This window comes from Lactuca serriola, chromosome 3 (genome assembly GCF_051521515.1).
Source record: "Lactuca serriola cultivar US96UC23 chromosome 3, Lser_US96UC23_V15, whole genome shotgun sequence".
In the NCBI taxonomy this organism is placed as follows: Eukaryota; Viridiplantae; Streptophyta; class Magnoliopsida; order Asterales; family Asteraceae; genus Lactuca; species Lactuca serriola.
In genome coordinates, this window is record NC_136410.1 from 39,104,135 (window position 1) to 39,176,223 (window position 72,089).

The 72,089-nt window shown below is 36.5% G+C and overlaps 5 protein-coding genes and 1 long non-coding RNA gene across 7 annotated transcripts in view; 3 read left to right on the forward strand and 3 right to left on the reverse strand.

The window, feature by feature from the left end:
* The first annotated feature begins 23,505 nt into the window (after window positions 1-23,505).
* On the forward strand, window positions 23,506-25,656 carry LOC145095157 (uncharacterized). Its single transcript, XM_079033086.1, has 3 exons — window positions 23,506-24,025; window positions 24,123-24,500; window positions 24,656-25,656. The coding sequence occupies exons 1-3, from the start codon at window positions 23,506-23,508 to the stop codon at window positions 25,654-25,656; spliced, it is 1,899 nt and encodes a 632-aa protein (XP_078889212.1).
* Window positions 25,657-37,692: 12,036 nt separating this feature from the next.
* LOC145095158 (uncharacterized) lies at window positions 37,693-38,683 on the reverse strand. The gene is made up of 5 exons (XM_079033087.1): window positions 38,630-38,683; window positions 38,274-38,544; window positions 38,120-38,195; window positions 37,906-38,039; window positions 37,693-37,814 (listed from the first exon to the last, which is right to left on the reverse strand). Exons 1-5 carry the CDS (start codon window positions 38,681-38,683, stop codon window positions 37,693-37,695), a joined length of 657 nt encoding a protein of 218 aa, XP_078889213.1.
* Window positions 38,684-39,158: 475 nt separating this feature from the next.
* Window positions 39,159-40,477, reverse strand: LOC145095159 (uncharacterized). Its single transcript, XM_079033088.1, has 3 exons — window positions 40,353-40,477; window positions 39,479-40,233; window positions 39,159-39,388 (listed from the first exon to the last, which is right to left on the reverse strand). Exons 1-3 carry the CDS (start codon window positions 40,475-40,477, stop codon window positions 39,159-39,161), a joined length of 1,110 nt encoding a protein of 369 aa, XP_078889214.1.
* A 3,086-nt stretch (window positions 40,478-43,563) lies between these two features.
* Window positions 43,564-46,002, reverse strand: LOC145095160 (uncharacterized). Its single transcript, XM_079033090.1, has 4 exons — window positions 45,761-46,002; window positions 45,537-45,661; window positions 44,904-45,470; window positions 43,564-43,922 (listed from the first exon to the last, which is right to left on the reverse strand). Exons 1-4 carry the CDS (start codon window positions 46,000-46,002, stop codon window positions 43,564-43,566), a joined length of 1,293 nt encoding a protein of 430 aa, XP_078889216.1.
* A 5,852-nt stretch (window positions 46,003-51,854) lies between these two features.
* On the forward strand, window positions 51,855-52,320 carry LOC145094355 (uncharacterized). The gene is made up of 2 exons (XR_013703304.1): window positions 51,855-52,019; window positions 52,118-52,320. It is a non-coding gene; the product is annotated as an uncharacterized LOC145094355 (long non-coding RNA).
* Window positions 52,321-68,230: 15,910 nt separating this feature from the next.
* The window catches only part of LOC145091969 (zinc finger FYVE domain protein), an 11,314-nt gene continuing 7,455 nt past the window's right edge, over window positions 68,231-72,089 (forward strand). The window contains exons 1-9 of one of the 2 annotated variants that reach the window (XM_079029817.1): window positions 68,231-69,455; window positions 69,631-69,775; window positions 69,861-70,136; window positions 70,219-70,386; window positions 70,477-70,695; window positions 70,807-70,901; window positions 71,013-71,184; window positions 71,499-71,920; window positions 72,006-72,089. The exon at window positions 72,006-72,089 is cut by the window's right edge and continues 40 nt beyond it. In XM_079029817.1, the coding sequence (XP_078885943.1) occupies window positions 68,392-69,455; window positions 69,631-69,775; window positions 69,861-70,136; window positions 70,219-70,386; window positions 70,477-70,695; window positions 70,807-70,901; window positions 71,013-71,184; window positions 71,499-71,920; window positions 72,006-72,089 (2,645 nt within the window). In that variant the 5' untranslated portion in view covers window positions 68,231-68,391. The remainder of the gene's footprint in view (window positions 69,456-69,630; window positions 69,776-69,860; window positions 70,137-70,218; window positions 70,387-70,476; window positions 70,696-70,806; window positions 70,902-71,012; window positions 71,185-71,498; window positions 71,921-72,005) is intronic. The other variant, XM_079029818.1, reaches the window with a different exon arrangement.

A 72,089-nucleotide genomic window follows, 5' to 3' on the forward strand; every position in this document is an offset into this window, starting at 1 on the left:
AATAAATAGTTGTATGTCCTTCAATCACTGACAAAAAGAAGAAGTACACCATTCATCACTAAGTTAAGAAAAAACATCTTGGGATTTGGGGTCAATATCATTAAATAGTAACAAAGTTTAAGGGTGGGAAGGAAGGAGTGATATATTAGACTCTACATTAGACTCTTTATTTATTTAAGACTTTCATCAAATAGTTAGAGTGCATGTATAATGTACAAGAATTGGCTCAATAACAATAATAGCTATGTACATACCTCATTGATTCTATAGAATGAGCACAAAATAACTCGAAGATACGTTGTTTTTGCTTGCTTCTCTTCATTAGCAGAAAAAAACCAAAAGCTTGGAATTGATAATCGATGGCTGAAATCAAATATATAGAATGATAATAGAGATGAATTTAAATTGTGAAAACACCTTATTTGAGAGTAAAACTCGAATCATCAATCTGATGGAAATCGATATTAGTTGATGATCGATTACCGATGTTGATGAATGGTTAAAAATCATTGATCCGAAATTAAAATTGAAGATTGAAGTTGTTTAATATCATACTTTTAGTTATGATTCCATTAGATGAAGGGGACAACTTTCTACGAAGGATTGGTAAACTTTGGTTGTGATTGAGAAATCATCACACGACAAATGGGACGACTTCTCTGTTATGTTGACTAGGGAATATCATATGGTTAGAAAACCATTGGTAATTTGAAAACAACATTTGAAGATAGTATCATAAAACTCCATCATATGGTTACCTTGTTAGATAAAGGGATGAATATGAATCTCAAAAAGTCTTATAAACTTATAGTCAGATAATAATGTACCAAAAACCATAAAAAAAACTATTACATATCCATTAATATCGATACTTATAACTGAAAACTTCTAGCTTGAAATATTCAAATTCTTTTCAACCTCTAGAATCCAAAAGAAATAACTATCAGGTTAAATAAATTATTTGCAAGAGCCACATTGTGCTGCAATATTGTCACTTTGAACTACAAAAAATAATATGCCAGCACATTAATATATAATAAAAATAATATGCATTCATGTGACTTTAATCAAAAAATTATGTTTAATATTCTATAAGAATAATATGTGGTAACATGGACTAATCAGCAACATGATGTTAACAATTGGAATTAATAAATCTATGATCAATATTCTATAAGAATAATTGATATCGGTAACAAAATTACCTTGGTTGTCTGATTAATTTTCCTCATTATGGAGAATATCTGAATCATCAATACTTAACATAAAACACTAAGCATAATATTGTTCTAATTATGAAAATATATAGTGGTATATAGATTTAAACAATTTTATGCTAAAAAAACCATCTCTAATCTTTTGTGTTTGAAATAAATATTAAAAAAAACATGTCATTATATTAAAGAGTTGGTTTCTATAGAAAACCAGATAAAAGACAAATATAAAACATTAAACACAGTCATAATGTCAATTATTATTGAAACGGAGTCATAAATTCTACTTTTGTTGTAAGGTTCTAGTTTGTAGCATAATATTATAGTTATGGTTGATACTCTTAAATATATTTAACATATGGTATAATGTCAACATTATAGTTTTAGTCAAGTTTTAATGAATATAGTAAAAAATTAAATGACAAGGAGGACTATTACTAACCTGAACCTATTCCACATCATGCAAAACTAGTCAATGCATCTTTTACTAAACATGTAATTGACAATGAGGACTATGACTAACCTGGTGCTTTCACTAAGATATTACATGTTGTTAAACTCAACATGGTGGTAAAAACATGTAATTTGAAACATTCAAGTTCCTTTCGAGCTGGACTTCATTAACTAAATTTCTCTGCAACAAAAATGAATGAATTTTTAGAATCGATGTGGATTAAAATAAATGCTATGTTTTTACAAGTGATTCAAACTTCACATGGATTAGGATTTACAAAATTATATTCATATCATTTCAATGATTGAATTAAATTAGTGTAATCAGAATAATATACATTAGTAGAGAATCACATCATGTAGTAACATATCACTGATGTATCCAATAGATCTAATAAGGACAATATACATTCATATGAGCATCTAATATTTTCTTTAGTACATCCCCTTTCCTACATGTTAACAAGAGCATATTCAAACAAAAGTGTGCTAAAATACATCTCCAGCAACTTGTAGTTAAAGAAAATGAAATATTTTAATAAAACTAAGGTAAATTTAATAAGATTAGTAAATATTGAATTATTTCACTCCAATTCTAACTCATATTTTGGAAGTCTACTCATTCTTAAAGAGGACTTTATTTGTGGAAAGAAGGGGTGATACATCAGAATCTTTATTCATTCAGGGCTTTCATCAAATATGTAGAATGCATGTATAGTTTAAGAGAATTTGATCAGGAAAAGTAATTGATTTCAATCAATCAATATGATGTTTAATTGCTGAAATCACGAATCATACATATATAAATTAGAGAAATCACTATAGCTTGATGATTCAACCAGTTCATGTTACCAGATTAACAATTCAAAATGTTATATGCAAGTAACAATGAAAGTGATGAAAAACTCAAGGAAGAAAACTCAAACCTTGATCAATTGATGAAAATCATGATGCAGAGTAAAATCATAGATTGAAAGATCGATAGTAATTGTTGAAGATGAAGATTAGAAGAAATCGTCTGAACACTTGAACCTCTACCTTGGATGAAATCAATGATCATAGAGCTAAAATCGATAACAATCTTGTAATGAGTTGTTGGTGTCGATAGATGAACTTAAACCTTATTCACTCAGATTATCAATTGGAGATGTAAAAGAATGAAGAATACAAGAATTTAGGAGATAGAATATTGATCAGCATGAACTGGAGAACAATGAATATTGATCTAGCAAATATATTGGTAGAAGAATCGAAGTAGATGATTTCTTGATGAAGTGAAGATGACGCTAACATTATATCCAATCATCTTAAATTTAACCTAGTGACTAATCTACCCCTAATTAACTAATCCATTAGATTAATTAGTGTTAATCACGTTTTTTTTATAAGCCACAATATTTTTTTTGATCAAAGGCTAAGATTTGGTCCTCATGTCTCACAAAATATAGGTGGTCTCAAATGAACCTATATATATATATATATATATATATATATATATATATATATATATATATATGATCAAATATGAATTACAAGTATTGTATGAATGTATGACCAATTCTCGACCATTAGATTAACAAAAATGAATGGTTGTAATCCTAGGGTACATGTGTAACACCCGTGTACCAGATTGATTAAGCTTACTTTTATCAATGACCAGAGATGAAGTTTGGGAGAAAACTTTGTTCCATGACGTGGTGCAAGGATGCCCAAGATTTAACAATGATTAAAAGGAACACATGTTTTATGAGTGTCACGGTGTGGTAGTAGGTTGGCTACAGCCCGACAGCTGTTATGGCCGAAGCTCATGATCATTTAGGGTTTCCTTCATATTTAAACCCTATTAGATTGAATATAGGGTTACTTATCAGCCTTCTTCACCCTCAAATCCCATAAAAACCTAACCCTAAATGCTATTGGTGAGTCTTGGATTATGTTGGTGCTTTTGGTAGTTTGAATAATAATAATAATAATAATAATAATAATAATAATAATAATAATAATAATAATAATTATCATTATTATTATTATTATTAATGAATATAATCTTGTTTTTAATCCTACGAACATTGCGCCATTGATCATCCCCTGCCACCCACGTATACATAAATCCAGAAATACCAGAAACAGCAGCACTTCTTGATATGTATGACACATTTCTCATCTGTAAGCATCAGATTTCTTAAATAAAACTATTGTTAACAAAATGACTATCTGATTTCAGTTTCCATGGACCACAAAGACCAATTTCTATTCCATCTAGAATACCAATTACATTGCAGAATATCAAAACAAGAAAACGATCAGACTTATTGGTATGGAACGTACCAATAGAAGACATCGATGCACCATCAGCAGTGGGAACATCAAACTTGTCCATGGCCCATCTTGTAATCAAGATCCAGAACCGGGCCAACGACACCTCAGAGTGTCGGGATGATGAAGAGAGGCTCTGGATGAGCTGTTGCCATAGGACCAACCCATAATCTAGGTTAATCCCATTGTATACCCCGTACATTATCGACAGGAAAAGACGACTTGCACCGTCAGACCCTGAGCTCCTCTCCGACAAGCCCTTGAAAAGGACTGTAAATAGGCCATTCCATTGTGGCGGCAGGCACAACTTCTTAAACTTAGCAACAGAGGTGAGAACCTCTGTGTATCCCATGTTGTAAAACATGTTATACAGATGGCCAACCGGAATCGTCTCCGGGTTAATTCTCGATGGGTCAGCAGCAAACCCAAGCATGGTGCAGAATCGAGGGCAAGATATGGAAGTCTTGTGTTCTGCAACTTCGAAGAACACCCGGTCTACAGCCTTGTCGTAGTAAGCAGTTGCATAAACTTGCGACAGGGCCACCATTGGCACAGTTTCAATGCGTGAGAGTGCAGGAGCAAGCTAGGAGTACTTCAAGCATTCTATGACCGGCGACATGTAGGAGTCGTACGCCAGTGGGTTGAGATCAATGACCAGACATTGCTGAGGACGGATGGGGAGGATCTGAGAGGTAGCATGAACAGAAGAAGATTCAGCCATTGTTGCAGGTTTGGAGAAGAAGATGAACAGGAGATGGTTTGGGAGTTTTTGCTCTTTGGAAATTTTGGAGGCAGTAAAGAGGTAAAAGGTGGTGTAGACGGCTTTTTATAGTGGGTGATAGGAGAGAGAAAAATCGTTTCAAATCTCTTATGGAAATACGAAACGGGTTTTTGAGTGACTGATTGGTGACAGTTGGGGCGTGCGATGATCACGTAGGAGAGAGAGTGTCAGTTTCCTAGGATTACGCCGCCCAACAAGCGTCGTTTCAGAGAGAAAATCGTTTCCATTTCCACACGCGCCTTTTGTGCCAGAGTGAGGACGCTTGGATTTCGCACACACGTCCATAAGTGTCAGTAAAAGCGCGGCCGTTTCAAATTCACGCGCGCCTCCTTTTTACCGTCGTTTGAATTTTTATCCCTTTAACTCCCGCCGAGTCAGCAACCTTTCGTCTTATCCCTTTTAAACGGCATTTTTGAATAAATGACCCACGTGGATAGTTTTTGACCACAACTTCATAATTAACCATCGAGTAAGAATCCAGCCTGTAAATAATTAGTAACGGATTTTTGGAAAATCAAGGTTTTTCGTGCAAAGAGTGTAAAAGAAAAAGAAATAAAGCAACTCTTTTAAGGATATTCTGTGATGTCAATAAAGACACGAAACTGATGATCCCGGGCACGAATCTCTTCCTTCAAGGTCAAGAGAGACCTCAAAGTGTTAGTGTGGAATCCCGTTGAATTACGATCAAACACTTATTAATAAATGTTGAAAGGCTTCTTCTAATTAGGCTAATTAAGGGTGGTTTCGCTTTGATTCATCAATTCTATTCTTGATATAAGAAAGAAAGTGAACAAAGTACTTGTGAGACCGGTGTAGTCTGTTGAACAAGTAGGTAGGAATTTATTTTGTATTGGCTTGGATTAATATAAAATCTCAGATAAAAATTTAAAACTGGATCCCTTGGGAAGAAATGTTATGGTGTGTAACAATTTCATGGGAATCACGCAAAAGAAAATTTGAGATTTCATGAAGGTACATTTGTCAATTCTTTGGTGAAAACTTGAGCAAATTAATTGTTCACCGTCAATTCGTTGGTGTTGAATTTTGGGTTTCACTCAGCTCGTAGTGGCACGAAACTAAGATCATAAACACAGATGTTGTGTAACCATAAACCTCAGTGGTAGTTTCTGAGAGTCTCAAGGGTTACGATAATGAACCGAATGTAATGGAGAAGTGTAATGGGGATGGTGTAAGAAAACATAGTACCTCTGCTGCGAAAATAAGGACCAAGCAGGAAACTCTTAACTCATGTGAGAAAAGAGTGAGGTAGCTCACGATTAGAATAAATGGGTTAGCCTTATTGGGAAGACAAGGTTTGTGTATACCAGGTCATGAAGGCTATTATTCAAAATCTTATGAGGCTTGGGACACATACAGCAGCATGCTTCTAGGGACACTTAAGTAATTCATCAAATATATCCCCATAAACGAATGAACACACAAAAAAATATATATATATATATATTTTTGGAGTTTTTTATTCAAAAAAAAAACAAAAAAAAAACAAAAAACAAAAAACAAAAAACAAAAAAAAACTTGAGAATCACTTTCTTTGTCTTTTTCTCTATGATTTCAGAACCTTCATCATCGAATGAGACTTTGAGACCTGTACCTCCAACAAGCTGAGATACACTGATGAGGTTGTGTTGGAGTCCTTCCACATAAGCCACCTTCCTTATAGTAAAGTCCCCATTTGTTATCATCCCGTATCCCTTTATGGTGTCGTAAGAGTTATTTCCAAAGTTGACGTTGCCACCATTTGCAAGAGATCTGTATTCCCTGAGCTCCTCTTTCCTCCCTGTCATGTGACGCGAGCAGCCACTATCGATGTACCATTCTTCGTCGAACTGCTCGTCACTTATAACCTGCAAAAATTAGGCAGATTTAGGAACCCAAAGTTTCTTGGGTCCACGTGAGCTTTTCATGGGAACGGGAACAGTAAGAGAGATGTCAACTAGATATGTTCGTTTTATAAGAGTTGTTTCATCTTTCTTTTTAATGGTAAAAACTTTTATTTTGTTAGGATTGGGTGTGTTCGGTTTGGACTCTGGTTTGGATTCATTGACCTTCTGCTTTCCCTTTTGTTCAGCTGATGAATGTGATTTTTGAGAACAAGAAGAATTCGTTGTAGAGCAAGATGGAGATGAATCGGTGGAAGTAGAAGAATTAGAAGAACGAGAAGAATTAGAATGAGAGGGTTTGGATTGAGAGGACTTCCTGGCTGGTGACTCTAGGTGACCCTTTTGCTTTTGATCATTGGAGGGACTGACCTTAGAGTCTTGTTCTCTTTTGACTTCTGGACCGAACCTTTGCGTTCGGTTGGAGTTGTTCTTGGAACCGAACCTTTGGTTTCGGTTGAAGTCTTTTTCAGAACCGAACCTTTGCCTTCGGTTGGTATTTTCTTGTGAATCGAACCTTGGCTTTCGGTTGTTGTGACATTCCAGCTTTCCTACATGATTGTTTTCATACTTCAGATTCTTGTCTTGGTGTGAGTAGTATGCATTCTGGGATTGCCAGAATTGTTTCCTTTCAGAAAGGTTCTTCCTGTATCTTAGGTTCCTTTCTCTCTTCCTATTCCTCATCTGCTTAGGTTGATGATGAACATTCGCTTTTGTCTTTGCAGTCTCCTTGGCTGGTTCCTTTTGAATTGTAGGAGTTTTACTATGAGCCGAGGGAGCAGAGGGAATGTCTGTAGAAGTTCCACTTTGAGCTAAGGAAGTAGAGGGAGTGTCTTCTTTTGCCGAACGATCATCCTCCTGAGGAACATCTTTCGTACCACTGGTGCTTGGCTCATTGAAATTATCCGGCTTATTCAAGGGTTCAGGTATGTATCTTCCTTTGCTCATCCAGGAGGTTCTTTCAGATAAGCCAACGGTTTCGTTTGCATTATCTATTGGAGCTTCCCAGAAGTACTCATCGCAGCCATCAGCATTGTCTTCGTTTACAATAGCTGTGAGTTCGGCTGTTTGATGTTCGGTTACTCCAGTCACCTTGTATACTTGATTCGGAGTGGTCCGGACCTTTTGATACACAACTGCTTTCTCTACTAATTTTGGGGACTTTTGTTGGGACAATCGAGCGAACTCCACAGAATTTTCAGAAATTAGATTTTTGTGGTTTTCAGGTTCGCTTTTAACAAATTCTGAGCAGTCAACCGTGTCCTCTACAGAAATTTCACTCATGTTTTCGTCCTCGTTAAGCTCAGATCCATTTTCAACATCAATTTTGTTTTCTGAGCTTACGTTGGCGTTTAAAGAGTCAAATTTTTGCATGGTTTCGGTTCTCAGTTTAAATCTGTCATTTTCATCCAAAAGATTTTTGAGCATGTCCTTGTGGTCCTTGGATTTAATGAAGGACTCAATTTTGTCCAGTCCATACATGTAGGTCGGATTGACATCATCAGACGATATCACACTCTCACAATTATAGGCTTCGGCATCGATTTCATCCTCCTTAAACTCTAGGAAGGGCAAAATCATGCAATGGATCTTTTGGCCTATTTCACAATCCAAGTGAAGCTGAGTAATGTTAGAATATAAACGTTTAGCAATTAAACAAAAAACATTCCGCTGTTTTAACAATTTTAAATTGTCTCTTTGCAAATAAATGTTTTCGTCTTTAACTTTGACTAATTCCGACTCCTTTAACTCGATCCACATTCTCCGCTCCTCACTCTTCGACGCCACCCTGCTTAATTGATCAGTTAGGTTAGAATTGGTGACTCGAGTTTGAGTTAAGCTACTATCTAGATGAGAAATTCTTATATTAACATTTTTTAGTTCTTTCTCATATGAGGATGGTGGTACTTTAGATGAAATAAAAACAGATTGTACCTTCTTTATCAGTTCATCGAGCTCATTGAACTGCTGGCTGAGTGGTTTGGCCGTAAAGCACATATCCTCCTGTACCTTCGGTCCATCGCTTCCTCCATCGGTGTTGTATCCCCTCATTTGTGATACGTCAGTCACCATCAAGCATCTTCCTCCACTGCTTTCCTCCTTAGCCACATAAGCCTTTCCATGGGTAGGCTTCCTCACTTCATCGTCTTCTGAGTCAGTAGACCAAACTTCAGTGCTACCGAACTCGTCATCATTAACCGAACCCTGCACAATAAGAGCATTAATAGAAGGGTTAGTGGTAGATTTCTTCTTTCTTAACTCATCCAGTCTCTTCTGCAACACAGCTTCCTCATCATTTCCATCGTCCTTTTCAGCCATCTTCTTAAGGACACAGTCCTTAGCATGGTGGTTTTTCCCACCACAGTAGAAACAGCTGACTCCGGAATCGCCATCCACCTTCGGTTCCTTCTTGGGCTCCTCAGCCTTCGGTTCATTGTTCACCTTTTCAGAGCTGTAACTCCCCTGCCAGTTTCGGTTTTTGTTGCTGGGGAATCTCTTCTTTATGAACCTCTTGGGATTGGACACCATCATGGCATAATCCTCAGACGTGAGGCCATATTCCTCCAAATTGAGCTCTTCATCCTCCATCACAGCTTTACTTTTAGATAGGAGGGCCAACGAACCAAGACTAGAAACGACGTTCTTCTCTTGCACCACAATCTTCTCTTGGGACTTGAGAATGTCCACCAGTTTCGCCAAAGAGTATGATTTAAACTGCTCATGGGCTTTGACTGTGGAAACCACTGCTCTCCACTCAGACCTCAGTCCGTTCAAGAAAGTAACCTTCTGTTCGATAAGCTTCCTTTCAATATCGTGTTTGATCATCTTGCTGAGAAGATGATTGAAGCGATCAAACGTCTGGGTCACCGTTTCTTCGGCCCCTTGCCTGAATTCTCCAAACTCAGATAGAAGCAAGGTTTGGATAGAATGTTCAAGATCTTCGTCTGTGGAATACAGTTCACGAAGTCTATCCCATACTTCCTTCGCCGTTGTGCATGAGCTGACCAATCTGAATGTGTCGGACTGAAGGGCGAATCTGATCAACCTTAACGCCTTAATATTGCACTAGAATTTGTCCTTTTCATCTTGTGCAATATCCTTCACGTCCTTTAGCAGATCATTGTACTCCTTTTGAGTCTTAACGATTCTGGACGTTGCAGAATGAGAAAACGGTCCATTGATGATGGCTTCCTATATGAGGTACCCATTATCCTCCGATCCAATCACGTAGTCTTCAAAGTGATGCGCCCATACTTCATAGTCATGGGTGTATAAAATTGGAATCTTTGTCGTCGAACCGATGTTGTTGGAATTATTAATAGGGTTTGATTGCGTCGCGTCCATTATGATCGTAAAAACGTGTTCAAAGATCAGACTTGTAATAAAGCAGATTAGGGCAAAACAATAAATATCAAGATACGTCAATAATGAGATGACGGCTCAATAAATATCGATAGTTGCGGAAAAACCCTAATGGAAATCTTTTTCACAGAAAATATGTGTATCGATTACATAGCCTCCTGCTCTGATACCAATTGAAGCGATTAAAACAACCTTTAATCAATGAAGATCGATTAAATCTTGAACAAGTATGTGAATATAAACAGTAAGAACGCAATAATAAAAACAAGACAAGATTGAATCAAACGAGTCGAATGATTAAAACAAAATCCTCAGAAGAGCTCGATTAAGAACATCAACTGTAGAGGATTGGTAGGTTACAAGAACGATTAAAGAAACCTGTTATGCTCTAGATGAATCGCTATTTCGATAATCTCTAAAATCGTTAACCTAATATGCATGCAAGCATTAACTTATATACAATACATAAAAGGCTCTCGGTTGGACAGGCCCAAACCGGAGTGTACATGGCTAAACTATCGAGCCCAAAAGACGCAACATCAAAATAAGCTTCAGCCCAACACTTATTTTGTTTGTCGTGAATGTGTCTCGTCTGTTGTAGTTAGTATCAGATGTTCCATAAACATTTTCACTGCTTTTTTATGTAAACAATATAACACTTTGTACCAATATGTTAACTATCCAACTTTGGATGATATATGTTTATGAAATGTACCACTTATGTTTGCTTTGAATAGATAGAAATCAGTCTACTAGAACCATAATTGTCAACCCAGCTAAAATACTCATTCCCTATAAATGTATCACCAATATGTACATAAATAATTTACAAAAATTTACCTATTCCAATGCTATTTTACTACAATACCACTTTTATTGCTTTTGGTAGCTTTTTTTTCGTTCTTTATATTCTTACCACACAACACATCTTGGTTTGTTCGATTTGACAGCATATAAACCCGCAATACCCTAAAATCGAAAAACTACTTTAACTCATAACCAAAACATGCTACTATTGGCAGGAAGTATATAATATTAATGATACATACAAGGGGGACTAACTTACACACTTACAATTACATGATCTCAATATTCGAAGCTAACAACACAGTCCAAGCTCCATTCAACTCATTTTGCAACATTACTCTAAATGAAACTACAACAATAAACGTACAACAGAATCAGCATTATCCAAATTTTCATGCTAAATTCAATAAATACAAAAAGTCCATAAACACCCAAACAAAACATAGATGTGAAGTACTAATTATCGCTTCCTTTCCTCAAAACATAAAAGCATTACATTACATATGACCATGACAAATACGGTTGCCCACCCATTACCAATACACAAGAAACCAAAAACCAAAGAAACACCATTTCCAAAACAGACACCATATGACCATACCTATTTACAACCCCAAAAGACCATTCACATTCTAAAACAAAACACCATAACAACTACCTCCATAAAACTATCACCTTAATCCACATAAGGTCAATCATCCTCTGGTAGTTTCTTCAGGTCCTTCCTCAGTTCCTCCATTCTCATCTCTGCTTCCCTCTTCAGCTTATAGACGGTTTGGATAGCTTTCGATGCTTCATATGTGTTATCAATGAGTAGCTTCTCCATCCGCGGATAGTTAAGATATGTAGGTCCCCGGTTCATATATGCCTGTATTTCAGCTTTTGTTTGCTGGTTCAGAAAGAAATCGTTTTCAACATTTGTCAATGCAGTTACCTCCTCTTCTGCTTGCTTGATTAGAACTTTGATAATCTTTTCCATTTGTTGCGGCTTCATGTTTCTTCCTGCTCGATTTGTAGCACTGATGTTCGAAAGCAATGTGTACAAAAAAGGAGATATCTGGAATAAAGGATAATCCCTTTACGGATCTTATAGAAGCCAGATTGCCCTCCATGACGACTACCTTCCAACACTTAATGTACTCATCAATACCGCTGACGTAGATGACGTTTCACTTGCCAGCTTCAACCTGTTTACCTACCTAAGTCGGCTGCAATTATCGCACTGTAATCATTCCACTTGACCCCATTCTTTTTACAATTTTATCCACTAAATTTACCACAAACACACACACACACACATGTATGTATATATATATATATATATATATATATATATATATATATATATATATATATGTTGCAAAAATAAAATATCCATCAAAACATATACCGAAAAAGACAGAAATAAAACCACGGTCAAAACCGAACACCGCGGAGCGGGGTACAACAGCTAATTAAATAATATGATTTCTCGATTAATATATTATTCCTATGATATATTAATAAATCATAATTAACCTCTTTCTCCATTATTCATCCAGTCAAGTTGCTATGGTGAATGCAACCCAAAAGGACCATGCTACTATCGTGTAAAGTACATACCAATTATAGTTATGGGCTTAGACACCTAATCCAATTGTCTCCCACTTGGATAAGTCTAATAACTATAACTGCAAATATGACTTCAAAATTCGATTAGCAATCGTAGCTCTCAAAAGCTGCTATCGAACTCTGACCTAATCAATAACGCGTCCTTTAGATAAGGGATCATGTAGTCCTCCGTTCTCAGGATATCATGTGGACAAAGACATGGAATAGAGTCATTCTCATTTTCCAGCAGTTTGTTTCCCGGTTTCTGATTTCTCTGATTTAGAACTTAATTGAACACATCAATTCAGTCCTGACCAGGCTCGACGCATAAGTCAACAAAAAATCATCAAGGGGACCAAGATACCGCTTTTAATCCTCTTAGGATAAAAGGAATATATAAACTTTAACTTATATGCTTGTACTATTTACTTATTAAATTGTACAAAACAATATGTTTTATAACATCAAGTTACTGATGCGTTTACGCACTATCAATGTGCAACCAACTTGCAAAAAACAACTCATATATCTTGGTTTAAAGACTATACGATATTATTGTCTCATAATCACTCGTGATAAATTCCATGAAGTGATTCGTATAATCCAATACTCAAATCTTATTTCAAGAGCACTCATGAACATTGCAGCAAACTTTTGCTATGTCTAAACGCTTAGACAATCTACAAACCAATTCATGACAATCTAACCTCATAGCCTACTTCCAAAGTATAATCGAATGTGGATAATTCGAATAATCCTATTATTTTGGAAGTCAAAACATGCAAAAGTGAAACAATAGTAAACAATTGACACTAGATAGTAACTTTACTCATAAATAAAACTCCTTTATTCACTCATCAAATATCAATTACATTTTATCTATTACAAGTTTCTAAATAACTATCTAATTACTAAAACTAATACCGTCCTTCAAACCAATGCTCCGCACATGCTATACATGCTTAACCCTGCTCAGACCTTTTGTGAGGAGATCTATTGGGTTCTCCTCTGACGATACCCTCTTTACTACGAGGAGTCCCTTTTCTACCCGATGTCTGATGAAGTGGTATTTTCTGTCGATGTGCCTGGATATGCCATGATCCCTCGGTTCCATGGTCAAGGCAACCTCTCCTTCGTTATCGCAGAAAATCTCCATAGGCTCTTTATGGATGGTACAACTCCAAGGTCTCAGATGAAGTTCTTCAACCATATCACCTCCTTCGATGCATCGCTCGCTGCTATGAACTCTTATTCGCATGTTGAATCAGCTACGGTGTCCTGCTTGGAACTTTTCTAAGTCACTGCTCCTCCATTCAGGGTAAATACCCAGCCCGACTGAGAGCGGAAGTTATCTCTATCGGTCTGAAAACTAGCATCACTATACTCTGTCACTCTCAAGTCTTCACTTCCACCAAGTACGAGGACCCAGTCCTTCGTTCTTCGTGGATACTTAAGAATGTTCTTTACTACTATCCAGTGAGCTCTGTGACATCCCCATTTTCACGGCCAAAAAAGACCGATTTTGTTTATGCTTTATAAAAATCAGAGTACCACTTTTAATAAAAATGTTGCGGAATTTGTTCCCAGTAAAACATGATAAATACGTTATCAAAGCACTTCCAAAAAAAGTATTTTTATTCATTTCAAAACATTTGGGATGTCATCGTCAATACAGAAACATAAGCATAAACAGAACTTACATTCATTATCACTAGTGATTTATATCTTCTTAATCTCTCAGTGTAATGTGACTTCATATCAACACCTATGATATAAATAAACTGAGTGGGTCAGGTTGGGAAACCTGGTGAGTACATAGGGATTTCAATCCCACAATGTCATACCATATATATAGTTTAAAACTCACAAAATATACAATTTCACCATATATATATATATATATATATATATATATATATATATATATATATATATATATATATATATATATATATATATATATAACAACTCTTATTCCACCCCGTCGATCCTCACAACGAGACTATCCATACTCTCGGACCTAAGATTAGCCGTTTTACCTAATCCATACTCCCAGATCAAAAATGAACGACTTTACCTAATCCACACTCTCGGACTAGGGACGAATGACTAATCCATACTCTCAGATTAATGATGAATGATTATGCCTAATCCATACTCTCGGACTAGGGACAATGACTATGTCTAATCCATGCTCCTGGATAAATGACATATACTAAGGTTTTATTCTCTGAGTATAATTCACTCGTACTCGTAAGAAAACACTACCCAATATTCCTCATAATTAATTTAGGTTTACTCTTTATCCTAAATCAACATATATAATCAGGTATGTTCTTTAACAAGTATCCCAGGCAACATCAAATAATTCGCACATAAACATATATTTAATACTTCAATCGATACTTGTATTAAAATCATGTTCATGAAAGGGACTATGCACTCACTTGAAAAGGTGGTGATTCCGAACTTAGACAACGCTTCACTTCTTAAAAATAATTGCCTTCGACGAAACCTAGTATTATTACCACTAAAGTTTAGTCTATTATTTGTCGAGACTAATTAATAGTCCAGCTATTATTACTATTATATAAGCATTAAACAATACTTATATAACCCATAATAATAGCCCAAGTACTTATTATAAGCTCCTAATAACATTAGTATAATTAAATAAACGATATATTAAAAATAGCATAGGCGTAGCTCACTTACAGCGGGTTTTATAGAAAACCGGGCTTTGCTTGGAGCAGCGTTCCCGAGCCGAAAAGCTCTTCCTTTCGGAGCCGTCGAGCACTCTGAGGCTTCCGTCTCGTGCTAGGGAGGTTCCCTAGGCTCTTCGGGAGGTTTCGGAGCTAGAGAGAGGTTCTAGAGAGAGAGTAAAAAGAAGAAAGAATGGGAAAGGTGTGAAAAAATGAGGGTGGGAGAGGTTCTATTTATAGGGTGAAAATGGCTGAACTTGGTTCCACATGTCACCATCTAGTGGCAAGACTTAGAGAGAAAGCAATGACCAAGATTGTGCTACATCATCCATTTTTGCACAGCACACTTCCGACTTCTAAAATCTGTAACTTTCACATACGACCTCCGTTTTTGACGTTCGTTATATCCACAGGTAGGTAAAAATAAGATCTACAATTTTCATTTTGACTCCGTTGGCTAATTCTCGACCAATATTAAATTTAACAGTACGAGGAAATTATATTGTTAAATGTCCCCGTAAAATTCATAACTTCTACATATGAACTTTGTTTTCGTCTGTCTTTTTACCGTTGAGTTCCTATTAATGAGATCTTCAATTTTCATTTAGGTCGCGTAGGCCAAAAACCGCTCGAACTAAATTCGAGTTTCGGGTCGTGCACTGCTATGCCAAATCTTAGAAAATTCATAACTTCCTCATTCGAAGTCAAATTTGGGCGTTCTTTTTTTTGTATGTTCTCGGTTTAACATATACTACAACTTTTATTTGGATCGATAAGGCTAAAATGTCATTTATCAAAAATTCACTATTTACGTCTCCCGATGTCGTGCCGGTTTTGCCGTAAAACTTCGACGAGCCATAACTTCTTCGTTATAACTCGGATTTCGGCGTTCTTTATATGTACGGAACCCTTGAGACATATTATAAAACTTGGTTAAGATTATTTATTCTAAATAATCTTTTGTTGAAAAGTCATTTTCGACCCCTATTATCTTTAAATTGACTAGCCCGGATCTACGGGCGTTACAATTATCTCCCCCTTAGGATGATTACGTCCCATAATCATCAAGGAAATAGGCTCACATGATGACTCCATAAGTTATCTCTTCATCCTAAGTAATAACCATAACTTTGATGTTTCTTCGAACGAATATCTAACTCTAAGACTTCCTGATTGCAGGCAGTGCTCAATCTTGCATTTGCTCCCTATCTCACGTTAGACTCCAAATTATGACCTTCAAGTCACAATCTCAATCCTTACTATAGACTACTTCTTCTTCTTAACAAACTTAAGATAAGTTATTTTATTACTAAAATAGACCGATGTGTCGTATTCTAATGACTTATCATCGTATGTTCCCACGCTTAGACTCAGGTCTCTTAGAGTCTTCCAGAACAGACTATACTTTCGTTCATTTTCTAATCTTATCTTTATAGGTAGCATTTCTAGCTACAAGCAACTATCGCGATACCTCTACTGATCACTTTGATTGTTTTTCTCTTCAAGCTTTTAGCTTAAGTCAGTTGCTACATCGGACTTGATTCTATGAACTATTTATCATACTTATCGTAATCGGACTCAATTTGATATGACCGCTAGGGTTGGTATAACAATCACCTTCTTAGTCATTACCGAAACGATGGTAATGATATTCTTGAATAAAACGGTACTAATTACTAGTTTCTTGGTAACCTTGTGACCTTCCCTGATCCAAGTGCGAGTCCTGTGCTTCCGGTAGTATATGCCTCTACTACCATTCACACCTACTCATACTCGTCTCAAGTATTGTCTCGCAGTTTTCCCAAGTCACCATAAAATAAAATCACACGACAACTTAACACATTGGGTAGCAAAATGAAGGTTTTTATATTATTCCTTGAAACGATTACATAGGTGTTCAAGTTCACCCTAGTTATGCCTCTAATAGGTTACCCCTACGATACTGTGGCTACATCATAAACCGGTCTTTGGATATCAAGCCTTCACTCCTGAAACCTTACATTTTCAGTAGCTTCGCCAAGGATCCTCTGGAATGCTCTTTCCTTCGGCTTTGGCGGCACATTCGGTCTTGCTGCTTCATTTTTCTTCGGGCAGTCCCTAGACATGTGCCCCTTGTCTCTGCATTTGTAACATACTTTATCCCTATGTGTACAGTCCTTGGAATAATGATCCGATTCTTCCACACCTGTAACAAGTCACTTCTTCATCGCATCCCTCATAGTTCTTCAGCGGTACATTTGGAGTTGTAGCCCTTATCGGACAATCTCTCTTGAAGTGACCCTTTCCACTACACTTAAGGCAAACTTCCTCCTTGGTTGAGCACTTGAGGGCGTAGTGACCAGTATTCCCTCATTTGAAGCAGGTCACTTCCTTATAGCATCCCCCATTGTGTTTCCTTCCATACTCATAACACCATTTTGCTTCACCTCTTCCTCCTCCAAACTGTGAGAACATGTTGTTCTTGTTGGACCTTGAAGTTCCCTCAAATTTCCTCTTCTTGCCAACCTCAACCCAGATGGTTGCCTCAAGAGTAGGTGCCCGACGTACTGGCACAGTAAGTTCGTTTTTACTTTGTTGAAGTAAACGCCTTGTTTCTTCCATTTGTTGATCCAACATCACCCGCACCATTGCAAGTACTCCTACCATCATGATTAGATCAGGAGTGCCTACTACAACAAGTATTTGCTCAATCATTGGGGGTTGATTTCTATTGCCGTTTGCGTTCCCGAATCCACTTCGGGTTCTTCACATCTCGTTTTATACACCAAATCGGACGTTCGAGGCGAAACGACGAGAATTAAGATAGGAAAGATTTTATTTACAATCGACGTGTAAATCTCCCTATTACTTCGAAAAGTTACATGCCAGTTCTAATACCGTAATTAAACGTTTAGAAATCAGAACACATAAAATTTCTAGATCTGGTCGGCAACTGACCATAGATCCGATCAAACGATAGCATAAAGCATCACATATCATTTAGCACATAAAAGCATTTTAGGCATCTTCCCTAATTAAGCTAGTGCTTGTGTGAATTCAGGTGTACTTTCTAAAATACATTAGACACACTCCTAAAAATCATCGCTTAACATTCTAAGTTTAAGTCTAGAAATAAATCCTTATTCCCAGTTCGCTTAAACTAATGCTCTGATACCAACTGTGACATCCCCATTTTCACAGCCAGAAAAAGACCGATTTTGTTTATGCTTTATAAAAATCAGAGTACCTCTTTTAATAAAAATGTTGCGGAATTTGTTCCCAGTAAAACATGATAAATACGTTATCAAATCACTTCCGAAGAAAAGTATTTTTATTCATTTCAAAACATTTGGGATGTCATCGTCAATACAGAAACATAAGCATAAACAGAACTTACATTCATTATCACTAGTGATTTATATCTCCTTAATCTCTCAGTGTAATGTGACTTCATATCAACACCTATGATATAAATAAACTGAGTGGTTCAGGTTGGGAAACCTGGTGAGTACATAGGGATTTCAATCCCACAATGTTATACCATATATATAGTTTACACCCCCAAGATATACAATTTCACCATATATATAAACAACTCTTATTCCACCCCGTCGATCCTCACAACGAGACTATCCATACTCTCGGACCTAAGATTAGCCGTTTTACCTAATCCATACTCCCAGATCAAAAATGAACGACTTTACCTAATCCATACTCTCGGACTAGGGACGAATGACTAATCCATACTCTCAGATTAATGATGAATGATTATGCCTAATCCATACTCTCGGACTAGGGACAATGACTATGTCTAATCCATGCTCCTGGATAAATGACATATACTAAGGTTTTATTCTCTGAGTATAATTCACTCGTACTCGTAAGAAAACACTACCCAATATTCCTCATAATTAATTTAGGTTTACTCTTTATCCTAAATCAACATATATAATCAGGTATGTTCTTTAACAAGTATCCCAGGCAACATCAAATAATTCGCACATAAACATATATTTAATACTTCAATTGATACTTGTATTAAAATCATGTTCATGAAAGGGACTATGCACTCACTTGAAAAGGTGGTGATTCCGAACTCAGACAACGCTTCACTTCTTAAAAATAATTGCCTTCGACGAAACCTAGTATTATTACCACTAAAGTTTAGTCTATTATTTGTCGAGACTAATTAATAGTCCAGCTATTATTACTATTATATAAGCGTTAAACAATACTTATATAACCCATAATAATAGCCCAAGTACTTATTATAAGTTCCTAATAACGTTACTATAATTAAATAAACGATATATTAAAAATAGCATAGGCGTAGCTCACTTACAGCGGGTTTTATAGAAAACCGGGCTTTGCTTGGAGCAGCGTTCCCGAGCCGAAAAGCTCTTCCTCTCGGAGCCATCGAGCACTCCGGGGCTTCCGCCTCGTGCTAGGGAGGTTCCTTAGGCTCTTCGGGGGGTTTCGGAGCTAGAGAGAGGTTCTAGAGAGAGAGTAAAAAGAAGAAAGAATGTGAAAGGTGTGAAAAAAATGAGGGTGAGAGAGGTTCTATTTATAGGGTGAAAATGGCTGAACTTGGTGCAACATGTCACCATCTAGTGGCAAGACTTTGAGAGAAAGCAATGGCCAAGATTGTGCCACATTACCCATTTTCGCACAGCACACTTCCGACTTCTAAAATCTGTAACTTTCACATACGACCTCCGTTTTTGACGTTCTTTATATCCACACATAGGTAAAAATAAGATCTACAACTTTCATTTTGACTTCGTTGGCTAATTCTTCGACCGATATTAAATTTAACAGTACGAGGAGATTATACTGTTAAATGTCCCCGTAAAATTCATAACTTCTACATACGGACTCTGTTTTCGTCTGTCTATTTACCGTTGAGTTCCTATTAATGAGATCTTCAATTCTCATTTAGGTCGCGTAGGCCAAAAACAGCTCGAACTAAAATTCGATTTTCGGGCCGTGCATTGATATGCTAAATCCTAGAAAAATCATAACTTCCTCATACGAAGTCAGATTTTGGCGTTCTTTTTTTGTATGTTCTCGGTTTAACATATACTACAACTTTTATTTGGATCGATAAGGCTAAAAAGTCCTTTATCAAAAATTCACTATTCATGTCTCCCGGTGTCGTGCCGGTTTTGCCGTAAAACTTCGACGGGCCATAACTTCTTCATTATAACTCGGATTTCGGCGTTCTTTATATGTACGGAACCCTTGAGACATATTATAAAACTTAGTTAAGATTATTTATTATAAATAATCTTTTGTTGAAAAGTCGTTTTTGACCCCTATTATCTCTAAATTGACTAGCCCGGATCTACGGGCGTTACAAGCTCTACTAGGATTCCCTTGATATCGGCTGACCATGCTCAAAGCAAAAGCCAAATTAGGGTGAGTACATGTAATAGCGTACATGATCGAGCCAACGGCGGAAGCATACGGTACTCGAATCATTTCAACTTCTCCTAGTTGCATTGTATCCGCCAATAGCTTCCATCAGCTCAAGACTCCGGTCTTCAGTTGCCTCATTGCGAAGACAGTCTTCTGTTTCTCGCTACGGCTGTAGATCTCAAATACCATCTCCATTTCGGAGATCCAATCCATAATCTCAACAGGCTTTGGGCTTCCTGAGAGACTTGGTGGCTTGGCACCCAAGAAATTCTTATACATCCATCAATCCTTGTCGTTTCCCCTCTCCGGGTCATTCCTTTGTTCTCCTTGAGTCCCAACTTGACTCACATGGCGGCTATAGTTCCCTTCCTCCGATTTCTCGGGAATCAGCTCGGGCTCTACAATTGGTATGGTAGCTTCGTCCCTATTTTCGTGCAACATCTGCCTCATTTCCTCCTTTTGTTCTGCTAACATAGCCCGAATCATGGCTTGTACTCCAGCCATGGTGATTGGTTCGGGAGCATCTTCTACAACAGGTATTTGTTGAATCACTGGGGGTTGATTCTTATTCCTATTTGCATTCCCAGCTCCACTGCGGGTTCTTGCCATTTTGATCTATACACCGAATAAGGTGAATTTAGATCTTTATTTAGGATTGACGTTTAAATCATCCTTATCACTCCGAAACGTTTACATGTTAGTTCTAATATCGTAGTCGTACGTTTAGAATCCTAAACACATAAGGTTTCCAGATCCGGTCGGCAACAGACCATAGTTGCGAACAAATAACAACATATTAGGCACGAAACATTTAGCACATAAAAGTATTTTAGGCATAATCCCTAAAATAAGCTAGTGCTCACACCTCACAATCATCACTTAGAATTCTAAGTTTAAGTCTAGAAAACCTACAAATTCCTAGTTCGCTTAAACTGATGCTCTGATACCAACTGTGACATCCCCATTTTTCACGACCAGAAAAGACCGATTTTGTTTATGCTTGTTTGAAAATCAGAGTAACATTTTAAATAAAAGTGTTGCGGAATTTGTCCTAAAACAAAATATGATAAAGTTTTATCAAAAGTATTTCCAAAGAAATATATTTCATTAAAAGACTCGAGATGTCATGTTCGATACATATCAAAATCATAAACAGTACAATATAAGCCTTACTACATTATTTCATATCTACATGCCTATATCCGTAATCCCTCATCCAAAACATCACATCTATGCTCGAGCGCCACTACCTGTAATACATGAAACTGAGTGGGTCAGGCTTGGGAGCCTGGTGAGCACATAGGGTTTTCAACCCACAATAAATGAGTTATTTAATTTCATCAACCAACAATAACCCGATTACCCGTTCCCGTTATCCTCACTTTACGTCCCTAAAACATCTATTATAAGGGACCTAGCCTAAGGATCATCATCGGGATGGACGCTACTGCTAAGGGGATTCCTTAGCAATAAATGTCCTTAAGGCAACCATATGGGGGATGGAGTACACAGGTGAACACATCGTTCACAAACACCTACAGGTTGCGAGCCCGCTAACGTTTCACTGGACTGTCTAGAAGAGTCTGTGGTCGTCATCCATACTCCACTAGATGACAGAATCAACAAAAACATCGAGGTCTCTCATCATTTTCACACACATCAACTTATTTCATCTACCCATGTTATACCCAACATATTTGTAGATAATATATATATATATATATATATATATATATATATATATATATATATATATATATATATATATACATTTTAAATCATTTTAAACATGTATAAAACATCATTCAACATCGTCTCAAATAAACCAACAACATATATACACATAACACGTATTTTATATAAAATACTTCATATCTATGTGGAAGATGAAAGTAACTATGTACTCACTTGACTAGTTAGTGAAAACTAACTATTTTCATAATCGTCGCTATATCGCACTTTCTTTATTTATGAGTCGTTGCTCGAATGTTTGAAATTTTAAGTCGAAGATACAACACTTTTAGGCTATTTGTATTTGGGTGTGATAGTGCCGACACACCGTCATATCTATGGTTTGAGGAATAAAAGTTTCTAAATATGATAATTTATTTTGGTATGCCTGAACTTCACCAACGATACTTCTATTATATGTATATATATATATATATATATATATATATATATATATATATATATATATATATATATATTAAAGCCCATGGCATGTTTTAACAGTGACTTTTTTCATTTCTCACTTTTGACACAGGTTTTTTTACATATTCCTAACACTGCACGCTTTGTTTAACTAATTCACACTTTGGCCCCAATATTTTCTATCATATATTATAATATTTGCCCAATGTTATCTAAATGCTTACTCACTTATCCTTTCCACGTGTTTTCTCTTAACTCCTTCCTGAGCATCTTCCTCACAAATTCCCATTTTCCGTGTTTCTTCCTCGTCACTCTCCTTACAATAGGTAATTTTTTTTGTCTTTATTTTCTCATCTTAGGTAATTTTTTTGTCTCTATTTTCTCATCTTTCTTTAGGGTTATGTAATTGGGTTTTATAATTCTCCTGCTTCCTTGTGTCACGACGACTTCCGTTTGCTGATTGTTATTTTGTCTCCTGTCTTTCATGGCTTGTCGACCGGAGAAGACCTGCTTCGTCTCACCTGTTGCTTTCTTCCTCTGTGTCGTCTTCATCTCCTGTTCGAAAACGTCGATGACTGTCGACCTTCCTCTCTCTAACCTATGATGATTGTGGTGACTGCTCGCTCATATGTCAGTTCTGTGGTGCTCTCTTCTGGTATGCTGAAAGGGTTCTCGCCACTTCTACTGTGAACCAACCATGTTATAATCACTGTTGTAAGTCGGGTGCTGTTATTCTCCCTTTTCCTGTCACACCTCCTCATGTGTTGACAAGCTTATATAATGTTCCTACTTTTAGGCAAAACATTAGGGCTTACAATAGTATGTTCGCAATGACGTCATTTGGAGGTCAGGTTGACGAGAACATTAACAAAGGTCTTGGTCCGTATGTTTTCAAGGTTTCTGGTCAGGTCTGTCACTGGCTTGGTTCCCTTTGCCCTCAAGATAATAAACGTCCTAGGTTTTTACAATTATACATCGTTGATACACAGAATGAAGTGTCTAACAGGCTGTCTTCCTTTGATGACCCATCAAAATCCCCGCTAGACGAAAATATTGTTACGATGTTGATGAACATGTTAACTGTTCATAATGAGTATGTTCGTACTTTCAAAACTGCTCGTGACCTTGCTACTAAAAAAGAGTTGGAATGTTACACGGTTTGCCTTTTTAATGAGGTTCCTGATAGGCGTTACGGTCCGCCTACAAGTGGTACCCTTGGATGTATTGTTTTAGGAGATGACTGCGTTACAAACAAGTATGACATTGTTGTACATTTAAAGTCTGGGAAACCGCAAAGAGTTAGCAAGCTTCATCGAGTTATATGGCGTTACAGTATCCTTTGCTATTCCCGTATGGAGAGAATGGGTTGTCACCACAATTGAAACAGTCGAATCAAACGGGTGTCGATGCAAAGAACCTAACGGTAAACATGTACTATAGTTACCAGATTCACGCCCGTTACAGTGTTTACAAGTGAGATCAGAGTACATCACCGGGATTTATGATGCACTTTCTAGGGGAGACGTCGAGGGTCGTCATATTGGGAAACGTGTTCTTTTGCCTCCATCATTCGTTGGTGGTCCGTGTTACATGTATAGTCACTACCAGGACGCATTGTCGATTTGCAAGGAGTATGGAAATCCACAATACCTTATCACCTTTAAATGTAATGTCAATTGGCCCGAGATCAGACGCTATATGATAGCTCATAACCAAATGGATGTCCATAGTAGAGCCGATATCATTTGTCGTGTGTTCTACATAAAAGTCAAAGCATTTATTAAGTTCTTAAAGGAGGATAACACCTTTGGAGATGTGATGGCCCGTAAGTCACTTGCATTTGCTTTCTTATTTATTATCAATTATCTTATTTTCCTTGTAAATTGCCTACTTCGTTATCTATTATTAGTTATCTTATTTTCCTTCTAACTTCCCTGTACACCCATCTTACACAACTTAATATGTTGTATTTTTCTGCAGATTTGTATACGATCGAATTTCAAAAGAGGGGGTTACCACACTGTCACACTCTTTTGTGGGTGTCTGATTCGGACAAACTACGGGAACCTCGTGATATTGACAGGTTCATCACTGCTGAAATCCCAGATCCAATTTATGAGCCCTTACTATACCAGACTATCACAAGTTGTATGATTCACGGACCATGTGGTTTACTAAATCTGAAGTCTCCCTGCATGAAAGATGGCAAGTGTAGCAAACACTATCCAAAATCATTTTCAGATTCCACTGTGTTTGACAAACAAGGTTACGCGCATTATAAAAGAAATTGTTTGACACGTCATACGCTACAAAGTGGTATTCAAATAGACAATGGATACGTTGTCCCATATAACAAGCGCTTGTGCAGTCGTTTTAACGCACACATAAATGTTGAGTATTGCGGTTGGAACATGATGATAAAATACTTATTCAAATATGTTTCAAAAGGTACGGAGCGGGCAAAGTTCATTATTCAGAAGGATGTTTTTACTGATAACACTAGCACTTCTTCAAAACCTGTTATAGTTGATGAAATCAAAAGTTTTCTTGATGGTCGATATATCTGTCCACATGAGGCTGCCTGGCGTATTCTGAATTTTCCAATTCATGAACGTAATCCACCGGTCACTATACTACCAGTTCATTTGGCAAACATGCAGACAGTTTTTTTCAGAGAAGACAGTCAGATCCGTGATATTGTAGAAAAACCATCTTTTGGTAATAGTCTGCTTTTGGGATGGTTTGAAAGTAATAAATGGGACAAAAATGGACTAGATCTGACTTATGTAACCTACCCTTCAAAATATGTGTGGGAGAAGAGAATGAAGAGGTGGAAGCGAAGACATCTTGAAACATCACATGCAATAGGTCGACTCGTGTTTGTACATCCATCTGCAGGAGAGTTGTTTTACCTCCGAATGCTACTTTGCCATCAGAAGGGTTGTAAGTCATATGAAGATGTACGCACTGTTTCTAATTGACTCCACCCAAATTTTCGAAGCGCATGTGAGGCATTAGGTCTAATTGGGGAAGACAAAGAGTGGCTAGTTGCTTTTACACAAGCATCAGAATGGGCGACTTCCGCGCAATTACGCTCTCTATTCTGCCATTTACTCATTTTTTGTGAAGTGAGTAACCCTATGTCATTATGGGAGGCTGGATGGTGTAAGATGAGTGACGATATATTGTATAATCTGAAAAAGAACAATTCTAACACAGAATTACACGTAACCGACAATCATCTACAACAATTGACTTTGTTGGAGTTAGAAAAACTTCTACGCTCATGCACTCCATCAAAGTCAGTAACTGATTTTCATTTGCCACCGCCATCAGAAGAGGTTCAGGTGATTTTTGAAAATCGTTTGATTTTAGAGGAAACAAGTTATAATAGAGAAGAGTTATACAAGCAACATCAACTAATGGTATCTCAATTAAACTCTGATCAGCTTCAGATTTACAACTTTGTTGTATCAGCAAACAATACTGGAAAACAAATTTTACTCTTCGTTTATGGGCATGGGGGAACCGGGAAAACGTTCCTTTGGACTACCATACTGTCGTATTTTCGTTCACTTGGAAAATTGCTCTAGCAGTTGCTGCTTCAGGTATAGCATCATTACTCTTACCTTCAGGAAGGACTGCTCATTCCAGATTTAACATACCGATCGACTTGTCAGAAAGGTCAACATGTGACATTAAAAAGAAAAGTTTATTGGCTACCCTCTTGGAACAAACAGCAATTGTCATATGGGATGAAGCCTCAATGAGTGACAAACGTTGCTTTGAATGCTTGGACCGTTCATTAAGAGATATACTTGAATGTGACAGTAAGCTGTTTGGTGGAATGTCAATCTTATTAGGTGGTGATTTCCGACAGACTTTACCTATCTCTCCAAAAAGCAGCAGGTCACAAATTGTTTCTTTAACCTTACCAAACTCATATATATGGCAATGTTTCACAGTCTACAAATTGAACCATAACATGAGGTTACTCGGTGGTAACAGTCACTTCACTTCAGACTTTTCTATATCAACATTTGCAACATGGTTATTGAAAGTTGGAGATGGAGAACTAGGACATTCAGATGTAACTGACATAGCAGACACAAAATCGATTGACATACCATCCTTACTCATCATTCCTCCAGGAGAAGCAGCCTTACAAAGTCTTATATGTTTTGTATATGGAAATGACATCCTTACAGAACTATCCCCAACTGCTTTGTCAGAAAGGGCAATTGTATGCCCAAAAAACAAGACAACACATCATATAAATGACTTCATCCTTAACATTTCTCCTGGAAGCGCAACAACTTATAAAAGTGTTGATTCGATTGAATCAAATGGGAATCAAACATTACAATTTGAAAGTTTTTACCCACCTGAATATCTCAATGAACTGAATTTCTCTGGCGTGCCTCCACACATACTCTTACTCAAAGTTAACACGCCCATTATGTTAGTCAGGAACCTAAACCAACGAGAAGGTTTATGCAATGGAACACGCTTAATGGTGTCGCACTTATTACCACTGCTAATAGAAGCAACTACAATAACTGGAACATCCATTGGAAAGCGAGTATATCTGCCACGCATAAAGTTTATCTACAAAAGCTCTGATTTTCCTTTCACTTTCATTAGAAAACAGTATCCAATTAAGGTTTGCTATGCCATGACAATTAACAAAAGCCAGGGTCAATCTCTGAAAAAAAATTGGCATTTACTTACCCGAACCTATGTTTGCCCACGGTCAATTGTACGTTGCATTATCCCGTGCGACGTCACCAGATTCAATCAGAATTCTAATAGAATCTCATACCAACACACCACAAAACAGGACAAAGAATATTGTTTTTAAAGACCTCTTACGCAGAATAGATACTACTGAGGTCGAAATCATTGTTTACTTCTCTAAATTGAGACAATCTTATCATATTTATCTCTTATTAGCTGTCATTACACTGATTTCATATATGAAAACGATTTACACTATTATAAAAAAATTATCATGTTTATTCTTTGTTTAACTGTAACAGGGTTTACTTCTCTAAATTGAGACAATCTTATGATATTTATCTCTTATTAGCTGTCATTACACTGATTTCATATATGAAAACGATTTACACTATTATTAAAAAAATTATCATGTTTATTCTTTGTTTAACTGTAACAACAAGAACATGTCTGAAACATTCACAACCATTTCGGAGTTACAGTATGGGTCTCCCGGGACGAAACTTGAAGTACGTATTCTGCGCACATGGAAACCACAACAGCGTACGTATGAAACCTGGTATCTAGCAGTTGACAAATACGTAAGTGGGTGATCAGTTTTACAGAATTGTGCATAGTGGATTATCTAACTTACACTGTCATTTAACTCCCCAGGGTGATGCAATCCAAATATTAGGACAAAGAAAAGATCAGGGATATGTAGAATCCGTCCTTAAAGTTTCTAAGTGTTACACACTCTCCAAATATGGATGTGCAGAGCCAGATTCCTTTCAAAAATGGATAGACAATGAAATATATATTGCTGTTGGGACAGCTTCTTCTATCACGTCTCTCTCAGACACCAGCACAATCCCCCAAAATTGGTTTCATTTCATATCTAAACAACAGATACCAGACTTTGTTGACCAATCCCCAGGTATGACTTCACACCAACACTAATTACATGATACCCAAACACCTCATGTCGTACAGCTACATGAAACCTAATAATCTTACCTACGTAACTTACTGTTACTTGTGCAGACTTTGTAGGAATATTTGTCAGGTTCAGAGATTGCCTTAAGAAAAACAAAGAGCCTTTCCTCCTACTAATTTTGAGAAATGATTCGTAAGTAATTTGTGTTTCCAAATACATTTTTAACATTTCTAACATGTATGATACCCGTCCATATCAGTGGTCAAGAAATTGCTATAAGTCTTTGGAGAGAGTGCACAGATGTGTCAGACAAGTTTGACCGTGCAGCCATTGAAAACACAGTCGGGCCTACAGTAATAGCTGTAACAAATGTTAAAATCGCACCGGTTGCTGGTACACACAGAATAATATCCTATATGATACCCAAACCATGACATATAATTATACAAAACAAATTAAGTAAAACATTAATACAAATTTATCTTATAGGTTCACTAATGCTAGGAACAACGAGTGCAAGTTATGTTTACATCAACCCACCAATCGCAGAAACAACCACATTACTCAACAGGTAATCAAAATACACGTCATACAAACCATTCTTATATACATTTACACTAACCATTACAAAAAAACGACAGTTTCGCAACAAATCCTACTTCCTTAACCACAATATCCACACCACCAATATCACTATTTGACATGAAGAACAAAAGTCACTCTGATCTTCTGGTATATCACTAATCTATTATTACCCAAATATACTTACAATATCCCAACACATCTATATCATAACATTTACATCCTCTTACAGGAAAGGACATTTACAGTGACAGCATCAATCGTGGATTTCAAATTCACAGACACCTGGTACAACGTACTCTGTCCCCAATGCAAAAGACCAACATTGAAGCAGGGGAATAACTGGTTCTGCCCATCACACGGAGTAGCCAATGACCCAACTTACGTGTATGTAACTCTACTTTAAGATAGATAACACACATGAACTTTACATTAACTAAAAAAAACATAACCAATTTATACAGGTACAAACTTTCTGCAGCCATCACGGACCCGACTCATTCAATGAATGTCACTCTATCAGATAACACTATGCAAAAACTAACGGCCACAACATCAGACAAGCAAATAAACGAAAATGAACCAGATAACAGAAAAACAATACCATCCATCATCAACGAAAAGAAAGGCACCACTAAAAAAATGGCCATCCAAATGATGAAAACATCTACTTCAAACAACATTCGCTTCATAGTTACCGACGTTGAAGGAAATAACATCCATAAGTCAGCAATACCAACAACACCACCTCCAACAATAGGACTGCCCTCCAAAACAACCGACAACCACCCTACATCCTCATCTAACCCACCCCAATCAAAATTTAGAAGAAATCTGTCATATGAACATCCAGGTAACTCACAAAACACAATTGAAACACCCTCAAAATAAGAAAGCTAATACGTTTTTATTGAATAACAGATCAGAAGGAAACACCACCATCAACAAAACATCCACGCCATCCTCACTAAGAAGAGTATTCCAGCACTCACATCAATCGTCACTACTTTTCTCCATAATTGTCTACTTACATGAGTAGTTGTATGTACATAAGTACTACTTAACCTTCACGTCCTGTGTAACCCACATCACACATCAGTGTAAAACGAACACAAACTCTTAAATATATGTATCTTTAACTATGTATTTCATGCACCCAACATAGAAGTATACAACCATGAAGAACGAAATCCAACAACCAAATTTGCTCCAGTTACACGTTCACTTGTAAAAAAGTTATTTATATTATGTAGCTGTTTTTCCTGGCTCACAACAAGGTGCCAGTATGAGAAAATAACATTAAAATTTACAATTCCACTTAGAATAACCAGACTAATAAAATATAACATACTCAAATAACAACAAAATAAAGATACACGGATCCATAATAAACAAAATATTACAATAAAGATAAACAAACCTCCATTCCAAATATTTTAATACACATTTAAAAATAAAAATAAAAATGTAACTAAAACACAAAATAGAAGAAAGCCAAATGTTTGTGAAACAATAATAAAGTAATCAAAGAAGAAAAACAAATTTCAAAGATTAAACAAAAAGTAAAACCATGAGAAACACCGACAATAGTTGTACCATAACTTACACGTATCTCATCTACAAAAATAATAATATATAAACAAGAATGATAATAATATCCTCAGCTACACAAATGTTATCTCTTTTTTCCCTCAGGTTAATCTTAATTACTTTGTCATATATGTAGACCATCATTGCCTACCATACACAGTATTACAAAAAAATGTAAAACAAGGCACCTCATGACCTAAATAGACTTACATGGCATGACTAATGTAAGCTACTATAACAAGAATGCCACGTAGAGAAACATACATATGTGCACGTTAATAAAAATAGTAGTTGTCATTTTACCGTACTATATAATAACAAACACAGCCTACAAAACACATTCACTAAGCAAATTAGTAATTCCAACCTAAAAACAGAGCAAATGAAGAACGAAGAAGTAAACAGCGTCCTCCTCGCACTTATCGCTTACCTCCGTGAGATAGCAGACATTATAGAAGCAGCTCAAACCAAATTACAAGAGGGATTCACCATGGAAGATAGCTCTCATACCACAATCTCCACACATGCAGACCACCCCAATTCGAAAATCCTAAAAAACATCCTTCAAGATGCCACAGTCGAGGACCAGTCCATGGACGACAACATCTCCTTCATGTTTGGATCGATCCATAAAAGGATTGGAAAATATAAGCGTACAATGAAAGACTCAGATACCTTGTGATTACGTTTTCGCCCAGTAAAACCATGTTCATATTTTAAGAGATACAATCAGTTCCATAGTAATATATAAATAAATGGAATATTAGTGTTACTATCTTTTAACCTTATTACAATTAAACAATATACATTATAATCTAACTCAAGTTATTACATTTCACACTATTCTTACTTACTTTTATAATATACGAACCCACATATGTATATACAAAACACTGAAGTATATTCTCCCTCAAAAGTAAATACGAAAATTAGAAACTCATCATTACAAACCCTGTCCTTATCCATGCAGTGCTCAGACAATAGACACCTACAAAATGTAAGCGTCATAAATGACACCAACTAGCCACATCTTAGTCACTATATAACAAGCAACATCCGAAATCATATCAAACAAAATCAAAACAAAGGACAAAATGGACACAAGAACCACAACCTTGATCCAAAAAGAAGAGGCCAGAAGGAAGATGCAATCCATTGTCACAAGAATGCTACACCAAGAACAGGTAAGACTTGACGACCTCAAAATAACCCACACCAACTTGACAAACGACCTTCACACCAGACTGCAAACAATCAACAACCTGAACAATGATCCAGACTCAACCTTCAAATCCTTCACCTTGAGAACTCTGCTCTCCTGCAGTTCTTCAGACCAGCTCATGAAGGAAAGCTTAAATCACTCCATCACACTTACGGAGACAACCATCACTATGCTCCAAGACATGGTCCAAATTTTGCAGGCTAGAAACATATAACCAAAAACCAAGTCAAGCAAAGCAGTTCATCATCCAGTTTTTGTTATAAAAGCAATTGTTTATCTATATTACCATACGTACAAATATATGTGTAAACATGTTAACATGTACTTCTATGTCAACAACTTTCATCACCCGTGCAACGCACGGGCCTTTTCCTAGTTTATAGGAAAACTTGAACTACAAAATAAATGTCACATATAGTTAGATTCATCGATAACACCTCATTTACTTATACCATCACTTCTGATTCATCTCCATCGTATTTGTTGCTTATTCTCCAATTTTTTATCAAATGCTTTATGCATATGATGCATGCATTATATATATATAGGGAAAAGTGAATATATCCTTAAGGGTATATAAACTTAGGTACCCAAACTCACTATACTACGTCATTTTGTATCATATATATACATTGTATTTGTCCAATGTTCTTATAATTCAACTTTTAACTTGATTTACTTCTAAGATTTTTATAAATTTCACATTTTTCTTCTTCTCATATAATTGTCATTTTAAACTATAGTATATATAGCTTAGTAGATGTTCGGCAAAAAGATATAGTTTAAAATGAATATAATAGTGAAAATTTGAAAATCTTGAAAGTAAATGAAATTAGGGTTGAAGTTTAAAAACATTATAATGAATGTATCAAACAAAATGACGCGTTATTATAGGTTTGGGTACGTAAGCTTATATACCCCTAAGGGTATATTCACTTTTCCCATATATATATATATATATATATATATATATATATATATATATATATATATATATATATATATATATATATATATATATATATATATATCATAACTTTTAGTATATAACTTCCGTTAAATTATGACCAACATAGAAAATGGCCTTTTATATATATAATCTAACGACATATAATTATTTATCATGTGTCCTTTATTTTTAATTGGTCAATATATATGTAACAAAATATTATTACTATCGTAAAATATACTTAGGCAAAATAATATAAGTCGTAACATAAAATATTTTAAAATATATAAGATGTTAATTTACGATTCTTCTAAATTTAATAATTGATAATTCACATCGTAAAATATACTTAGGCAAATATCTCGAATATTTATTATATCGACGAATTGGTATTTGTGAGGACGTCGACTTTTATTTATATTGTTTTAGTTAACAACCAACCGATTTTCATTTATTCACAAAAAAGTTTTACATCGTCAACTGACGTAAATACTTATTTTCTAAGAAATGTCTAACGAGAAACGAGGGCATTATAATAATGAGTTGTCATATGACAAATATGGAAATATTTCCATAATGAGAGATGAATATTACGAATATATGTGTAGGTTGGAAACTTTATGCAAGAAGGATGTTCAAAGGAATGTACTTTGAAATTAAGACTTCTCTTCCATGAAATTGTTCTTGTAACAATCTCCAAAGGAATATTTTGTAGTGTCAGTGACAAAGTCTCTGTGACTTTGGTACCACGACATTACAAAAGGAAATATTGCATGATAGTTTAGAATCTAACACTTGTGATAAAGATTTGGAATTGTGAAATGAGTTTCATTGGAAATGTCTTCTTTTGATTTATTTCACAAAGAAATGATCATAGATAAACATAGTGTGCATGCTTGGAGCATGGGATAACTATTGTTTTAATTCAAGTATTAAGTTGATTAATCGAAACATTATACAATGAATAATGTGTAATCAATATGGTGATTAAATAAAAGGTGTTTTATTTATATTCAAAAGTTTTGAGACCGTATTGGATTCGATAATTCTTGTCTTTCATTTCACATGTTTTGACTTCCCGAATAATAAGATTATTCAAACCATCCATAGTCGATCATACTTTGGAAGTAGGTATTGAGCCAAAACTTTCATGAATCTGACTGTAGATTGTCTAAAGTGTTTAGACATAGCAAAGTTTGTTGCAGTGTTCATGAGTACTCCTGTAATAAGATTTGAGTATTGGATTAAACCCACGGATAAATTGCTAACCATTTTAGCATGGAGAATTCCAAGAAAGGGGAGTTACCGATCCAAAGCAATACCAAACTGAATCACACTCAAAGTCCGAGTGCTGATGTTGAGATAGTTGAAATGAGTCGAGTACCATATGCCTACGTCGTTGGCTCGATCATGTACACTATGACATGTACTTGCCCTAATTTGGCTTTTGCTTTGAGCATGGTCAGTCGATATCAAGGGAATCCTGGTAAAGCTCACTGGATAGTAGTAAAGAACATTCTTAAGTATCCACAAAGAACGAAGGACTGGGTCCTCGTACTTGGTGGAAGTGAAGACTTGAGAGTGACAGGGTATAGTTATGCTAGTTTTCAGACCGATAGAGATAACTTCCACTCTCAGTCGAGCGGGGTATTTACCTTGAATGGAGGAGCAGTGACTTAGAAAAGTTCCAAGTAGGAGACCGTAGCAGATTCAACGTGCGAATCAGAGTACATAACAGCGAGCGAAGCATCGAAGGAGGCGATATGGTTGAAGAACTTCATCAGAGACCTTGGAGTTGTACCAGCCTTAAAGGAGCCTACGGAGATTTTCTATGATAACGAAGGAGCGATTGCCTTGACCATGGAACCGAGGGATCATTGCAGATCCAGGCACATCGACAGAAAATACCACTTCATTAGACATCGGGTAGAAGAGGGACTTCTCGTAGTAAAGAGGGTATCATCAGAGGAGAACCCAACAAATCCCCTCACAAAAGGTCTGAGCAGGGTTAAGCATTTACAGCATGCACGGAGCACTGGTCTGAAGGACGATATTAGTTTTAGTAATTAGATAGTTATTTAGAAACTTGTAATAGATAAAATGTAAATAACATTTGATGATTGAATAAAGGAGTTTTATTTATGAGTAAAGTTACTATCTAGTGTCAATTGCTTACTATTGTTTCACTTTTGCATGTTTTGACTTTCCAAATAATAGGATTATTCGAATTATCCACAGTCGATCATACTTTGGAAGTAGGCTATGAGGTTAGACTGTCATGAATTGGTTTGTAGATTGTCTAAGCGTTTAGACATAGCAAAAGTTTGTTGCAACGTTCATGCGTGCTCTTGAAATAAGATTTGAGTATTAGATTAAACCCACGCTCATATGAATCACTTCATGGAATTTATCACGAGTGATTATGAGACAATAATATCGTATACTCTTTAAACCAAGATATATGAGTTGTTTTTTGCAAGTTGGTTGCACATTGATAGTGCGTAAACGCATCACGAAGTTGATGTTATAAAACGTATTGTTTTGTACAATTTAATAAGCAAATAGTACAAGCATATAAGTTAAAGTTTATCTATTCCTTTTATCCTAAGAGGATTAAAAGCGATATCTTGGTCCCCTCGATAATTTTGTGTTGACTTATGTGTCGAGCCCGGTCAGGACTGAATTGATGTGTTCAATTAAGTTCTATGTCAGACAAATCAGAAATCGGGAAACAAACTGCTGGAAAATGAGAATGACTCTATTTCATGTCCTTGTCCACATGATATCTTGAGAACGGAGGACTACATGATCCCCTATCTAAAGGACACGTTTTTGACTAGGTCAGAGTTCGACAGCAGCTTTTGAGAGCTACGATTGCTAATCGAATTTTGAAGTCATATTTGCAGTTATAGTTATTAGACTTATCCAAGTGGTGGATTAGGTGTCTAAGCCCATAACTATAACTGGTATGTACTTTACACGATAGTAGCATGGTCCTTTTGGGTTGCCTTCACCATAGCAACTTGACTGGATGAATAATGGAGAAAGAGGTTAATTATGATTTATTAATATATCATAGGAATAATATATTATCGAGAAATCATATTATTTAACTAGCTGTGGTACCCCGCTCCGCGGGGTTCGGTTTTGATCGAGGTTTTATTTCTGTCTTTTTCGGTATATGTTTTGATGGATATTTTATTTTTGCAACATATATATATATATATATATATATATATATATATATATATATGGTAAATTTAGTGGATAAAATTGTACAAAGAATGGGGTCAAGTGGAATGATTACGGTGCTGTAATTGCAGTCGACTTAGGTAGGTAAACAGGTTGAAGCTGGCAAGTGAAACGTCATCTACGTCAGCGGTATTGATGAGTACATTAAGTATTGGAAGGTAGTCGTCATGGAGGGCAATCTGGCTTCTATAAGATCTGTAAAGGGATTATCCTTTATTCCAAATATCTCCTTTTTTGTACACATTGCTTTCGAACATCAATGCTACAAATCGAGTAGGAAGAAACATGAAGCCGCAACAAATGGAAAAGATTATCAAAGTTCTAATCAAGCAAGCAGAAGAGAAGGTAACTACATTGACAAATGTTGAAAACGATTTCTTTCTGAACCAGCAAACAAAAGCTAAAATACAGGCAGATATGAACCGGGGACCTACATATCTTAACTATCCGCGGATGGAGAAGCTACTCATTGATAACACATATGAAGCATCGAATGCTATCCAAACCATCTATAAGCTAAAGAGGGAAGCAAAGATGAGAATGGAGGAACTAAGCAAGGACCTGAAGAAACTACCAGAGAATGGGTATTTTAGCTAGGTTCACAATTAGGTTCTAGTAGACTGATTTCTATCTATTCAAAGCATACATAAGTGGTAAATTTCATAAACATATAGCATCCAAAGTTGCATAGTTAACATATTGGTACAAAGTGTTATGTTGTTTACATACAAAAGCAGTGAAAGTGTTTATGGAACATCTGATTCTAGCTATCACAGACCGGACACATTCATGACAAACAAAATAATAGATGATGCCATCTATTTTTTACGGCTTCGCTTTGTGTCCATTGATGGTGTTGGCTCATCTGTATCCAACATAGAGGATGTGTTAGAAAACATAAAGGTATGATAAGTAATAATTTGGTTTATGTGTATACTAGTGGTGTTGTATAACAGAGTACGTGTGCTGCGTGTGACGGACATTGTAGATTCATGTGTGTTTTGTTGCATTGTTGACCTTGTTGTGGGGACATGTGTTGGAGTTGTTGGAACATTTGTTTGCAATATAGAATTCAAGCTTTCAATGTCTACAATTATGAAACGTAAATTGTCCCGATCGGATGCCTTTAGGATTTGAACTGACATGTTCTTTGATCTCCCTTTCTGCTGAGCAATAAAAGGTGGAAGTGTCTTCCTGTCGATGGTGTTGTTGTTTGCTATAAGATTTTGAAGGGTAGAGTTGAGCAGTTTCTGACATAAGGTGTTTGATATGATTGTTGATATTGTGTTCGTCGTGTCACTTAGTGTTAGACTGAATTTATGTCTGTTTTGACAATAAGTTTGTTAGCTTATAGTATATAGCATAGACGGTTTTAATGTAGATTGAAGTGTACTTACGAAAATTTTGGGTTTTTAATGAGAGAGTGTACAATGTAGTACCATTGTGGGCCCCGTTTGTGAATGGGATCTCTACAAGTGGGACATAGAACCTGATACCAATTGTTTTGAAACTGAATATCCATGATTGATGCTTTGATCAAAAAGGTTTTATCATGTAACCAGATGTTTATACTGTTAGGGTATTGATTTTTTTCAGTATTATTCATTGAAATTAAATAGGAAGATGTCATGTAACATGACCAGTAAGTCTGATCGTTTTCTTGTTTTGATATCCTGCAATGTAATTGGTATTCCAAATGGAATAGAAATTGGTCTTTGTGGTCCATGGAAACTGAAATCAGATAGTCATTTTGTTAACAATAGTTTTATTCAAGAAATCTGATGGTTATAGATGAGAAATGCATCGTACATATCAAGAAGTGTTGCTGTTTCTGGTATTTCTGGATTTATGTATACGTGGGTGGCAGGGGATGATCCATGGCGCAATGCTCCTAGGATTAAAAACAAGATTATATTCATTAATAAGAATTATTATGGCATGGTAGCAATTTTTTTGTAACTTTCAGATTGGAAGTGCCATACCTGCAGAAATGGAAGCTTTTAGGTTTGTAACAGCAAGAACTGTAATCGCAGGCAACGGGATGAGTAGATCGCGGTTGAATTTTGTTGGGACTATGATGAATTCATTCCATAGGTTTATTGGAAGTTCATTGCCACTACATGTTTAATGTATGATGTTATTACATGATGGAAGTGTAATGTATACTTAATATATGTTCCATGATATTCCAGTTACCTGCTGTCTGTTAGGAAGAGGAAAACATATGGCTCATCATTTTGTTTTCTGCAGTCTTTGATTTTTGGTAGAACACCTATAAAATCTAAAAACATAATTAATGTTATTATGTGAGTAATATGTATGATATAGAATGAAACAGGGATCTGTATACCTGGATAGTAAGGTGGTTTTTCTCCAAGTTCAATGAGATGTGATTTTGTCACAAACTGGAACCAGTGTTTTGGTATTGTCATTGTATCTGGAAGTGGCTTGATTACTGAAATGAGACCAACCTCAATGTAGATATCATTCTCTAATACCTTCTGGTGCCTATCAAGTTCTGGACAGCTATATTCGGAGATCGTGTAGCAATCGAATAATTTGAATACTGATTCAATATAATCCTGACTGGTACGTTGTCCAAGAATTTGTATTGCATCTCCCTATAGAATTAATTAAGTATTAATGTATAGCCATAATAACTGTTTTTGTATATTTATGTTTAGTTTATATATTTTGTACACTTACAAATCTGTCAACAACTAAGTACCATGTCTCATATCGACGGTATCGTTCTTCCATTTGCGGATGATTCTTACTTGTAAAGGAGCTCCAACACCTTCACACTTCAGATCGGATATACTAAACATGACTACTGTGTCTTCACTGTTAGGAAAAGAGGGATTAATTGAGGTAAAAGTGTTAGGTATTACAAATAGTATGCATCGATGCTTGTTTAGAAAATAATTACAACTATGTAACGAATAGTGATATGAAAGTTACATTTTAGGTTATTATGGGTATTATGGACCTGTTTGTGGATTACATTGTGTAGCAGATCTTTGTACACAATGTTTTTTGTCTCTGTGGGTATCATATGTTCATTTCTTTCTATAATAATTTTTATGGATGCAGGTGATGTTGCTCTGGAGAAAGCTACATATAATTGTCCATGTGCAAAAATTGGTTGAGATAGATAAACACCAATTTTTTTTAATGACTATCCCTGGCTTTTATTGATTGTTATTGCATAACAGATTTTGACTGGAAACTATTTTCATGAAAAACTGAATGGCAGATCGGATATGGTGTGTATGAATTTTATGTGAGGAATGTATACACGTGTTCCGATATAAGTTTCAGTCATTATAGAAGCTTCGATTATGGTTGGGAGAAGCTGTGAAACAATCAACCGAGCGCCATTAGATAATCCCTCCTTTTGATTTATGTTTCTCAATAACATAACCGGCGTTCCTTGTTTCAAGTGAAGTGCATGAGGTGGCATTCCTGGAAATATTAATTCATTTAGATACTCTGTGGGATATAGGCCTTCTAGATCAGACGTGTGTTTTCCATTTAGCTACATTGAATTTGTACTGTTATATACTAAACCGGAAGCTGTGATAGTTTTTAGGATCATGTTGTTTATCTTATCTGCCACTTCATTTGTTGGACAAACAATTGCCCTTTCTGAAAGGTCTTTGGCAGTTGGGTTGGTGAGTATACAATCTCCATACACAAATTGTATAAGATCTTGTAACGCATTTGGTCCAGGTGGGATCAACAGTGATTCTGGAATTTGAACCCAAGATGTGTTGTCCGGATCATCTGTATCTGGACATCCAAGCAAACCATCTCCAATGTTGAGAAGCCAACTGGCAAAATCCATTGTTGATATTGTGTATGTCTCGGCATTTGTATTGGAAAGTAAATGCATATTTTCCGTAAGCATTCTAACTTCAAAAAGAGGTCGTAGATATGATTTTGGTAGTGTAAGTGTCGTTAGCTCAGAACGTGTGCTTTTTGGGACAACTGGAAGTGTTTGTCGAAAGTCATCACCAAGGAGGACAGAAATACCACCAAATGGTTTTTTCTTACATTCTAAAACATCTCGTAGTGACCTGTCGAGATATTCAAAACATCTTATGTCACTTATTGGTGCTTCATCCCATATAATAAGTGATGTATGACACATGAGATCACCTAACATTGCTCTCTTTTTTATATCACAAGATTTTTTGTTTGTCATGTCTATTGGAATCTTAAATCTTGAATGTGTGGTTGTTTCAGATGGAAGTAATAATGATGTGATTCCAGATGCAGCAACAACTAGAACCACTTTCCCAATTGATCTAAGATAAGAAAGAATCGTAGTCCATAGAAAAGTTTTTCCTATGCCACCGTGACCATAGACAAACATCAATATCTGTTTCTTATCTTCAACGCACCCAATAACTGTTTGATAGATTACATTTGTTGTGTATTTAATCGTGGCAGAAATTGATTAAGCACTTTGTGTAGTTCTTCTCTATTGTAAGCTATTTCTTCAAGTAACAGTCGATTATCAATCACAGCAAGGATATCAGATGATGGCATCGGTAAATCAAAATCATGTAATGATCTTGAAGGGACGGAAGAACGAAGCGTATCCTCTAAACTGTGAAGCAACTACTGTGTTATGAGATCATCCTTGAAAGACAAAGACCTATCCATTATTCTAGTTTTCATTGTGTACAGATAATCATCACACATTTTTCATGTGCCACTTCCCATAAGAGGCATGAATTACTTACTTCACAAAAAAGCAGCAGGTGACAGAAGCTTCAATGAACGCGTTCATCCACTCGATGTCATCTCCAATTATTCATAATGCATTGACAAACTTCTCTAGGTTGGATGGACAATGTTGGAAACGGTACATAGATCTTCAAATGATTTGCAACCCTTCTGATGAGAAAGTAGCATTCTCAGATAAAACAGTTCACCAGACGATGGATGAACAAAGACAACTCGACCAACCATTTTTGATGAGTCATCAGCCCTACGTTCCCACGATTTAGAAGGAGCATCCCATTTGTAATACTTTGGATAGTCAACATATGTGACATCATGACCAGACGCATCTATTACATTGCTCTCATACCATGCAAGAAGGGTTGTTCTTGAAGCATTTCGGTTGGACAAAACTGATTGTATTGTGCTCTCTTCGTTAAACACAATATGTTGTGTGTTTTCTGTATGAACGGATAGAATCTGAACAGGATGGTGCCGATGATGTATGTGAAAATCAAGAATACGCCATGCCGCCTCATGTGGACAGATGTATCTTCCATCTATGAAATTCTGAATTTCATTTACAAAAGAGGATTCCTTTTCTTTTCCATCCGCTTTATTATTTTCCACAACACATGGGCCACCTCTATCTTCTGTTTCAGTTTTTTGTAGTACATATCTAACACGATATGCTCCTTTAGAAATGTACTTGAAGAGGTATTTTATCACCATGTTCCATCCACAATACTCAACGTTAATATGTGCATCAAACCGAGAACATAACCTTTTGTTATAGGGTACGATATACCCATTATGTAACATCCATAAAATTTACGCAAAATTTAAACTTGTAATACTAACAAAAGAGTCAAATAGTAACTGTTTTTACAAAACATTTCCAATTCTTTTATCATCAGAGTGTCCCAAAATAGATCATAAGGATGAGGAGCGGTACGATCACGCCTTTATCTTCCCTCGCTCTCCTGAAGTACCTGAAACAATAAACTGAAAATTGTAAGCCCGAGGGCTTAGTGAGTTACCCCCAAAATACCAACACCACACTGACAGAAACCATAGCCATAACGATCAATCAAACAGCATACATACTGGGCCATCGGCCGGACTGGTCCGCCCTACAGGACCTATAGTGTATCTGCATCTATCCTGAGCCTTCGGCATGACTGGTCCGCCGCGTGGGCCTACAGTCTCCCAGGACCACTCAGAGGGTGTGTTGGCCTTCAGCATAAAGCAGGACCACCTCAACCCAACCAACAAGCAACTAACCATGTACGCATACTATCATATACTGGCATATACACATAGCAAACATATCTATCTCATTGACCATCAATCATAGAGTTTCACTCGTAACTAGAGTATCGACCTAACAGGTCACTAACATACCAATCCTTACGGATCGTAAAAGTATAACATACTATCTATCCTGATTCCGATCTAACAGATTGGAATCATATGTAGCATACCATGACAACCGATCTAACCGATCTCTAGCATAACAATCATCCTAAACAGGATGAATTCTAACATAGCAATAACATAACACCCATCCTAAACCAGGATGAAATCTAACATGGCAATAACAAAGCAACCATCCTAAACCAGGATGTAAATCATAAAGGGCCGGCCTTGGTGCCATAGACCCTATCGATATAGTGAGGATAACTCACCTTGCAGATGTCGATTCGAAAAGCAAACTCCAACTATCGGATCACTTGACGCCGGCTCCACCACCTATAACCATAGCACCAAATCTCATAAGTTCTCACTCTTATGAGACACCCCATAACCTCTTAGTGATTCCTGATCAAGGTCAAAATCCTTAGTCAAGGTCAACAGTCCATGTTGACCTCAACTCGCCGAGTACACTCGGCCACTCGCCGAGTCCATGGAACACATTCCAACTCGCCGAGTCATCGGAGTGACTCGTCGAGTTCCTTCGAATCCTGATCAATCCTTAAGGCTACTCTTCGAGTTTCCTCCTTTCCACTCAATGGGAACACACGTATGCATATCCTAGGGAAAAGCCATCCGACTCGCCGAGTTGTTCTTCAACTCGTCGATTTCTATGGTGATCTTCATCGGACTCGCCGAGTTGTTCATCCAACTCGCTGATTTCAATAACCATCTTCATGTGACTCGCCGAGTCCATCTAGTCCTCTTTCCATGCAGACTTGTTTTGAGCCATGCAGCGGCTCCAAATCACAGATCCAAGCTTCTAGGGCATACTTACCACGTAAAGTTGCAAACTTTACGTGCATGCATGGTTATAAAGGCTCCAAATGTCTATTTTAAGTTCTTAATGGAGCTTCTAGTCCAAGAGGGACTCCAACCACGACCAATACAGCAACTTTATGACTCTAGCATCCAAGGAGGGTCCAGATCTGAAGTTACAACTTCAGATCTAGCCCATAGCTCAACATCCCAACTTGAAAATCCATAAAAAGCCCTAGAATCAACCAAAGGGAAGAAAAGGAAGTAAGAATGGTACTTTGATACCTTCAAACGATGCTAGCTGAGGCAAAGCCCGCTTCCCACTCCTTTCTTGCTTCAATTTCCTTTGCACTCTTAGCTTCCTTCCTCCAAGATCCTCTTTTCTAAGCTTCAAACCCACACCAAGGCACACACACACGAATTAGGGTTTCAAGGGCTCTCAAAGACTGTAAGGAGTCCCAAAGGAGGCTGAGGCTCCTTTAAATAGGGGTACAAACCCCGGGATTTAGGGTTTCATCTGCCAAATCCTACTCGCCGACTCCCAATAGTGGACTCGCCGAGTAGGTTACTAAACACGCGTTCTCACCCCGCTGCTACTCGACGAGTAGGTCAACCAACTCGTCGAGTAGAGCTTTATCTAGAAATTCTTAATTAATTAATACCTGAGGATTGGGGCGTTACACATTATCTATGGGAATCCCACATGGTGTTATGTGTTTTGCTGCTGAAGAGCGCTTGTAACACACATAACCATCACTATCAAAGAATGTAGATTCGAGAAATGGATTTGGAAAACGTTTCTTACATTTGCCATCCTTCATACATGGAGCTTTTTCATTTAGTGGACCACATGGACCATGAATCATGCATGCAGTAATTGTTCTATACAATGCAGGCTCCGCAACCGGATCTGGCAATTCAGCAGTTATATATCTATCTACATCTTCAGCATGCCGTATTTTAGATGAACTATTTACCCATAACAACGTATGACAATGTGGAAGACCTCTCTTTTGAAACTCAATCGTATACAAATCTATCAACATAATTATACTTGTTAAATTAAAAAAAATGCACTTTGTTTTATGGTAGTGATATGTACGTCAAATTTAGGATGTATGTAATACAGGAACATGGAAGATAAGAATAAAATAATGTAATTTAATATGGATGGAAAAACAGAATTGTAAGAATCTGAGATGACATGAAAATACAAACTACTTATCCACTTTAAGAAAAAAGAACATGTATTTGTAAACCGTTCAATTTAAAAATAAACGAGGATAAGGGAATCTAATTGAATACAAATGCAAAGGATACAATTATCACATTGTTACATGACATATGTATACAAACCATTTAAATACTGAAAAGAAAAAAAAACATATAAAAATGGTAAACCATTGAAATGAAAACAGATGATAATGCAAGAAAACAGGTAGTTGTAGATGAAAGACGATATACTCATGTATCTTCATTCCAATTATTTTTAACATGTGTGTTTTTTATGTTGCACATTGTTTTTATAGTTACAGAACTGCCTACAAAAATGACTGATTAAAATGCCTGTAGATACTAATTTTATAACTACAAAATTTTTATCCAAACATTTTTTTACCAAATTGGCCCTGCATAGCGTCTATATAGTTACAAATATAGATTTTAAGATTTTTGGACGAAAATGCCCCTACATACCCTTCTTAAAAAAATTGATTTTAAGAACTTTGTACCAAATTGCCTCAACATGCTACTTTTATAATTTAAAAAAAAACATCTTAACAGTTTTGGACTAAAACGCCCCTGCATAATCTTTTTATAGCTAATAAAATTTCAACCTAACAATTTCCGATGACACAACAGTGGCATAAAATTATATTCGTTTCATTTACATGTCACAATAAAAGAGTAAGGAAAAAGTAAAATAATCGTGAAAATTGAACAGCTGATAAGATATCTCAATAAAAAATAATCTCAACTAAGAATAGATTTCAAGTCATAGATAAAGGAAATAACATACATGCATCAACATCACCAAAAGTCTTGTCTTGTTTCAAGAAGTCCACAAAACCATGAACCTTCACTTTAAAAACCCTTGCAATGATATATGCCCTACTATTTGGATCCTTCTCGTGATATCTATCCATGTATCGTCTTATCTCGGGCCATTTTACATTGCATATGAAAGTTATGAAATATTGTAGGTTACCATAAACTCTACATATGGCCAGTGCGTCCTGATAGTGACTATACATGTATCGGGTACCTCCTGTAAAAGAGGTTGGCAAAAAAACTCGTTTTCCTACAAACCGACCTTCCCTGTTCCCCTTTGAAAGCGCATCGTATAGCCCACTAACATACTTAGAACGAAGACTGTCCTGATGTTTAGAAATGTAGTCCAACCGTGCAGCCTCAATACAAGTATCTGCATCCACGAGATACTGTTGAAACAGGCGAAGGGCACTTAAAATTGGAGACCATATTCCATGTCGAGCATGGATGTGATATGCATAGTACATGTTAACTGTGAGGTTCTGAGCATTGACACCAATTTCATTTCTCAATTTCAACCGTGGAGACCAACCATCTTCACCATATGGAAACAAAATTGGATATTACAAGGCCATGTAACATGGATGAAGCTTGCTAATACGTTGTGGACGACCAGAATTAGAATGGACTACAATATCATAGGCAGTGCAATTACTGTCATCACCACTAACAATGCAACCTAATGATCCCGGTGAAGGGAGATCATATCTGCGATCCGGAACATTACTGAAAAAACAAACGGAATAACAACTTATATTTTGTTGCTCTGCAATATCTTTTGCAGTCTTGAATGTTCATACATATTCATTGCTCTAAGAAAAAAACGAAACCAGAAACAACACTATACTCGCATCCAAATTTGGTTTCCTTGGACCATCAAAAACCCTCAACCTGTTATCCACCTCATTTTCTGTGTCAAATAAGTAAAGATAAAGAAACTGTGGTCCTTTCTGAGGGTCTGGATACAGGGAACCAATTTTATGACTAATTTGTCCTGAAATCTTAAACACAAAAGGCCCTCGACTATCATTGACATCATCATCAACATCTGCTCCAAAAGATGTCATAGAGAACATACTAATATAAGCTCTAATGTCCCGTAAAAAATGGTCGTTAGTAAAAAGGGCCATAAATTCATCAGACATTCTAGAAGGATAGGGAAGAACAACCGAACCACTTCTACAACAACGATGATATCTCAGATGCTGAGGAGTAGACATTTTTAAATGTCTTTCTCTAAGCAAAAAAAAAGGCACCACAATAATCGCACACTGCATCACAGTCACCACAGTCTACATATTCAGGGAGAGCACGTAAACTATCTGTCCATCGATACAACCGACGGCGAACATTTCTACCGTCAGTAACAGAAGGCAAACTGGAAGAGGAAGCAACATCACCGCAACGACGATTCTTGCGAGGACCCATATCCAGAAAAGAAAAGCAAAAAAACCCAAATACAATAACAAAAAGAAGAACAAACAAACCAAAAGTAAATAAGCAGAAGGAGCCCTTACCTGAAATGAGAAGCAGAGACGGAAGCCAATAATCGGGGACAACGACCGGATATAGCGAGGCATAATGGATATACATGGAAAACAGTAAGCACCATGCAGGATGAGAAAAATGTGTGTAGATTATAACAAAATGTACAAAAAAAGCCCAATAGTATTAGTTTCCAACATAAAAATTCGTTGGCCACAATTAAAGGGCCATTTTTGCCAAAAAAAAAAAATAGAAATTTACTATTCATCTTTTTGTAAGTCCCTAATCTGCCTGTGTATCAATCAGATCCATTTGATGGTGCGGAATCCCAATCAAACGGATGATGTCAAATCAAATAGAAGAGAAGGAAAAGAAGAATAAGATGAATCTCTATACGAATTGATTAGAATTAAAGTTCCGGATACAAAAGATTCACACACACAAAACTTCTCTCAGGCCGTAAACTCTCTTCTGTTCATCAATCTCTACTCCTCACCCTAACACCTATATATATACTAGGGAACATGGGCCGGATAACATGGGCCGTAAATGGGTGTACGACCATAAACTCAACCGTAAACATGACCGTAAACTCCAAAAATATTACAGAAAAATATAATTGCCCAGAAAAGCAAAGTATAAACCATATTTTGACCCAACAATCTCCCCCTTGGTTTATAGCTTTCTTTTCTTAATGACCCAACAAGTTCCCCCTAAAAAGTAGCTGGCTTTTCTTGTTAATCTTCATTAGAAGCTTGGCTTTAGCATTTATTTTCAATGAATGACTTCATCTTGAGCACTTGGGCAATTCTTCAAGATAGGGATGAGTAAAAGGACCGGGGAACCGGCCGGAACCGGTCCCAGAACCGGCACCCGATGGAACCGGTCGGGCCGAGACCTATACTATAAATTCGTGATTATTTGGAACCGGGACCTGGAAAGAACCGGCTATTGGAACCGGCCCAAAACCGGGAACCGGCCCGGCTAGAAAACCATGTCACGTAATGCGGTAATGATGTTCACGATCGATCCCACCTCGGCACCTCCTGCTTGCGATACACACAAAAAAAACTTCTTCTTCCCATCTAGTCTCAAATCGCAATCGGTCTCATAACAAAAAAAACACACAATCGTTCTTGACTTCTTGTGAGTCACGGCCACGATCCCACCTCCTGCCAGCTGCCACGATCCTAACTCCAAGTTCACGATCGAACCCTACTCTCTTCAGCAATCGGCAATCAGCATCACTTCATCATCATTCAATTCTTCATCTCCAAGTTTCCATCGATTACAAGTTTCCATCTCCAAGTTTCAATTGATCTTCAATTCTTTATCATCATTCATTGATTTTCATCTTCAATTGCTTCAATGATTCAAACTATGGATGTTCATGAAGATCAAGTAAGAGCATATATTTATATTTCATGTTTTAAGATTATATACTTCAATATTAGCTTCAATGCTTCAATGATTCACCAAATAATGGCATGCATGCAAGTTTTTTTTCTTTGGTTTTGTTGTCTCCATTCCAAATATATGCATTGTTATCCCTACTTAATTAAAAGATCTTGATTCTTGATCATAGTCTCATAGTGGAGTACTCCTTTGCGGATGAAAGGTTGTACATATAATATATGTTTCATGTTTTAAGCTCCATTTAACAATGTACTTTGTAGACATACATGCAAGATTTTTGTTAGATTAGTTTATTGTTTATAGTATGAATGTAATAATGTAATTATGTAAGATTGTCAAAACTACGAATTTGTATAGTACTTTTGTTATATAGTTAATGTGTAAAATTGACATTGTAGGATTTGGATGGGCTACGAAATGTACCATCATCAAGATACCGAAACTCGGATGCTCATGATGCCAATATTGAAGATGGTAATCCGGATAATTGGATTGGAAAAGACTTTGATGACCAAGTAAGATTAGTATTTAGCTTGTTTTGACCTGAATCTTTTTCCTACATGTAGATTAGGATTTGTAGTTGAGTTTACACTATAAAAAAGCTTGATTTGGTTAAAAATTGAATGAGTTACAAGCCCCGCAAGGAAGGGTGTCAAATCTGATTTTTTTTTTTGTAACAGCAATAAAACGTGATGTGATTTTGTTGTTCAAATGTGCATAACTCATTCAATTTAACTTTTTTTGACCTGAATCTTTTTCCTACATGTAGATTAGGATTTTTAGTTGAATTTAGACTATAAAAACACTTGATTTGGTTAAAAATTGAATGAGTTACAACCCACGCAAGGAAGGGTGTCAAATCTGAATTTTTTTTTCTAACAGCAATAAAACGTGATGTGATTTTGTTGTTCAAGTGTGCATAACTCATTCAATTTAACTTTTTTTGACCTGAATCTTTTTCCTACATGTAGATTAGGATTTGTAGTTGAATTTAGACTATAAAAACACTTGATTTGGTTAAAAATTGAATGAGTTACAAGCCCCGCAAGGAAGGGTGTCAAATCTGATTTTTTTTATATTTATTTTTCAGCATTTAAACGTAATATGACTTATTATATGTTTTATTTTGTGAATATAGGATTATGGAGAAGATTCAGAAGAAGATTATATAGAAGAAACACCGGCATGGAATGTTATACCAAGTGATGAATCAAACCAAGAAGAGGAGCCACAAGAACAACAACCTTCAAAAAAACGAAAATTTGCAACCACATAAAAACAAAGACAACCAAAAAAACCAACACAAACAAAAAAACCACCACCACCACCACAAAAACGAACACAAGAAAAATACCCAATAAAACCAAAACCCAAAAACAAAAAAAAGACTCAAAAGGAGTTAAGGGACCGGATTAACCCAACCAGACGAGGTGAGGGTAGAGATAATTGTACCGCTCCTGTTTGGAAATACTTCGAGGTCGAATGGATAAAGGAGGACGATGGAATTGAAAGAAAGTGGGCCGAATGTAATTATTGTTTACATTTACTAGCCGCAGATCCAAACCGGAATGGTACAACTTCAATAAACAAGCATTTTAATGGGTGCAAGTTAAATCCAGACAACATACCGAAACAAGTTGATGACAAAAAACAAAAGTTGTCATTTACGAAAGCTCCTAATGGTGAGGGTCATGTATACACATGGAAACATGATGATACTAGGATCCAACTTGCCTTGCTAGGACTTTTCACCATCGGGGAACTACCATTTAAATTCATTGAAAACGAGGCATTCATAGAATTTGTAAACGCCCTCAATGGTAGGGTGAAATTGCCTTCAAGGCATAAAATTTCTCGTGATGTTGTGTCATTCTATTTAATGGAGAGGCAGAAGTTGTACAAACATTTGAGCAACCCCAAAACAGCCATCCACTTGACAACCGACACGTGGACATCCTCGTGTCAAAAGATAAATTATATGGTTGTCACAGCCCACTTCATTACCGAAGATTTTGTCATGCACAAAAGGGTAGTCAACTTTAGAGAGGTTGATACTCACAAAGATGAAGACATGGCCCGGGAGTTGCTAATTTGCATAAACGAGTGGGGGATGAAGAATGTCATGACGATGACCGTTGATAATGCCAAGACAAATGACGTGGCAATCAACATCATTGTGAAAGAACTACCGGGTATTTACGAGAATGGCAAACATTTTCACATTAGGTGTATGGCTCATATCATAAACCTAGTTGTGAAAATGGGGTTAAAACACGAAGTTTATCAAGTAAAAAACCTACAAGATGCGGTGAAATACATTAGAGCCTCCCCGCAACGGATCAAGACGTTTAAACAAGCCATGAAGGATGCGGCTGTAGAAAGTCAAAGGTTTTTGTGTGGTGAAACTCCAACAAGGTGGAACTCTACCTTTGAATTGCTAAGATCAGCGTACGATGTGAAAGACGCATTTCTCGAATATAGCCATCAAGGTAAATAAAATCAATTAATCAAATATATTTCAGCACTAAAATTAGCAATATTTATTTCTTTAGCGATCAGTCCAAATATTAAATTGTGCATAACTAGTTCAATTTAACTTGTTTTGACTTGAATCTTTTTCCTACATGTAGATTAGGATTTGTAGTTGAGTTTACACTATAAAAACGCTTGATTTGGTTAAAAATTGAATGAGTTACAAGCCCCGCAAGGAAGTATGTCAAATCTGATTTTTTTTTTGTAACAGCAATAAAACATGATGTGATTTTGTTGTTCAAATGTGCATAACTCATTCAATTTAACTTGTTTTGACCTGAATCTTTTTCCTACATGTAGATTAGGATTTGTAGTTGAATTTAGACTATAAAAACGCTTGATTTGGTTAAAAATCGAATGAGTTACAAGCCCCACAAGGAAGGGTGTCAAATCTGAATTTTTTTTTTCTAACAGCAATAAAACGTGATGTGATTTTGTTGTTCAAGTGTGCATAACTCATTCAATTTAACTTGTTTTGACATGAATCTTTTTCCTACATATAGATTAATATTTGTAGTTGAATTTAGACTCTAAAAATGCTTGATTTGGTTAAAAATTGAATGAGTTACAAGCCCCGCAAGGAAGGGTGTCAAATCTGATTTTTTTTTTTTTCTAACAACAATAAAACGTAATCTGATTTTGTTGTTTTTTTTTTGTAGATCCAATGTTTCAGAAAACTGTGGGAAGGGTACCATCACATTCAGATTTTGAGATGATTAAAAAGATGATGGAGTTCCTTGAGAAGTTTAAGAAGAAAACTGAAAAAGGTTTGTGTTCAACAAAGCCTATCTTCCATACGTATACCCCGGAGATTCTAGATATAGAGCAACATCTTAGGAAACATGAAACCCACCCGGATTTTATGTTTATGGTACCGGATATGAAAGATAAATATGACAAATATTGGGGTAACTATGATACTATAAGTGATTATGTCTTCTTTGCGACATTGTTAGATCCTCAATGCAAGTCAAAGTTTATGAAAGTTGTTTTTACCCAAATGCTTAAAGCCAAGAACAAAAATAAAAAGATGTCCGCTGATGAGATAGAATCCAAAGCACGTGCAAAGGTTATTGATATCGAATGCAAATTGGACAAGTTTTTCAAGACATACTTGGAAAGGTCAAACATGACCTCATCGTCTCAACAAGAAACTCCCGAAGAAGTTGTTAATTTTGATGACGAAAACGAATTCTTTGGAAGCTATATGACTTCGGGAAGTTTCCACTCGACTTCGTCAGAAAGTCAATTGCAACGATACTTAAACGAGGACCCAATCGGATTTGACAAAGGATATGATATCCTCACATGGTGGAAAAATAATGCGGTGCGGTTCTCGATCGTTGCTCGAATGGCAAGAGGTATCGACCTTCTTTTACTCTAATTTAAAATTTTAATTTATAAATTTGTGTCGTGTATTATACACTAATTTGTTTATTAATAGATATTTTGGGGATGCAAATTTCCACCGTAGCATCCGAATCCACATTCAGTAATGGTCGTCGAGTAATTACCGACTACCGTACTAATTTGTCCATTGTGATTGTGGAGGCATTGATATGCACTCAAGATTGGCTAAGAAAGAGTAGCTTGCCTATATATGACTACGACGAAGTGCACGATGTGTTAGCTGACGATGACCTCGCTATCGGTAATACACTAATACTTGTTACATCTTATTTTTAACTTCTTATTAGTATTTGTTACATTTTAGTAAGTAATAACATTTTTCTTTTGTATTATATATAGACATTGTGGATGCTATACACAACTTGAAGCTAACGGAGAAGAGATCGGGGAATTAGTCAAAATGTCAAAGAAATGTTGGAATCCACATATTAGACTTTGTTTTTTTTTGTTGGTGAAACTTGGAAGTATATTTTGAATGTCGAAAGTGTATTTTGAATGTTGAATGTTTGAATGTTGGATACTTAATAACATAACTTTGACGACATCCATGTTTAATTTGCTTGTAATAATTTAAATAAAAGACCCATGCTTAATTTGCTTGAATGTTGAATCGTTTATTAAAATGTTTATTATTAAAATGTTGATTATTTACTAGTATTTAAACATCCACTTCTTCATAAAAAAACCAATAATACGCAAAGTAAATTAGTCGTTGAAATTACTCGAAAAACCGGCAAAAATCGGACCCGAAAAACCAATAAAACGCAAAGTAATTTAGTCGTTGGGTACATCAAAATTTAGCCGTTTCCAAACTCGAAAACCCGGCAAAAACCGGACCCGGAATCGGAACCGGTAGAACCGTCAGGCCGGTTCGGTTCTTCATTTTTGCCGAAGCCGGTTCCCCGGTCCGGTTCGGTTCGGGCCGGTTCCGGCCGGTTCGGTTCTTTTGCTCATCCCTACTTCAAGATTTGGCATTGAACGCACGTTGCGTGAGGAGGCTACTTGAAAAGATTCTTGAAAGATAGCGCTTTCAGCTTGAGAATCTTCAAAGAGAACATCAGAGAGAACAAATCTTCTGGATCACTTCAGCAGGTACAACGATAGCAGCAGACTGATTGAGGAGACTTCAATGCAATCCGTCACATAATCTTCAATTTTTGCTTCACTTTGCTTCTGGGGTTAAAGGATTGAATGTCGAAAGAATAATCTTCATTTCTTGCTCTTTCGAATGAGAATTCTTCGATGCTCACGGACGAAGTCTTGGCTCAAAAATCTTCAACACAAACTCCATGAGTTTCATCTTCACCTGAAATCACTTTTCAAGACAAAATAAAACTAAAAGAAAAATTAGAACAAAAAGTAAAACAGAAATAAAATTATTTTTTGATTTTGAATTTTTTTTATTTTTGTTTGTTTTTTTTTTATTTTTAATTCTCCCCTTTTATTTAAATTAAAAGAACACTATGAACAAACTTAACAAAAACAAAAATAATAGCTAACTTTAAGAGTGATTTGGGATCAAAGTTGTTGGACAACCTTATTCCACTTAGGGGTGTTCATAACCGGATAGTTGTTGGACAACCTTATTCCACATTTCCACTTATCGGTACCCTTATCTTCACATCTTCGTATGATCGATTGCAAGTATTGTGGTCCACTTAAACACGATAAATTTGTGACAATTTTGGATAATTTACCAATGACATGATACATGCATATACCTTAATTGTAACTTTATCATCATGATTGGCTCTAATCCTTGAATAATTTTTTCTTAAGACCATTTAACTGACTACAACCAAGGATATTGTTGTCCACCTAAATCGAGCAGCGAGATCTACAGACAATTTGTATGTGTTCAATTTTAAGTGTACTAGAACATGTTTCCCGCTTCCTGATATGCCCCAGCCATCAAAAACTTCCAGAGTACTCCTTACACCGGGTGAGCAGACAACCATTCAGAGAGAGGATAAATTCAGAATTCTATTACTTATTACTTCAGAGGGGTTGAGAAGTAGAAGGTTGCATATGTTGTGTACCAGGTCGGATTAGAAGTCACGCAAAGGAGACAACATATGGCTAACAGATGAGAGGAATTCCATATATATAGCCTGCAGAGAAATAGAGTTGCATATGTTGTGTACCAGGTCGGATTGGAAGTCACGCAAAGGAGACAACATATGACTAACAGACAGAAAGAAAGAAAACGATTTTCTATAGACCTAATTTATCGGAATTTACCAGTCGCCCCATCCAACCAGAATTAAGGATAAAATTCGCACATCGAGGAAAAGTGAATCCACAGTTCTAGATACAGGTTATTTAATGTGACTGGTAGATTCCCATGTATATCTCCCTGCTCAACCTATCTGAGCGTCGTGAAATCAGGTTAAACGGATCTAACTAGGTCAAAGTTTGTCAGGTCCTTAAATTCATTAGTTTCAACTTTCCCTAATCAAGTCCATTTAAAATATTCCGTGCCTACCAGTGCATTGAACACAGAGCGTAGACGATTCAACTTAGGTACGTTATGCCGATTCAGATTGCCCGTTATCACTTGCTAATTTCATTTCCCAAAACATCTCCTTCAAGCACATTCCATTAACACCATATTTTTGATTATATGATTTTCTAATGTTTTTGGATTTTTTTTTTAATTTTTCTAATTTTTGTTTTGTTTTTATTTCTCCCCCTAAATTTGTGCATAGGAGAGAAACGAAAGTAAATGCGCAAATTTTAACTATCCTAAAACAAAAATTAGTCTTTGAAGCGAATCAACTTGAGAAAAAAAACTTCGTAGTATAGAGAAGAAAACTCAAACCGTAAGTCACCGATTGAATTTGCATCCAAAAGGTCTGAGAACAGCACGCATAATCTCAGAACAGATCCGAAAATTCTTCATGTCATTAAGCACTAACCCCATGAGTGACCCCTTCCTTTCTTCCTTTCCCGCAAAAGGACACATACTCTCAACAAAGGTCTGAATGTTGTACAGTTGAGAGATTTCCCTAATCATATGCCAGGAGTAGCCACTACCAACAAACCGAAGTATGATGATGTGCCTCCATAGCTGCTCCAACACAAAGCGGGATTAGTTGGTCTTTGGAACCCAGTCCATTTTGAAACTGGGTCGACCTTTGTCATCAACGCAAGGTACTTTCTCCCATGACATGTCATGTTTATCACAAACAGAAGATATAGAAATATTAGAATCGTTAGAAGATTTGGGAGATTGAGCCTTCGGAACCCATTTGTAGTTGGGTTTAACCCATTTCTTTTTCGATCTGATGGATGGCTCAGTGCTTGCTTTTGATCTTGATGTCGGCCGTTGAGATGACTTTGACCTAACCGGTCTTTGTTTTACTGGATCATCTCTTGGATTGGGCTTGTTGGCTGACATTTCCTTCTTGCCCTTGGGATTCGGATGTTTGGCCTTGTGGGTTTGATTCTTGGCCTTCTGCGCGTTCCAGTCACCATTGTCTGAAAGTGACCTGGAAGGGTTTCTTTTGAAGTATCTCCCACTTGGGGCGTTTTTCCATCCTTGTGCGTTGTAGGGAACGTATGCACGATTAGCACAATTTCTGGCAATGTGTCCAGGTGTTCCATAGTGAAAACATATCTTTTTCTTCACTTTGAAGTTGTTTCTTCCTGCCCCCGGTGGCGTGTCCATGCCTTGTCTCTTGCTTTTCCTACACTCACAGTTACAACAGACACTCTGCTTCACTGGAATTGGTGGCCTGTATTTCTCAACGGCAGGTTTGTTAGGAGTAACAAAATTCGAAGCAACAGATTCTGAGTTCAAGGATTCATTGGTTTGTTCAGTAGTGTTCTCCTTGTTCTCATCTTCTGCTACTTTACCTGCACATAAAGTAGAAGCATTAGTATTTTCAACTTGAATACCTCCTGACACAAATCCAGTTGGTTTGCCATATCGAAGATGTGCCTCCCTGTCAATTTCTTCCTGTGTCATAGGGATGGATGTGTAGTTATGATTGAAAGGTGGGGGAACACTATCATACCCCATACCCTTGTTTTGATTATCTTTAAATTTTAATTGAGTTTCAAATAAGGACTCGACTGTCTGACTTGACGTAGTATAATTTTTGAAACTGACATCTGTTTTTCCACACTTAACTTTCAATGTGTCAAGTTCTTCAGTTACAGCAGCAAGTTGTCTCTTAATATAGTCATAATTTTCACACTTGTTGCTATACTCTTCCTGAAGCTTCCTAAAGTCCTTGGTTTTTGCTTCTAATTCAACCTTCAGGGTTTCTGTCCTTTCCTGAGTTGATATCCTTCATATCTCAGGTCCTCAACTTCTCTTTTTAACAGATCAACTTGTTCCCGAAGAAATTTAATCGTAGCTTCACAAGCTGGAGTACATGTAACTTCAGTGACCGGAATGTTTTCAGAACTCATTGTTTTTCTACACTTCAAAGCATCAAGTTCTACAATTACATCAGCAAGACTAAGATGATTGAGACCTTTGTCTTCTTGATGATAGCCACGTTCATATCCCACGATTTCGAAAGTGAATTCAATAGCTTTTTGTTTATCTCAGATTTGGACAAGAAGATCCCAGTTATATTCATCTCAGTAGTAAGTGTAATAAATCGATGCAACTGAGTTTCGAGGGTTTCTCCAGGGATATAATAAAAAATGTTGAAATTTTGTCTTAACATATCCTGACGACTCTCTTTCATGTTTTCAACTCCCTCGTAGACCTTAAAATCAATTAAAAGCACAACTAGAAGCTAAAATAAAACTTAAAAGTCAAACCCTTTGATTATAAACCTCAAAAGTCAACCTTAAAAGTCAAATTTAAAAAGTTAAACTCAAAAGTCAAACTTGAAAAAGTCAAACTTAAAAGTCAAACCGAAAAACTAAATTTGAAAATTTAAAAGTTAAACGAAAAAGTTAAAGTTTAAATTCAAAGGTCAAACTTGGAAGTCAAAGTCAAAATTTAAGGTCAAAAGTTAAAAAATAAAAGTCAAAAACTAAAATAGAATTTTATTTATTAATTTTAATTTATTTATTATTATTATTATTATTATTATTATTTTTGATGAAAAAGGAATTTAAAAATAAAAGAAATTTAATTTTTGGGCTAAAAATGACAATTTTGCGAAACTTGGAACCGAAAAGGAGTGTTTTTGAGTAAACAATGCGGAGGAAGTGAACAAAGGTGATGCTAGAGGAGTTGGTTAAGGCGCTGGTTGAAGAATGGGAGGTCTCGAGTTCGATTCTCGGCAGTCCCCAAACTCGTTACGTATTTTTTTTAAATGCGAAGCGAAGCTAGTTGCGAGGCCGAGGAGCTATGCGAGGACGACGCTGCTGAGCGAGGCTGCTTCTTGCGAGGTCGTAGAATCCGAGGCTGCAAACTGAGGCTGTGAACTCCTCGGGCGGCAAACACCGGCCGCAATCCTCTGGCTACAGTGAATAGTTTCCGACCGTGACCTCCGAAACCCTAGCCGCCGGCCGCAAACTCCGATTAAAACACCGATTTTTCGACTTTGAAGCTCTAAAACTCGATCAAAAACCCTTTTTTATGAAAAACACGAAGAACAAACCCCCCTTATTTTTCAGAGATCTATCCAAAAACGCAAGAATATTTCGAAAATAAAATCAAATAAGGCTCCAAATCTGACAAAGTTGACTGATACAACTTGGCTCTGATACCAATTGTAAGTCCCTAATCTGCCTGTGTATCAATCAGATCCGTTTGATGGTGCGGAATCCCAATCAAACGGATGATGTTAGATCAAATAGAAGAGAATAAAAGAAGAATAATATGAATCTCTGTACGAATTGATTAGAATTAAAGTTCCAGATACAAAAGATTCACACACACAAAAATTCTCTCTGGCCGTAAACTCTCTTCTGTTCATCAATCTCTACTCCTCACCCTAACATCTTTATATATACTAGGGAACATGGGTCGGATAACATGGGCCGGAAATGGGTTTACGGCCGTAAACTCATTCATAAACATGACCGTAAACTCCAAAAATATTACAGAAAAATATAATTGCCCAGAAAAGCAAAATATAAACCATATTTTGACGCAACACTTTTAAGACAACTTTAATATATATATATATATATATATATATATATATATATATATATATATATATATATATATATATATATATATATATATATATATATTAAAGTTGTCTTAAAAGTGTTGCGTCAAAATATGGTTTATACTTTGCTTTTCTGGGCAATTATATTTTTCTGTAATATTGATTAGAAATTAATTTGGAATTAATTTGGTGATCAAAAGAGACTAATTGAATAAAGGGGACTGATATTGTAATTATAAGATAATTGCAAAGTTGGGCTTGTGGATCCCTAAGGAAGGGATAGACGAATTCTATAAGGAAGTCCACATAGATTTTGTTCATTAGGGGCTTCGGGAAGGATCCGTTGGATTGCTTAAGCCCTAAGCAGAGAATCAAGGTTTCAGTAATTGCTCAGCTATGTAAGGAACCCCTAGTGCTCCCAAGATTGGCCACTTGCTTCCAAGAGAATACCCTAGTTGATTTTTGGAACCTCCTAACCTCTCTCATATTATTCCACTTTGCTACTTGGTGTTTGTAATCCATTTGAGGTGCAACATTTGAGGCACTAAGCTCTTGAAGGTCAAGATCTACAAAGTACAAGTAAGAGGTATTCTTCTAACTTTGTTTTGTGTTACCAATTCCAAAAATTGTATGCTAGTTAGGGTTCATGCTTTGGATAATTTGATTTGAATGTATAACTTGAGAAAAACATAGATCCGAAGCATTAGGGTTGCATGTACACCATAGGAATGTTGTAGTCCTCAAAACCCATCATTTTTATCATTCTTTTTCTTTATTAGATTAAACTCCTTAAAATGTGTTTGCTGATAAATGTTTTGGAACCACTGGACCACTATTCTTATGAGAATGATACAATGAAAGAGAAAAAGAATAAATAAATTACAAATGGAAAATATAACATTCTTGTCAGAATGAAAATAAATAACAACTACAAATATGTCATTCTCACAAGAATGGCCATACAATACAAGTTCAAATATGAAATTCTCTTGAGAGTGAAAAAAAAAAAACAAAATGTGTATTACAAGTGCAATTAATTTCATGAGAATGAATATAAATTACGAACTATGTAGCATTCTACAAAATATGATGTTGATATTGATGGATTTTGAGCATTACAACATTCATATGGTGCACATGCAACCCTAATTGCTTTGGATCTAGGTTTTTCTCAAGTTATACATGCAAATCAATTTTCCAAAGCAAGAACCATAAACTAGCATACAATTTTTGGATTTAATGAATAAAATAGGATTAGACGAATACATTTCTTGTTAACTAGTAGTAACAAGCAACCATTTCCTTGATCTTGACCTTCAAGAGCTCAGTGCCTCAAGCGTTGCATCTATAATAGAGTCACAAACACCACAAGCAAAGAATAAGGAGAGTAGAATTTTGGCTAGGGTGTAACACCCTATTTATTAAATAAATAAATAAATTGATGAGTGTATAGTAGCCCTAAAATCAATAGATTATATAGCTAAGTGTTGGTCCTGGGGGTTAATTGTTATAATTTTAGAAGTTGGGGGTTAAAAGTGCAAGTTCTAGAGTTAATTTAAAAAAGATTTCAGAAGTCAGGGTGCGTTTGATAAATATTGGATTTAATTGAAATAAAATCATGAAGAGAGGGGCTGAATAGTAAATAATGGATTAAAGTTGAAAAGATTTATGGAGGCAAGGATTAAAGTGTAAGTTGGGATTTAAATTGAAATAAATTATGGGTGGAGGGACTAATATTGGCATAATGGGCAAATGTTTGAAATGAGACACGGGATATACTCGTATCCCTTCCCCATATCGTATCCTAAAACCCTAAACCTATCTTCTCCAGCCGCCATGCGCAAGTTCAGCTGCCATCACCTCTCGTGAGCCTTCTCAGCCGTCACACCTTTACCCGCTGTTCCGACCAGACAAAGCTGCTCGTCGGAGTGCCACCAATACGTGACTGCCAGAGACAATGTGGGCATCAAAGGACCACTGAGAACCAGGGGAAAACCCACACGTGTGCGTCGCTGTGCGAATCGTCTGCGATAATGAGGCCCTCGTAACCTCCACCACCATTGGAAATGGAAGTTGCCGCCACTGTGCCGCTGCTATTGCTATCAGACCTCCGCACCCCGCCGTGAAATAGGGAATCTGTCATCCAACAGTTATGGTCTTATCAGCAGGACTACAGTAGTGTGAGGTGAGTCCTCTTCGAGTAGGAACGTGTCTAAGGCCACAATGTCGGCCCGTTTAAGTAGTTGTAGTATGGCGGGATAAGCCCGATGCAGTTTATATGTTTTCGGACTTTGGTCTGATGTTGGGGCTGTCCCGAGAAGTAGTTATTTATGCATGAGGTCTTTGCGATTCATGCAGGTTATATGATATGATATGTGTTATGTGTTATGTGTTCCGGGGTAAGCCCGATGCCGGGGCGAGCTCGATGTATGTTAGCTGTTATGCCATGTATTATGTGTTCCGGGGCAAGCCTGATGTATGCTAGTGCATATGTTATATGTTAAATGTTCCGGGCTCCGGTCTGATGTCAGGGCAAGCCCGATGCAATTTATGTGATTATGTTATGTGTTTATGATATATGCTATGTTGTGTATGTGTCGAGGTAAGACCGATGTCGGGGTGAGCCCGATGCCCAATGCGGTCGGATGTCGGGGTGAGCCCGATTCCGGACAGGAGTCCGATGTCGGGATTCGTCCCGATGCAGTTGGGAGTAGTCCCAGAGTTATATTTTGTGGTTATGTTATATGCATTGTTGATATGTTTATATGTGTTCCGGATTACGGTCCGATGCTGGGGCGGTCCCGATGTAGTGAGCTAGGCCCAAGTTATGTGATTATGTGTATGGTATGTGGTAGTATGGGGAGACTCACTAAGGTTCGTGCTTACAGTTTTCAGTTTTGGTTTCAGGTACTTCAGTTTTCAAAAGAGGAGCTCGGGAAGATTGCAGTGCACACACCATTTGTTTCGCTTGGGATGTTATCACTTTGATATATTTTGATATGAGACTTGATACATGACTTATGATTTTTATGGGAAGAAGTTATTTATGGTTTTATTATTAAATTAAAACGAAATTTTCAGACTGTGTTTTTAGGATGTTACAAGTTGGTATCAGAGCCTTGGTTGAGGGATTCGGGCACACTCTCAGGTGTGTCTGAATTCAAACTAAGGAATTGGTATGAAAATTCTCAAAAGAAAATCATTTTTATAAAAAGAACTTGAGAAAAAGAAAAGTATTTTTGGAAAGAGAAAAATATCTTTGAAAAGAGAAAAGGGTGTGGTGCATGCAATCAGCCGGGCTCAAGTAAGTACTCCCAAATTACACATACAAGTTTACGTTATGATACATGTACCAGCTTTATGAGAACTGCATGCTAGATTAGGACTAAGGATCTAGGAAGAATGCCTTATGTGCCTATTATATGTGCCAAATTTATGAGAATTGCATGCTAATTGGGACTAAGGATTTAGGAAGAGATTCCTTATTTGTGTATGAGCTTTATGAATTGCATGCTAGTACAGATTCCGAATAGAGGATAGAACAGTTGATTGGATCATGTGATTAGTTTTCCCGTTGTTCGAATGCTGCTTGCTTTGTGCTTTGCGGGACTATTAGTAATGTGAACTAGATATTAAGTGAATATGCTAAGTCACATGTGGAACAGATTGGATAATCTCAAAGTGATGGATTTGAACCTATTACGCAGCTCTCGATTGAGTCTAACCGTTCTAGTGATGAGCCTTTTACTTAAATGATTATTTGATCTCTGTTGCATGTGGCTGTGTTCATAAGATAGCTGGTTGACATTACTGGGAAGTCTTTCAGCAACTAAAGACGGAGTGAGTTGGAGGATACCCTAGGGCAAACCTAGGATGAGATTAGCATGATAACAGCAGTAGTAGTAGAAGGGACTTGGTGGAGTCAAGGAAGTTCTTGAGGAAAGTACGGATAAATGTGGAAGGTAGTATGGGCCCGTACTACTGAAAGCAGAGGATCTGTACTCGAATCAAGGAAGGATGAGATGAAACCAGGAAACTTGTAGTATGTGCGATCGCTCGAGTTATGATGAGTATTATGATGACTGTTATGGTATATTACGGAGTATAGAGACACTACGTGGTAGACCAGATGACAGTTTTGTTGCCGGCAAGGAATCATGCTCGGACTCTGGAGCCAGGCACCTTGATGGTCAGATGAGGGAGTTCATTCCATCTGAGAGTACATGCAGTATCGTTGACCAGACTGCTGTGATCTTTAGTATAATCAAGGAGGGCATTTTACAGAGTTGTGATGGGAGGATGAGTGCATTCTACACTGAGATATCAGTCATGATAGAGGTTCGTATTGTTGAATCATAGAAGTGACCCTCTTGAACTTCGTCTACCGCAACCCTCAAGGTTCCGCAGTCAAGCCTTCCTTAGCAACCTCATCCGAGGTCATCATCCAACCGCAGTCTTACTTAGTTTAACTTTATCTACTTTTCTGTAATACTCTCTATTGTGCAGTATGCCTTGCATGGCTACTCTTAGAGATTTGATCCAATGTAATTCTTGAGTCTCTATATATAGAGCTCATTCTTTCTCAGCTAATAAGAATCTGAACAATCTTCAAGTCTATCAATTACATCTCTCTATTACGTACCTCATATCTCTCCTTACTCTTAAAATCCTCTAGAACATAACTGAATATTATTTCTCTACGGAGCAAGTCATTCGTGACTTTATCACTAAGCTTGATCTCACTCACTAACTTGGTCTGAATGCATTCCATCTTATGAATCAACTTATGTGTATAATTGATATATCATCTGCTGTCATTTATATTTCCTTACATTTCCGCAACTGACTTTCTAACCATCTAACTCTAACTTATTATTATCATTGAGTTGTTAGATCCTTTGAGAATTAACTATTCCGCAACTATACTTGTTATAACGTTTGTTCAAGTGTGTCTCATGTTTTTCTCTCAACAATTGGTATCATAGCCATAGTGGTTGCTTTTTGAAAAACAAAACTCTGATTTTGAAAGGGCCTTCTATACCACTGAAGCTCACTTCTTAAAAAAACAAAAAAAAACAAAGAAAAATGGCACAAGCGCTATCTCTGAATGTTTCCAACAGTGTTGGTGGTTCTAATCGAGCTCCAATATTGGTGGCAAATGAATACCATCACTGGTCTCATAGAATGGAAAGGTACTTAAGAAGACTTGGTAGAGATGTATGACGGTCCGTAGAAGAAGGACCACATGTCCCTGTTCTTACACTTGTTCAAACTGATGGCGCCACAGCTAGACTAGGAGGAGGACAATCAGTCATGAGTCGTCCCACCAAAGATGATCTCGATAAAATGGAAAATGATGTTTTTGCTTTTTATGAAATCTCTTGTGGAGTTGCTCCTGACAACTTCGACATTATCATAAACTGTAAATCAACAAAAGAGATCTGGGATGTTCTCAAGAATTTGTATGAAGGCTTAGAACAAGCTCAAGATAAGAAGCTCACAACTACACTCAATGAATTCAACAACTTCAAAGCTCACACTAGCGAAAGTTTAGAAGACTCTTTTAAAAGGTTCAATCTAATAGTTACCAAGTTATCTAATGCTGGCACCATCCAGAGTAATCATGAAACAATCCTTCAATTTCTCAACAGTTTGGGAAGACATTGGACTACTGCTAAGATGATAGTCCAAGGGGATAGAAAGATTCATTCATTGTCTCTCTACAAGCTCTACGGAGAACTGCAAGCACAAAAATCCACCGTACTCAAAGACTGTGCTGAATTCGGAGGACCACTTGCTCTTGTAGCATAAGCTCCACATAATCAATCTTACTCTCCCTCGTATGATACTACACCACAGTCGTACAAAGCTGACTCAGAATATGATGATGAAGAAGAATTTCAGAAGGTATTGCTCTTGTTAGTAAATAGTTCAACTGGGTACCACCTCCTTCTTTTCGTAAGAATCAACAATTCAACAAACCTCCTTTTAACCGTAACTTCAACCCACAAAATAATCACTATCATTATCTCAAAATTTCTCACCCACCACCTCAATCTCAAAATAATTAACCCAAAGAGGCACCGCATTCCATTCAAACCTCTGACTCTGGTACTCCCTCGGAAGACAAAAATGATGTTGTAATATGTCACAAGTGCAAAAAAGAGAATCATTTTGCAAAAGATTGCAAAGCAAATGTGGTGAAAGACAGAGCATTATACCTTAGAATGGCTCAAGAATTGGAGGAAAAGGAAAATGCTAGGGCATACGTGGCCCGTGTCAAAAGAGACCATCAAGTTTGGTCATCCGGAGATGAAGAAGAAACCATCAACAATATCAAAGGAAAAGGCAAAATCTACATGCTAGCAACTGATGATGATGATGGGTCTACAAAGTTGGAAAAGAACTACTGCTACATGGAAAAAGATGGAACTCTAAGCATCGTCGAACAGGTAAAACTCATGATTCAAACTCTAAATTACAACATGCATGACTGTCAACCCTTCATAGACAATCTTAATGACATATGTGTTGTCGTCCTTACAGACTACAACAAAGCCTTAGATGAGAAGAACATAGCGTCCCAAGAGATGTTTCATGTAAGAGGACGACTGGACAACAAAAGACTCAAAATGACTATGTTAGAAAAGGATTTAGAGTTAGAAAAAGATGCAAGAATGTTGAGTGAAGCACAACTAGAGAGCCATAAAACACTAAATCAGATACTGATAACTGTTTTCAGGGTAAAATGACCATTTTACCCCTGGCCAAAGTCAACTTCCTGGTCAAAGTCAACTTTCAGTTGACCGGACTCGCCGAGTTGGGCTGCCAACTCGCCGAGTCCCTATCATTCTTTATAATCCTCTGCCCGCTTCTACTCATCGAGTTTGGCAAAGACTCGACGAGTTCTTCTTCGATACCAACATTGAGTCTAACTTCATCTGACTCGCCGAGTTGTATGAACAACTCGTCGAGTGCTCCTTCATCACATGAACACGTCTGTCCGTGACTCGCCGAGTTATATGAACAACTCGTCGAGTCTGTTCTTGAGACAAGAAGATTGCCTTGGACTCGCCGAGTCCGGAATACGGACTCGCCGAGTCTCCTGCATGCCATTACTATATAGTCGATTCCAGTCGATTTCAGTGCATCTAATTCATAGATTTGGGCTTCTAGGGCCGGTTTTACATGTAAAGTTTCCAACTTTACGTGCATGCACACGGGAATGGGGCTAGAATACCAAAATCACCCAACACTAAGCACTTAGGGTTTGGAACAAGGCTATATTTGCATAAAGGTAGATATATTGAGTTCCTAGAACTCAATAACATCCAGATCTATGGTCTCCATCCTAAGGAGAGCTCAAATCTCGAGTTTAAATCATATAAAGCTCCAAAAGAGACATACACAAGCATAAAAGAGGGTTTAATGGAATAATAAGAAGGTAATAACTTTATTACCAGAATATGAAGCAGATGGAAGCTAGATTCAAGATCTCCTTTCTCTTCTATTGATCTTCTTTTCCTTCCTTCTCTTCTACATCTCCCAAGCTACCACAAAACACTCAAGCTCAACAATGGGGACTAGGGTTTTACAGAGAAGTGCTCTAAAGGTGTTGGAGGCTGGGGTGGGAGGCCATAATGACGTTTAAATAGGGTACAAACCCTAGTATTTAGGGTTTCATCCAGACCAGCGGACTCGCCGAGTCCGGAATATGGACTCGTCGAGTTGCCAACTAAAAACGCGTGCAATTCCCGTCTCTACTCGACGAGTTGGGCTACTGACTCGTCGAGTACCTCTTAAGAAAGGAAAATACTTTATTTAAATTACTTACCAGAAATGGGGCGTTACATATAATATGTTAAAAGTTAAAGATATAACTTTATAAGTAGAAGTAAATATATTATTTTAAAATTGAAACTTAGTATATTTATGATTACAATTTAGGTTTGATATTTATTTAACCTTATTAACCAACTTATAATCATGATTAGAAAAACACTACAATTAATCACTTTTAACTATTTACAAAATATTCTTTGGGTTGTTTAAGTTAAACTAAAATTTATATTTAAATTGACCATGTAATGTTATATTCAAATTAATAATTTATATATTTTATACAAATTGTTCCAAAATTATATCTTTAAAATGATAATAGTTTACATCCAAAAATATATTAAAACTAATAAATTAAGTTTAATATGTTAAAAGTTAAAAAACATCACTTAATAAGTAGAAGTAAAGATATTATTTTAATATTGAAATTTAGTTTATATATGATTACACTTTAAGTTTGATATTTATTTAACCTTGTTAACCAACTTATAATTATTATTAGAAAGAAATTGAAAAGTCATGGAAGTTTCAAATGAACAGTGGCGAACCTCAGTGGTGCCCCAGGGGTCCTGGACCACTGCTCCGACGGCGACACGTAGGGTCAATTTTTTTAATGTTTTTTCTATTGGGTGCACCGGCTTAAAACACGAGTGACACTACTAATATAGATTTATTTGGAATTTTTTTTAATGTCACCCCTACGAAAATGTCCTGCATCCGCCATTACAAATGAATGTGGTGAAATGAAAAATGCATGTGAGTTTCAAAAGAATGTGGTGAAATGAAAAATGTTTCCTTTATAATATAGTATGATATGATGATATGATATGATATAGATATAGATATAGATATAGATATAGATATATAGATATATAGATAGATAGATTATTATATTTATATATATTTTTTAAAAGGTTGGTAGCTTTTGAATAAATAACGCTCCTAGAGCCATTGTACTTTTTATGGCCAAATTACGTTTGCTTTTCTTGATAATACTGTAAGGATATGTGTTATTATGATATGGAAAATGGAGTGGAAAAAAAGGGTAGAAATCTACATTGATGTTGATGATGGTTGTTTGGTTCATTTGTGACCACTAATTTTTTAATAATCTAAATGTTGCATAAAAAAGAATGAGGATGAGGTATCTCTAGGATTTTTCTCTTAGAATCGTGTTAGCAAAATGTGAAATCCTGCACATATATGTATCTCTAAAGAGCATTAAACATATTCACAACCACAAGACTGAGATATGAATCAAAAAATCCAAAATATTAGTGAATAAAGGAAATAGATAAAACTCACACCCTAAGAACTACCTAACATATTTTTATTAAATAACACAAAATGATGTCGGAGATCTATGGGTCATCGGAGAATATGGAGGTCACCGGAATTGAAATGAAGAAGCATGTATGCGGTTGGATTAATACCAAATACGAAAGAATTTGAAAACATAAGGACCATTAATGTAATTTCGAAAAACTGATTTAGCGGGAATCTGTTAAAAACTAACGAAAATGACTTAATAGGCAGGTAAATTGTAAGTTGAATGACCTATTGCGCAAAAAAATATTTTAGTGACCAAATCGAGTAAAAGGCATAAGTTTAATGAGCTACAATGACATTTTCTCAAGTCGGAATTACTTGATTTATTTTTCAATCATGTAATTTAGTATTTGTATTTCAATTTAGAATGTAAAAAGTCATAGTTTGGTTAAATATTGACTTATTTGCAAGCTCCAGAAGATAACATATCATCTATAACATTTCAACCGATTCTAGTTTGAAAAATAATCGAAAACCGGGATCGGAACTGGAATCGGCGGTTCGGTTTTCGGTTATTATAATATAGGAAAACTAGTTCCGGTTCCGAATGGGTCCGGTTTTAAAACTCATCCTCCTATTCTAATAAATGAATAAGTTTATTCTCCTATTGACAAATGTCATACTATTAGAATTCCTCATTAATTACTATATGTAACATATCATACCACTTGTCAAGTTATTAATTATCAATTTTAAATTTTAAATTTTAAAATTTCCACTTTAATTACATTAAATTAATAATTGATTCTAAATTTTAAATTTTAAATTTTAAAATTTTTCATTCTAATTATATTAAATTAATAATATTAAGTTAAAAATAAAATGAAATCAATACATATTATAAGGTGATATAATTTCTCATATTTGTTTAAATCAACAATTATAATTTTATATAACTAAAAAATATATTTTAAATAATAAAATAATTAATTAATAATTTTGATTTTTTAATATAAAAGTTTAATTAATTTTATAACCGTGTTTCACATATTATAAACTAGTTATTACTACGAATAAGATACAATGAATCAGTTTTTTAAATAGTATAATCACCTTTAAAGTGATTTAAACTTAAAGAAGAAGTAAATGAAACCCGATCAATTTAAAAAAATTTTGTTTCCAAGTTTAAAACATGAAATCATACAAAAACTGTTTCGTCCACAGACCCATCACCAAAACTCGCCTAAACTACTACTGGGTGTCACTAACTATATAAACCCTTTTCAACGTTCTTCTCTTACCTTTCTTGCCCCAACTTTGTCGTTCGTTCCTTCTCCACTTTCATCTGTATCTATCCAGATACCTTTTCACCTATACGTACACATGTATCTTCTTCTTCTATAGCCCCAAGCAACGATGGAATCTCCACCGCAACAGGCAGTGATGGAAATGGAAACAGACCTGCTTTCTCGTCTCACAGCAAACCATTTGTTCTTGGGTCAAATCGAACCGTTTCGAGCTACCATTCTCGCTCTCCGATCTCGAAACCCCGACCTAGCTCGCGCTATCCTCCAAACAATAGTGGCGAGTGGTGGCCGTTATGAGACTATCCTTTTCAGCTCTAACTCTTCCCCTGCTCTTCTCACTTATTTATGTACCCTTGAACTCCTCCAATTTAATGATCCTACATCGCGAGTTTGGAGTTTTGACTCGGCTACTTTGCGTTTGCGCGCTGAATTTTTGCTTTATGTTCAGACTATTACGTCTAGGGTTTTGGAAACTAAGAAAGTGATCGATAATTTAGGTCAAAATGAAATGGATATTGCCAATCTCGATTCAATTAAGAGAGATGGAACGGGTACTAGTGAGAGGCTTGAGGAGTCGAGATGGGGCGCCAGTGGAACGAGTATTAGAGATATTGATTCAAAACAGCAGTTCAGTGGGTCAAAAGGGGATACCAGCGAAATGGATATTAATGATTTTGATTCAAGAACTGGGCACTTAGCTGACCAGGATGTTGCCAGTGCTAAACATTGGGATTTTCAGGAGTGCTTGAGAGTATTGAACAAAATCTCGGAGGTGGGGTTCAAGAGGTTGAGGCCAGATTTGATTGAACTGGACGTCAAAGAGAGTGAAGAAGAGGGGACCTCTGGTGCTACTCTAGAGATTGAAGAAGGTGAAATGGTGTGTTTGAGGGGAGTAATTTTGGAAAATGCTGTTATTTTTCAGGCACTGTGTGAGAACATATCAAAGCAGGTAAAGTGGGTACAAGGGAATGATGGTGGTGATGATTCAGGTTTGGCTATTTCACCAACACTTCAAGAAGAGGATGTTAAGTCTCTTGAATTGATACAAAGCTATGCTCAGATGGTGCATTTGAGTGCCATGAAGGAATGCTTGAAGGAAGGTAACAATGATGGAGCCATGTCACATATTCAATTTCTTCACTTTGATTATGGTGTGGAGGAAGCTGATTACCGGTATGCCCCAAGACACTGTTTTCTTTTAAGATTGACTTTCCCAATTTGTTGATAGATATTGGTTGCCCCTGTTCTTTCCAATTCTACAGAATTAAGAACATGATTCAGCAATGGTCATTATCAAATTACTTTTATGTTGGTTATTCATTTGTAATCCCTTGTGATGTTTAAATAGCATGGTTTTGCAAGATCTCCTAAAGAGGGGTTTATCAGGAATGACGGCCTATGATGACACCTGGCTTTCCATGCGAAGTAAATTGCTGTCAATATATGAGAAAGCACTCTCATCAAAATCGATACGTCTTGTAAACATGATACAGGTGTGATGAAGCATTTATAATATGCTGCTGTACTTTTTATACACTTACTGCAATAATCTAATCTATCAGGATGTGCCTTTTGCAGTCCATCCAGGAAGAATTGTTATCAGAAGAGATAGAGACACATAAAGTTTTGAATGGCAACCAGATTCCACCCCCTCTTGCACGACTTTTAAGTTTTATTGCACAGATGACACCTGATCCATCGGGTGACCAAACATCATCCTTTAAGTCGGCTATATCTGCATGCATGAGAGACATGTATCATTATGCCCGTATTTCTGGGTTGCATGTACTTGAATGTGTCATGGATGTTGCTCTTTCTGCTGTCAAAAGGGAACAACTTCAAGAAGCTAGCAATGTATGCTCCCTGTCCTTTTTTCGTTCATTGTACCCCTAAATTCACAGAGGTCTTATAAGTCCCATGTCAAAATATGTTGTAGATTCTTTCATTATACCCCCAACTTCAACCACTTGTGGCTGTTATGGGTTGGGATCTTTTGCCTGGGAAAACAGATATGAGAAGGAAATTGATGCAGCTTTTGTGGACTAGTAAATCACAAATTCTAAGGCTGGAAGAATCTTCTCTTTATGGTAATAAATCAGATGAGGTATAGGCTTTTTTTTTCCAAATTTGGTTTCATATGAATCAGCTGGTGAATCCCAAATATAGAGTTATTATAACTTGTTAATTTTGGCAGGTGTCTTGTGTTGAACATCTTTGTGACTTCCTATGTTACCAGCTTGATCTGGCTTCTTTTGTTGCATGTGTCAATTCTGGACAATCATGGAGTTTGAAATCATCATTACTCTTGTCTGGAAAAGGGAATACTACCGAGTTTGAAAACCAAGAATTGCAGTTGGATCCATTTGTTGAAAATCTTGTTCTTGAAAGATTATCGATCCATAGCCCACTTCGAGTAAGTCTGTAAACTTTCTAGCCCATTTATGTAACATCCCAATCCAAATGAAGTACACCCAAAGTCCCAAAGTTTTTCTAGAGGTGTTGATTTCCTTGTTTCTGTAAACAGGTTTTGTTTGATGTAGTTCCAGACATAAGATTTCAAGATGCTATTGAGTTATTTAGCATGCAACCAATCACCTCTAATTTAGCAGCCTGGAAAAGGTACTCTCCAAGTTCTTATGATTCTTATTCACTACATTTTACTTATTATTATTGTTCAGTTATTTGTATATATGGTAGTTTAAATATAACCACATGTTTTGTGTTTCACAGGATGAAAGATGTTGAACTTATGCACATGCGCTATGCCATGGAGTCTGCTGTTCTTGCCTTAAGGGCTATGGGGAATAGTAAGAATAATGAAGTAAAAAGCTACCAAATGGCATTATGTTACTTAAAAGACCTCAGGATTCATTTGGAGGCTGTCACCAACATTCCACGCAAGGTTGATTCTTTGCCTCCTTATCATCACGACAGTATTTATTTTGCCTTTTTTTTACCAATAAGAGCAATATACTATACCATCTACCCTTAATAGCAACATACTTACATTTTTTTTATTGATAGATATCTGTATGTAACCAATAATAGCAACATGTTTTTTTTGGACATAAATATCAACGCACTTACAATTCTTTACCCATAATAGCAACACACTTGCATTTTTCTCTTTCCATTATTCATATCTATAGGTCTTTACCTTATTCTCATGGCATGTTATTACAAAAAAATAAGATGATCATCTTTTTAATAATGCAGATAATGATGGTGAACATTATTATTTCACTTTTACATCTGGATGATCTTTCTCGCGACTCATCACCCTCTCCGCCACCTAGGACGCACCCCGACACATCATCCACTAGTGAGGAAAGTGGCGATCAATGCACCAATGAAGAAGGGAATACAATGGTGGTATCCTTCACAGGTGGACTCCTTAATATACTGAGACAAAATCTACCTTCAGGTGTTACTGAACAGGAGATTGCAATTGACGGAAATGTCCCTACTGATGGGAGACAAGCTTTAGAGTGGAGAATCTCAAAAGCAAGATCTTTTATTGAAGATTGGGAATGGCGTTTATCAATCTTGCAAAGTCTTCTGCCCTTGTCTGATCGTCAATGGAAATGGGAAGAGGCATCCACTGTCTTACGTGCAGCCCCATCTAAGTTGCTTAATCTGTGAGTTTAATTTTATTAATAATTAAAATATTATTATATGACTTATCGAATTTAAGTTGACTTTGACCATTTTCTATGATTGCAGTTGCATGCAGAGGGCAAAGTATGACATAGGAGAAGAGGCTGTAAACCGTTTTTCCCTAACTCCAGAAGATAAAGCAACTCTTGA

Bases quoted from the DNA above. Each gene is read 5' to 3' on its own strand.
- LOC145095157 (XM_079033086.1), top strand. From the start codon at position 23,506: ATGACGTCATTTGGAGGTCAGGTTGACGAGAACATTAACAAAGGTCTT. The intron at 24,026-24,122 runs GTATGGAGAGAA...TATAGTTACCAG, and splicing joins CAGTATCCTTTGCTATTCCC to ATTCACGCCCGTTACAGTGT. The intron at 24,501-24,655 runs GTAAGTCACTTG...ATTTTTCTGCAG, and splicing joins CTTTGGAGATGTGATGGCCC to ATTTGTATACGATCGAATTT.
- LOC145095158 (XM_079033087.1), bottom strand. From the start codon at position 38,683: ATGGAAGAACGATACCGTCGATATGAGACATGGTACTTAGTTGTTGAC. The intron at 38,545-38,629 runs GTAAGTGTACAA...TTAATTCTATAG, and splicing joins ACTTAGTTGTTGACAGATTT to GGAGATGCAATACAAATTCT. The intron at 38,040-38,119 runs GTAACTGGAATA...TTAAACATGTAG, and splicing joins CTCTTCCTAACAGACAGCAG to TGGCAATGAACTTCCAATAA.
- LOC145095159 (XM_079033088.1), bottom strand. From the start codon at position 40,477: ATGCCATCATCTGATATCCTTGCTGTGATTGATAATCGACTGTTACTT. The intron at 40,234-40,352 runs GTAATCTATCAA...TTCTTATCTTAG, and splicing joins CGATTAAATACACAACAAAT to ATCAATTGGGAAAGTGGTTC. The intron at 39,389-39,478 runs GTACAAATTCAA...TAATATTTCCAG, and splicing joins TTCCGGTTTAGTATATAACA to GAATGCCACCTCATGCACTT.
- LOC145095160 (XM_079033090.1), bottom strand. From the start codon at position 46,002: ATGACATCTTTTGGAGCAGATGTTGATGATGATGTCAATGATAGTCGA. The intron at 45,662-45,760 runs GTTTTTTTCTTA...TTGTTTTTTCAG, and splicing joins ATAGTGTTGTTTCTGGTTTC to TAATGTTCCGGATCGCAGAT. The intron at 43,923-44,903 runs GTATGTTATTTC...TTATGTTGATAG, and splicing joins TTTTGGTGATGTTGATGCAT to ATTTGTATACGATTGAGTTT.